Consider the following 72089-nt stretch of genomic DNA (forward strand, 5'->3'; position numbering starts at 1 on the left):
ACCTATAATTGCAGTCCAGCCCTTGGCTAAGCTCCGGAGGTGGATCATGTAAGAGCAGCCCAACCACAGGTTAACTGCAGTTATTTATTTAAGCAGCCTGATCCTTGATCCTGGCCAATTTATCAAATTAGGGGCTCAGCCTTCTGCTGTAGAAAAAGGTACATTGCCAGAATTCTGGATTGCTGGCCCTAATATTAGTAAGTGCCACCCAGAGATTTAAGGGTAATACTCCATTGTTTGCAAGTTGCTATCTGTTAAAAGGTGGCTGTTCTTTGATCTTCATTTACTATTGGGCATGGTGAAAAAATTGGTCTCTGAGTCTTCCCTGCCGCAGGCTAATCCATTGTTCCTAATCTGCATATACTGTACCCAGAATCTTCCAGTGTTCCTAATCTTCATATACAGTACCCATAATTCTCACTGTTCCTAATCTGCATATACTGTACACATAATCCTCCAGTACTCCCAATCTGCATATACTATAGTCAGAGTTCTCCAGTGATCCTAATCCGTATATACTCTACCCAGAAAGTTTCAGTGTCCCTCATCTGGTTGGAGGTTTCTGCATAAAATATAAATAAACTGTTCTACTTAATTTCTTGAGCATATGCTTTATACCAGAGGAAAAGTGCCTTGCTTTACATTAAATTACCTGAACCAAAAAGTTGATTTCTGCTAGTTCAAATTTCTTCCTAATAGAGAAGAAAGTGTTCAACACTAGGCCATTGTAAAAACCAAAAGCCAAACAATGCAGAGAAAAAAGTTCAGCTTTTAACCTGAGACTTGCCTCGGCTTCAAAATGAAGCTGTAAAGATCATGTTATGCAATAAAAGCAATACATCATACATTGTAGTTTTATTCTTATGCTGGGTACACACAAGACAATATGTTGCCCTGATCCACTGGATCAGACGACATATCGGCCACATCGTCTAGTGTGTACCTGCTATGTTACTGATGATGCGAGGTCCTGTGTGTAGTCAGCAACATCGCTCCATCGGCCCTGCATGCAGGTCCAACGGGGGATATAGTTAGCGAGGGTCATGCTCCCGACTGCAGCATGGCCCCTTCCATCGCTGCTGGCATCAGCAAGTGTGAATGCACTTAAACAATGCTGGCTCCCCCGCCTGGTCCCATTGCTAAAGATGTCAGCCACACTAGAAATCATAATTTGGGCCTGTTTTTGCTCCTACTGTATTATTAACATCAATAAAAATAATTTCCAGCCATTTTCAGTCTATTTTGACTACCTCACAATATTGTTTTCACTTTTACACCAATATAGGCCAAAAGCTGCAGCAAGCCGGCTGTCTTAACTAAGTGACAAAGCAGTAGCACAAACACACAACAGTTTAAAAGAATATAGGACATCTATGAAACATTGCTACACAGCAGTGCCAGACAGGATAGAAGTTTAATAAACTATAAAAATGTTGGTTGTTTATGCAAAAATACAGTCACAAGTGCCCTAAACAGCACATAATGAAAATAAAAGAGGTGCAAGTTGGAATTGTACAAAAATAGGAAAGAAAAAATAATATAGCACATCTAGGAAATATAGTGGCACTGCAGTGGCAGACAGGAAGGCCGTTTACTAAAAACTATACAATGCTATAGGTTGTTTTCATTAATCAAGAACTAGTGTAGATCAGAGATCAGAGGCCAGCACAGGTAAATGAAGGAGGAATACTGTTTAATGGAAGCCAGGTAAAGCATTGATTAATTGACTGAATAATTGATTAGTGTTGATAATTTAACAATAAAAAAGCAAATCATAGAAATGGAAAGCATTGTTAAAAAACAAGCATCCAAAATCCCAATGAGATTGATTCCTCAGGATTGAAGACCTACTCAAAATTTAATAATGAATTATATGATTTGATGATACTAGTCTATATCTGCTGAGAAGCTGCAGGAAATTGGGCCTATATGCCTAGATGAGAATCTGTTGATGGATCGCATTGCAAGATACAAAAGAACATGTATGCCCCAGTAAAGTAGAGAAGTATACATTACACTGCCTGTCATACACACACAATCTTGGCAAAGTCCATAATGAAAAGTGGTGCATGATGGAATTGTCCTTCAGGCCCTCTCACCCACCCATACGTTGTATATTAAAAAGGACATGCACGGTGTAACAAACTAATAACTTCAGCAACAGTGACTGTCTCTTTTGTGGCTGAAGTGATTGGTTTGTTTGGGCCCCCACAAAAGCTATAAATGGACCTAAGGCAGCCAACAGTATTGTTAATGATTTTGAGGAAGTAGCCACCTACACCAATCACTGACAAGGTTCCTGTGTGTGCTGAAAACATTTTCCGAGTACACACAAGGAGGTGGGCAGCTTAAGTAAAGCAAATCAAGTTTATACAAGGGCCTCCAAATTGCCTTTTTTTCTCTCAGTAGTCAAGGGACTAACGTCTATTTGCACACCGTCTTTAAGATAATCCTCCACCATTCTATGGATGGTGACCATATCAGATTAAATTACGGTAGAGGTGTCACTAATTTTGGGCAAATCTTTAAGACCTGACCAGATGTCAAAATGTAGTGTTAACTCATCCGCATCACCAGTGGGTTTCTTAGAAAGCTCAGTTTTTTCTTGGCAGATGCAGTTGCCGGAAAAACCAAAGGAGGAGATGTTGTGCCACTTGACCTGACAACTTGCTTACCAGGAGCTCTTTGCATCTCATGCAATCTGTGTCAGTTGGAAAGAATGATATGACATATGGCTTAAACCTAGGATCAAGCACAGTTGACAAAATTTAGTGATCCAATTTCAAGATCTTGACTACCCTTGGATCCTTTCTAAGTGTCCAGACATTCGCTACAATAAGTGCCTGCACTTACCTGCAAGTAGTAGCCTGTTGTGTTAATCAGCCGAACACACTTGGAAACCTCTAGATGCTGCTGGAGCTGGTGAGCCTATCCGATATTACAAACCGCTGACAGACTGCTAATCTGGGTGGCCTTCTGCCCGGCTGAAGTTACTTGCATACTCTGAGTAACGCACTACCTAAGAGTTAAAACCGCCGGCTCTTACAGCAACAGTCAGCCGCAGATGAACTGAGCACCCAGATGGCTAATAAAGTGACAATCCACAAAGGAACATGCGGAGCACGCAATAGCCCTCACCTCTCAGCAGTAACAGGAGCAGCAGAAAGACAGGGAGCAGAGCGGAGACATTAAGAAGGACCTGAGACCCAAAGTACCAGTATTTGTTTGTTAGTCACTGTTTTGACTTGGTCCGGACTGTCGGCAGTGCACCCACAATGCTATTTATCATCTGGTATCTGGTACACAGGGCCTATGGGCTCCCCTCCTTTCTTAATATAAATCTCCACATTATTATGCCCTCTTGGGTAATTTATTATACTATTCATTTTGTGTGTTTTGACTAATAAATCTATTTGTTGTTATCAATATCACACTATTGCATATATTTCCTTTTCTCTGCATATTGGGAACCTTCCTGACACACCGCTTAAGGAAAAGACAGGAAAGGAAAGTAGCCAATTATTTTGTGTTTTATTTTTTGGGATTTGTCAGGTATAGCGCCACACGGTGGTTATACACATTATTATATATCTTAACCCTTGAATCCTGGTGAAGCAAATATAGGACTTGATCTACAAGTCCGACATGCTTAGTGGACTACCTGTGTTTCATCTCCTTCTTCAGTTTCTCAAGCTGCTTTTCCAAAAGTCTAATTAGGGGAATCACCTGCTAGTAGAGTCTGAACTCACTGCACAGGTGACTACTTTGAGTGGTTTCAGCACCTTGCACAACACAGAAAGAAGTCTCCACTGTGCTGGACTAAGGTATATTACCCATCCTCTCCCTATGTCATGGCTTGTTGTATAAGTTTAGATAGCTTGTTGCTGTTCCTCCATTTGTTGAAACATTTAAAGGGTAGAATTTCACCTTGTTACTACCTCTTTCTTCAGTTGGTAGTAGGGATGTGCGCCGGACCATTTTTGCGGGATTTGGATTTGGCTCTGATTCGTCATCCGGCTTTGGATTTGGATTTGCCAAACCTACCGTGACTGGTTTTGGATTTGGTTTGGATTTTTTTACAAAAAAAGCTAAAATCATATAATTTGGGCTTATTTTTGTTCCTAGAGTATTATTAACCTCCATAACATTAATTTCCAGTAATTTACAGTCAATTTAGACCACCTCACAGCTTACAATATTATTTTCACCATTATTGGCCAAATGCTGCAGTGAGCTGGCTGGTTACTAAGTGACAGAGCAGTGGCACATACACCACTGTTTAAAGCACATTTATGAAACATTGCCACACAGCAGTGGCAGAAATGAAAGATAGTGCAAGATGGAATTGCTCTTGGGCTCTCCCACCCACCCAGTGTGATACGACCAGCAGAGTCACAGTACTTGTATACACAGAGGGCTAAGACCCAAGGAATCGTGGTGCTTGTATACACAGAGGACTAAGGCCCAAGGAATCATGGTGCTTGTATACACAGAGGGATAAGGCCCAAGCAGTTACAGTGCTTCTATACACAGAGGTCTACTGCCCAAGGAGTCATGGTGCTTTTAATTTACTGCCCAAGGAGTCACAATGCTTTTAATATATACTCAGAGGGTTACTGCCCAAGGAGTCACGGTGCTTGTATACACAGAGTGCTAAGGCCCAAGCAGTTACAGTGCTTGCATACTTAGAAGGCTAAGGCCAAAGGAGTCATGGTACTTGTATACACACAGGGCTAAGGCCCAAGGAGTTACAGTGCTTGCATACAAAGAGGGCTAAGGCCCCAGGAGTCACTGTGCTTATATACACAGAGGGCTAAGGGCCTGATTCAGACCCGGTCACGAGCGCTGTGTGCTCGCAACTGGGTCGATGGTGGCCCAGAGCGCATGCACATGACGGAGCCGGCTCCATCATGCACATGCGCGAGACCTGGATAGCGACAGGCAAACCGTCGCTCCAGGTCTCATACCAAAGGGGGCATGCTGTCGATGTTGAGTGACAGCACGCCCCCTTTGGTGGGTGGGCCAGGAGATTGGTGTCACAAGTGATGTCAGTAGAGAGATTCCGGCTCTGTTAGAGCCGAAATCTCTCTGGGGCTTGTGGCAACGAGACCCTACCACAAGGGTCTCATTGCAAGCCCAATGGTCGCAATGATCTTGACCATTGCAACCATCTTCCTGGCTGCTTGCTATGCGAGTGGCCAGGAGGCCGTTCTAAAAAAAAAAAAGACTGGCCCTGATTCAGAGCGAGCGCTCTGTCAGAGCGTCCAGCTCTGAATCAGGCCCTAAGGCCCAAAGAGTCACGGTGCTTGTATACACATAGGACTAAGGACAAGGAGTTACAATGCTTTTATACACACAGGGCTACTGGCCAAGGAGTCATGGTGCTTTTAATTTATACACAGAGGGCTAATGCCAAAGGAGTCACTTTGCTTTTATACACAGAGGGCTAAGGCCCAAGGAGTCATGGTGCTTATACACACAGTGGGCTATTGCTCAAGGAGTAACGGTGCATATAAACACAGCGGGCTATTGCCTAAGGAGTCACGGTGCTTATACACACAGATGGCTATTGCCCAATGAGTCACAGTGCTTATACACACAGCGGGCTATTGGCCAAGGAGTCACAGTGCTTGTATAAACAGAGGGCTATTGCTCAAGGAGCCACAGTGCATATGCATGGGTGCATGGGCAGCAGAGAAGGTGTAATGGTTAGCGTTACTGCCTCACAGCACTGAGGTCATGGGTTAGATTCCCACTATGGCCCTAACTGTGTGGAGTTAGTATATTCTCCCTGTGCTTGTGTGGTTTTTCTCCGGGTACTCTGGTTTCCTCCCACACTCCAAAAAATATACTGGTAGGTTAATAGGTTCCCCACAAAATTGACCATAGTGTGTATGTGTGTGAGCAAATGGTAGGGAATATAGATTGAAGCTCCACTGGGGCAGGAACAGATGTAAATGGTAAGATATTCTCTGTAAAGTGCTGCAGAATATGTGTGCGCTATATAAATAACTGGTAATAAATAATAAAATTAATGTATACACAGAGTGTTAATGCCCAAGGTGTCACAGTGCTAGTATACACAGCGGGCTACTGCACTGCCCAAGGAGTCATTTAAATTAGCAGAGTAGCGCAGCATCAGCGTGCAGTGTTCACCCACTACAGTCACTTAGCAGCACAGCAAGTAGCCATTAGTCTGGAGTTTGGACACAGTCAACTTCCTTGCAGAGCTCTGTGCAGCATCCGACTATCAAATGGCGCCGAGTCCCGGCCATGTGGTGCCTTATATAGAGGCTGAACATCATCCAAGTCTCATGAGAATCCAACATCGGGAAGATAACGTTCGGCCTCAAAGTGGGATCCGAGTGAGGCGGGAACACCCATGCCGCAGCTCGGGTTGACTTGGATCCCCACTGTTCGGAGAGGTTTGGATTTCACAGAATCTGAACCGCTCATGCCTAGTAGGTAGCATGGCAAATTGAACTTTTCTTGCAGTTGCTGCAATTTTCTACATGCAATTGTTGAATGGCAAAATTGTCCCAAAATTTTTCAGGCCACAAACCTCATCTCCTGCACGCCCCTGTCATTTTTAAAATTAAATTCTGCACCACCAAGTTCATTGTGTGAGGACAACATGGCAAATCCTGAAGAAAGCCCAAGCAGGGTAAGCCATTTTGCTATGACATCCCTTAATTTTCTAACAGGTTGACATCGGTATGCCTCTTAGTGAATCTGGTGATACAGAAAGTAGCCTGCCTGGGAATGAGCTGGCATTTTGTGTTACCTACTGCTGCTGAATGTGATATACCCACCCAGTGGGCTTTCACAGTCATGTAATCTTTTGTTTGCCCAGTACTGCTTGTCCACATATCTGTGGTTAAGTGGACAGTGTTTACAATAGCATTTTGTAGGCCAAGAATTAAGGTTTGTTAATGTCCTGGTACACATGAGGAATGGCTTTTCTGGTGAAATGGAACTGAGATTTAATTTAGTAGTGGGACACAGAACCTTAATTAACTGTCTAAATCCAGATACATTAATGGCAGATATTGGATGCAGATCTAATACTAGCATAGCCATCATGGCTTCAGTGATCTGCTGTGCAACTGGGTGACAGTTGTCATAATTGCTTCCTCTGGCAAAGGATTGTTTACCAGTCAATTGTTTCTTGAAACTACTGTTAGTAATCTTGGTCCATTTCTGGGATGAAGATCCACCCCCAGCACCAGAAGGGCTAGTGCTCAAGCTTTCTTCTGAGGAATTATGGATAGGGGACGACTCAGGTAGCCTTAGAAAATTAGATGCAGGACAAGCTCTGATCATTACTGAGGAGATTGATGATGAAGAAGTTGGTGATGGAAAGTACAGGTGCTGGATCTAGCTGAGAGATGGGAGCTAACTGGACTGCTTGTTATTACTTTAGCTGAATTTTCAGATTTTCACAAGAACTTTTCATGAATATGCTGCAAATGATGTAACATGGTGGAGGTTCCTAGATGGTTACTGTCCCTACCTCTACTTACTTTAGCTTTATAAATGCTACAGATGGCTTGACAATTGTTGTCTGAATTTGAGTAAAAATAATTCCACACATAAGAGGTGGATTTTTGGTCTTATGCCAAGGCATGACAATGGCCTTCTTCTTATCATGGGAAAGAACTGCTTCTACTGGTGCCTGACTTACACAAACAACATCCTCATCCTCAACATCCTCATTAACCATGTCAGCTACACAAATATCCCCCTCCTCCTGTTGCATTTCCTCAGTAGCATCCTCAATTTCAATGTCATCATCTTTACTTGTGCCGCTCATCCCTTCATTAGCAGAGGGTGCATAAATGGTGGAAGGAGGCTTCTCTACATGTCCTGTATAAGAAAGGTCAGGCTCACACATAGCACTCATTGACACTCTTAGACTTTTGTAAGGGATCTGTGACATTTCTGAACACACAGTTTATTCTTCTGCCATAGTGCTTTTTTTAGCACTGATTTTCCTGATTTCATTTTTTTACACCTCTTCTAGACTCTGTGTGAAAAGGTCTTGCATAATCATATGAGGTAGAATAAGATAACTGACTGATAGTAGGTGCAGAACCACCACTCACAAATAAAGGCCAAGGCCTGAGCCTTTCCTTGCCACTGCATGTGGTATATGCATGTTTACAAATGTATGTTTTTATGCAGGAAACTTTACCTTTATTAGAGGTGATTTGTTTTTTACAGCAATGTAAAATATTGTTTTGATTTTAGATATTCAGATTAAAACCTTTTATGCCCTTGAGAACTGACTTTAGTAGATGGCGTTGAAGAACTAGTATTGTCATGACTGGTGGCAGCAACTGTAGCACTAATACTTGTTTGCTGCTCCTGCTCTGCCATTAACTGATCATGATCCATATTGACTCGCACTGCTTATATTATTAGCACACTGGCATGGTACCTACTGAGCATTATTGAACACACAAGTTTCACAAAAAACATAACTTTTTTTGTTTTTTTCACAAATGGCAACTTCACACTGTGAATCACACAGAACTTATATTATGTGCACAGTGGCATGGAACCTACTGAGTTTTATTAAACTCACACAAGTTGTACAAAAAAAAATTAAAAACAAGGTTTTTTTTCTATTCTTTCACAAATAACAATAACTTCACCAAAACCTTTTCCTGCCACCAGCATGCACTGTGCACCAATAAAGGGCTATTGTTGCCCTGTATTAGGAGCTCTGGGCTGTAATGTAGGCAGTGACAAGAAACACCACTGTGCACCAATGATTAATTCTGCCCTACTAGGAGCTCAGAGCTGCACCTGCACTGTGGGCAATGACAAAAAAACAACACAAGTGTGCAGTTGAAGCAAGTGTATTTGCTCATCACCAGAGTGACATACTTAGGGTTACAGCACCAGTGTGACACACATAGACAATCACAATATAGATGTAACTTCCTGCAATATAAGAAAAATAAAAAACAATGATTTGTTAACTGCCTCTTGTTTATCTAGCTTGGCCAATATTAACGCTAAGAACCTGAGGACTGGAGTGGACAGTCACATAGGTCAGCTCAGCAGCCATCAATTCAGTCAATTCAGCAGCACAAACTGTCAGCACACAGCTCTCTAGGTGTCCTGTGTGAAATAGCGCATAAATCACGGCAGGAGGGACTTATATCGAATCGTGAGATCCAACTCCTGGAAGATGACATTTTGACTTGTTTGGAATCTGAGCCATGCAGGAAAACCCGAGCCACAACTCGTATTCACTCAGAAACCGGAATTTAGGGTGGGCTCACTTTTCAGAAAACCGAGCCTGCACATCTTTAAGTTAATCGCTATAGCCATAGCTATCTCAGAAGATCCAGCACCACACATCTAAGTGTTTCATAAGTCTGACCCAGTTACTTATAATAGACTCTCTTCTTTTAGCAGATATATGGACCATGTATCTGTTAAGACAACTGTGTATACATTCACACTGGTGAATTATTTGTATTTTGTAAAGTTGAAGTTTATTTTTAAGAAAACAGGTACTGTATGTCCAACAGGTATAAGCATAGAAACTAGGGGAAATGTAAGAAATAAGGTCCTTTTCGGATTAGGTACCAGGTTCTTGATAAGGTAAATGTAGCCCAAAGCTACTCTCTTTTGATAGATAGAAAACAAGAAAGAAAATTGTATGGTTGAAATAGTGTTTGAAAACTGTAAGAGTATTGTTTTCACAAAATTATATCTGTTTAATATAGTTCTAAAATAAGTTTGGTAATCTATTTTATTCTGCTAGACCAGTGGTTCTCAGACTCGGTCCTCAGGACCCCACACAGTTCACGTTTTGCAGGTCACCCAGCAGGTGCACAGGTGTAGTCATTACTCACTGACACATTTTAAAAGATGCACAGGTGGAGCTAATTATTTCACTTGTGATTCTGTGAGGAGACCTGGAAAACATTCACTGTTTGGGGTCTTGAGGACCAAGTTTGAGAACCTGTGTGCTACACATTAACTGCTAACCTTGCACAGGTGAATCAAATCAAAAACATTCAATTATATGGCATCAATACTGTGTGAAAAGGAATAAGGGAGTCCTTGCCTCTCAGTCACAAAGGGAAGGAAAGAAGTACCCTTGAGAGGTGAAGCTTCTGGAAATGAACTAAACCAAGCATCTGACTGTGAGTATTTCTGATGTGGGCATCACACAAGCAAGTTCCCAAAAAGAAAAAGGTTTTCAGAACTGGTTATATACCTTCCCCATAGAATACTATGAGGAGGGCTCATATGAGTGCTGACTACTGTATAAGAAAGATATATTTCCAAAAACCTCTTGCTTACAATGTTACATTCTAAAGAGATTTAATTCTGGCCTAAAACATGTGGACACCGCTGTTTCCATGTGTTTAAGGGAGGAATTAGCTTGATAACTAGGCCCCTAAATCTTAATCTACACTAGTGTCAACCTTACACCCAATATAAGTGAAGACCAGGTTAAAGATAAAATCTTAACTATAAACCAAGCTGAGGCTTTTAAAACTATCCCAAGACTGTACCAATGTTTCAATTTGCATGTACAACTTCCAGACAATGACTTTGTGGAATAAGTTGTACTAGTAGTATTGTATTTGTATAGTTATTTAGTTACACTTGATAGTTTGCAATTGAATATGGGACTGAAAAATGCAATATTTATCATGGGCTCACTTATGTATAAAAACATCCCTCATCATGTGTAACACTTCTGCATGTTCACAGTAACAGATATCATTTAAAACCGTTGTATTTTAAATGTTAGTTGCAATATACATGTATCACTGAGTTTTTTTTTTTTTTTTAATGTTCTTAACCTGTGAATTTAAGGATTCCTGTACTGTTTATTGTACCATAATATGACGTTGTACAAAATCCTTTGCCATCTGCTTATTCTTTCTAGGAAGTAACATTTTCAGTTTAAATATCTCAGCAAGCCTAGATAGACACCTCCAAACAAAAAATCATTGAATATCAAACCTCTCAGACTTCATAGCAAATAGTACAATACACTTGGTCTTTTTCCTATCGGTGGAATAGTCAAGCATGTAGCCTAAAGCATCAAACTGAGTAACCTTGCAATGACAAGTAAAATCTAAAGAGAATAAAATCTCAATGTTGCCATCACTGGGAAAGTACCAACATGAAAATGATCCAATTCATTATATATTAGAACATGCTGTTATGCTACTTAAACATATGGCATTCAAATCCCATAAGGGAAGCAAAATAGTAATAAAGATTTAGCTCACAGGCCTAAAACACATTTTATGAACAAATGTTCTCTCTTATATTGTTCAAACATTCTGAAATCCATTGTTAGTCCAAGAGCTATTTATACTATAAACTTTCTTTATGCCATCTCCAAACAAGATTAGCTGAAGGAAATGTTTTTGACAAAACAGAATCCTAATAAAGCATATTGACTGTGCTTGTACTTACACTACTTGATAATGGCCAGCGATCGCAGCTGCAATTTTGCATGGCACGCAGCTGGGAAAATATGCTAATGTTTGAAAAGCTTACCTGAGCATAGGGATGTCCATTGCTGCCTTCTCATTTGCATTCAACGTCGCGGACCTGCGTAAACATCGGTAACACAAATCGTACAGTCATGCGGCCATTGCGGTATGTCTGACTTGTCTCATACTGCAGCTCTCCTCGCACACACAGTTCTCATGATGTGAAAGCAATCGCAGTGGCTAATTTATGCACGACCAAGGAACGGCGTCCACCTAACCACCCCCAATGTTACCTCCCCAAACACTGACCTCATTACATTCATTTTTCTAATTTTTCATATGTGCATATGTAAATGCAAAGCAGTTGTGACACATGCGCAGTGCGACTTACATGCAGCGCAATGTCATATAATCGCTTGATCTGTGCAAATCGCAGAATTGTGTTCGCTGCTGAGTCAGGCCCTAAGAACTTTGAAACTAAATTGCTAATTAACAATTGAAACAAAAGATCTAGAAAGGTGGATATATTTATTTATATTATCCTATGTGAATGTTTAGCAAGAAGTTGAGCCTAAGACACACAAAAACAACTCCACATTTTTATTTTCCATTATTAAAGCCCAATTTCAAAACAACATCCATATGTTTATACTCCAGTCCTGGTGTTTTGGGATCTATTAACTCTGGGTCTGATTCACAGATGTCGTTAATGCAATCTCAACTGCCTTCTCTCACAGGTCGCAGTTGCTAAAATCTGCTAATGCCTTCCAAAGCATAGCCGAGCATAGGAATGCCCACTGCTGCCTTCTCATATCTATCCGAGTTGATGTGCAAACATCTGTACCATCGATGCACATCGGGCAGTCACGAAGTGTGTAAGTCAAGTCTGACCAGCCGCAAAAACTGCGTCTCTCCTGACATGCAGAGAACTCTAATGCTGTGAAGAAGGGAATGGGATTGAAAAGCTGGTGGCTATTCAAATCCCGACAGCTGCTACCCGACAGGATAAAGATCTTGACAGCGGCAGGTAAGTACCCTAACCTCCCTGCCCCCTCCCTTAGTGGTGCCTAACCCTAACCTCCCCCCTTAGTGCCTAACCCTAACCTACCCCCGGGGGAGCCTAACCATAATCCCCCCTTACCGCTCCCTAACACTCCCCCCTAGGGGTGCCTAACCCTAATCTCCCACCCCAAAACCTAACCCTAACCCCGGTACACTCCCTAATCCTAACCCTCCCCCTCCCCCGCTGATAACATTAAGAGCGCCCCAGACTTACCTTACTTCGGGATGGCGTCCTCGGCATTCCAGCATTGGGATTAGGATAGGCGTTGGTATTTCGATGCCTATCATAAATCCCTAGCCAGCATTCCGTTGTCGGGATTGTGTCCAACGGCCTTACTGCCACCGGTCACATTACTACATCCCGTGAAGGAGTTTGCAATGCCCATGACATGGCATTTAATCGGTCAGACACACCTGCGTTTTTCTAACCACCCACCATTACCTCCCCCCAAATGCTGACTACTTGTCAATAACTTTGCGAGTGATTCCTTTGTACGAGTGTAATCCCAATTCTATCGGTGTGTGCTCACAGTGGGGCTTTCGCGCTGTGCAATTGCAAACAATTTCTCCAACTGCAAAATTATTGGTTTTGCAAAAATCTCTGAATGAAGCTCTGTCTCCTAATCCTGGTGTTTGGCACACACTATATTACTCCAATGGTTCAGATGGGTAATGTAGGAAATAATTAAAATGTTTTATCTGTAAACTTTACCACACAAATGTTATGGAGGAAAAGCAGTTATTGGGGCCCAGCAAGTGCTCCTGTAATACAACTAGACACACTTCTAAGAGCGTTTGGACCAAATGTAATAGGGTGAGAGTTTAGAAAATGTGAGTTTTCTCAAACTGTTTAAACTCAGCCAATGTAATAGAGTCCGAGAACATGCAAACTCACATGTTTTTCAGACTCAAAAAACTCTCACGATTTAAACTCTTATCCAGATATTTTCCCATTATGAAGATACAACTCGACCAATGTAATAGTGTGAGAGCTTACTGCTAAACTCTCACATTTTCTAAACTCTCACCTTACTACATTTGGCCCTTCTATGTGCAGTAATTGTCGGATTTACTATAGGCCAAACTACGCTTCAAACAAAATGTTTTGAAATCAAATGATTTGATATTTTATTTATTTATTAAGATGCTGTTTTTAAATTACACTTCAGACTGGTAGGTTTTTTGGATATAGCTTTGACAGGCAAGATAGCTCAAAGTGCAAGTAGTTTCAGCTCTCTTGCCAGTCAGAATATAAAAAAGTAAACTGGATGAAAAAAAAGGCTCCCCTTATATTTTCTTAAAGCCTGGTGCTACTCCATCCAACCAGTAACACTGGCCCCTTCCTGGTGCCCTGGCCAGGAAACTCTTAATTTGTAATTAAATAACATATTATGAACCCTGTGTAATTCTAATAATAGTAGGTCCCCCTTTTGTAATTATGTAAATTAGCTGTACCCCGACCACCATCAGCAATGACGACAAGGCTGTATCTGCTCTGCTTTGATTCCACTCTCCCTTGAGCATGCTAAATGGTGGCATTCTGTAAGAGACTTGTGGGCATGCTTACTTGCATTTGTGAGCTGTAATAAGAGATGCATGCAAGCCATTAAATTTGCGACCACCAATTCTTTCATATGATAATTCTTATGACAAATACGTTTATCCATTTGCAATTGAAAATCCTTATGGTGCGTACACACAGAACGATATCATTCAATGATATATCGTTCATATCATTCCGTTTGTATGCAATGAACGACCAATGATGAGCATTCTGGCTGGACGATAACGATATTGTCCATCGTGCATGCAGTCCAATCTGGACGATATTATGCATTTTCCAAAGGGTTTTGTGATCGTTGGTCGTTCATCGTTGATTAGATCTATGGTTTGTGGATGAACAATATCGTTCATCCAGCACACTAGGAACTTCAAGGGAGATCGTTCAGCAATATCATTCACTGAACAGATTGTCCCGTGTGTACCCAACATTAGTCTTTTCAATAGTCTGAAAAAATAATTAGACACATTTTTTTTATTGACCTACAGATATAAAAGGTGCTAAATTTACACCTGTTTTGTCACAATTGTCACAACTCAAGGATGGATAATGGATGCTAGCCCATACTTCAGGATTGGCAATACCCAGTACAGAGATGCGGAGTCTAAAGTGCCTGTGGTATTTACCCGGGACCCCCACAAGGAGGTTTGGACTTAGCTATGTCCGACGTCCAGGTCACAGCTCTCAGACTTGGTTCCATTGTACAGGTGCTGGTGTTCCTCTGGATTAGAGTGGAGTACCAGCAGGCATAACACATAGTCGACTAGCCAGTCCATAACCAAACGGAGAAGATGGTACCAGGGAGCAGACATAAACAGGTCACAGAGGGAAGCCAAAGTCGAAACCATAATACCAAATGCAGTACCAGAACAGAGACAGGTCACAAACAAAGCCAAGATCAGCAATGAGCAAATGTAATCACTGGGATGCTAGACTAATGTTTGGGAGCCTATACTCTGGCACCTGCCTAGTGCCCAGGGAATCCATAATATAGGGAGGAGTTCCAATCTCGCGCCATGACGTCACGTTTTCCATGTCCATCTCTTGAAATTCCTTTCAGGGTTTGCGCATGCACCACTAGAGGAAGCCGTAGCCACCTGCAAACAGCTGCCGGGATGGAAGGAGAGGAGACGCCAGAAGCCACGACACTAGCAGCAGGTGCCACGGACTCCCCGCCCACTGCCCTTCATCAACCTGGACCCAGTAAGTGAGAGCCGGGTTCTGCCATGCTGTGACAACAATTTAATAAACTACAGTTAACAATACAATACTGTTATGTAATAGTATGAATAAGCATTACTATTTTGCATGTTGTACAAATACTGGCCAGACACTAACAACACATTGGTGGAACTCCATGAGCCAATGAAGTGTTTGCCTTTTGGGCACCAAATGAAGAGGGGGGCTTCAGTAGTGGAGGCCAGAAGAATGAGCCTGGAAGGAACAAAGCACACTTCCCCAAGTCCCCTCCTGGTGCAGTTATTAAGGCAGGTTGGAAACAGGAATCAACTTGGTACAGTGCCCATGCATTCTATACCTTACCCAGGAATTGTGCCATTCTTTAAGTTCACCTGGGCTCCCTTTCAGCTCTCCAATCAGCACTTAGTCTGGGAATTATATTTTGGGCTGGCAGCATGACAGACAGTGAGTATAGCAGTGGGTACGGGGCGGTGTGTCAATTGGGGGTGGAGAGAGTTGGATATGTCGCTGCCTTGGTGCGTCAAGGCCAGACCACATATAGCAAAAGTTACAGATCCAATTACTCCAGCTACTATTCTAGGCTGGAAACTTCCTGAAGCACAGAAGACTTCATTCAGAGTCGGTCGTTGCGGCCGCTCGGTCGTAAGGTAAAAGGGGCCGGTTATGCAAATGAAGCGCTCGCAAGTTGCGTTGTTAAGATGAGCTCGTTAGCTGGACGAGCGAGGGGAGGATGCAGCCTTAAGACTAAAAATACGCCCCCTTCTCGTTCGCATTACACTTCATTTCCAGGCATATAAGGGCTAATTGAGACCATCGGGAACCATCGGAGCTGTTCGTAGAGCTTAAGGTTGACCATACCCTCTCTTAAGCACTACGATCAAGTCAGTGTAAAAACCTCCCATGTCACATGTACCATGACACTGCTTAGTTAATTATGCACTCCCATAAAATGCCGTTTGCATAGTCAGGCATGCCTGTGTTTGGATCTCCACTCACCCGTTCACAAGCACCTTCCCCTGTTACCACCCACAAACACCTCATCCTGTCACTCAAACTAACAACCTGGCTGTGTTCAAGGAGAGAGCAATTTCTGATTGTAATAGCTAGTTTGCGCACGCGCATTGTGAATTTTATGCATGCGCAGTTTAGCGAACATCGGTGGCGTACGACCGAGCGGCCGCAACGACAGACTCTGAATGAGGTCCAGAGTCCCCTGTCATAATGTGAAACCAGCACCAACTCTGACTATGTCTTCCTCTGCACACTTTAACCCTCAGTTACCTTTTTTTATAACCTGCTCAATCAAAAGGAAATCTACTATATAAAGTAATCCATATAGAATCTTTATCTACATAGTAATCAAAAGAAAAATTAAATACTATAAAAGAGTAAAATCACTGCTACTGGTGGAGCCCTACCTCTAAATGACATGGAGATATATGGAGCTAGACAAGCCTTCTGTCATATATTGAACCAAATGAAGATGACAGTGGTTCTTTCACCTTTTGTAACATGTAGATAAAATAATATGTATCAAAATCATAACATGTACCATGGCAATAAAATAAAAACATTTTCCTAAGTAGAAAGTGTTCTACCTTGACAAGAGAAAACTGATAATTCTCTGAAAATATAAACATAATTAAAAAATTCAAAACTTGTGTATCACAACTTCCTTTTAGTGGCTTCATCATAATAAATACTTTCTACATCCAAGCAAGTACTATAAATACTGTTAGTTGCAATACATACAATTTTAACAACTGAAAATTATTGATATGGTTCCTTGAAATATAACTGCCTCCACTGTTGTGAATGCCTAAAAGGCTTATTAACTAAACCATAAAAGCAGGGCCGGCGTGATGTGCTCAGCCAGCCCGGAGGCGCAGGGCTGGAGAGGCGCCACCACTGCCTACTCCATTTGCTGGGCACCCACTGAGATTTCGTTACCAACAGATGCCCAGCAGCTCCTTTTCTGCAGCGCCACCCTCAGGCTTCCGCAGTGAAAGAAGGGAGAAACGTCATGAAATCTGACAGCAGCGGGCACAAGAGCAGGCTTCAGGTTATTATAGTGTTGTGTGTGTGTGTGTCTGTGTGTCATTGTGTGTAAGGGAAACTACTACTGTGGGTATTGCATAAGAGGCACTACTAGTGTGGGAATTGCATAAGGGGCAATACTACTGTGGGCATACAAAAGGGGCACTATTACTGTGGGCACTACTACTATCGGCAAAGCATAAGGGGTGCTACAACTGTGGGCACTGTATAGTGGGCACTACTACAGGGTGTACTGCATATGGGGCACTTCTACTGTGGGCACTGCATAAGGGGCACTACTGTGGGCACTGCATAAGAGGCATTACTACAGTGGGCATTGTATAAGGGGCACTATTACTGTGGGATTTCTGTGTAAGTGACACTACTGCTGTGGGAATTATGTGTATAAGGTGCAGTACTACGGGTATTGTGTATAAGGGGACCTGATGTGGGCATTGTGAATAAGGGACACTACTGTGTGTCATAACGTGAATAAGGGACACTACTATGTGGTGTAATGTGAATCAAGGACACTATGTGCATTGTAATGTGAATAAGATTGTGCTACTGTATTGCATAATTTGAATTGGGGATACTATTGTGTGACCACACCCCTTTCTTGTGAGACAGTACCCCTTTTGTAGCACGCCTACAGCGTGCTGTCCCTTTATAGAAAAATGGGAGGGAGGGCACAAATTTATAGTTTGTATGAGGGTGCTGGATACCCTAGAACCGGCCCTGCATAGAAGATATCCAAAATCTTATCAGTAGCTCTTGCAACCTCCAGATCCTTCATGCACTGTCTCCATCTACACTGCTCTATAAAATAATGGCAAACAGATCTAGCTTAATATCCTACATAGGTAAAAAACCAATATACTCACATGTAGAAAAAACACAGCAGCTTAAAAAGTCCCCATGCTTTAGTGAGGCAGATTAACATTCTGGATCTCACAACACTGTAATGCAGTAAATTATAGTCTTTCAGAGGTGATAACCTCAGGAGATTTGTCCACACAGATTTCTAAGTATTAGAGTACTCAAATTATTCTAACACTTTCAAAATAGTAGCAAATTTATGACTCATTAGAGAGTCTCAAACTTGTTCATGTTACAGTGACGATTTTTGGTCATTTAGTTTGCAGTCTATTGCTGCTGCATAATTGGCGTCTTGAAGCTCAAGTTTGCAGCTTTAAATTAAAACAAAAAAAAGATACAATAAATTATAAATTGTTATATTCTGGAGCTTAAATAGTTACAATGTTTAGTTAATTTAATTTTTTTTTCTCAAAAACTGAGCTCCAGTTTTACATTTTTATATTGCTCTTTCAATTGAAATGCATTAAAATACTGAAAAGATAAATTTATGTCTAACATGGAGCATGAGAAAGAAGGCATATGTCTATATTACTTCTCTCACATTTGTTCAGTTTAAAGGACATCTATGTTTATCCATAATTTTAGAGCAATTTGCACAAAATAGGCACAGGACATCACAAAAGAGCATTTGCACTGTGTTTTGCTCTTTAGTAAATGAGCTGCAGAACTCCCTTTAAAGTAAACAAAGCTAAAATGTACAAATTGACATTATTTTCACATTTCTTTTATGCAAATATTGCATATAAAAAATATTATTGAGGTTGGTGTGTCCTAATATTAATGTATGTATTTTATTTACAGTATTCACTCCTTTAGCATTTTTCACAATTTATTTTTTTACATCATGCATTCAATGTGGATTTTACGTAAAATTGATCAATAGAATACATCCTATAATGTCAAATAAAAACGAATCTCTGAAGTTTTTTCCAAATTATTTGCAAGTAAAAAATAGTAGTTGATTACATAAATGTTTTCCCTGTATTTTCCTCTTTTGCTAAGAAAGCCCTAAAAAAAAATCTGCTGTCTTTAGATGTCATAATCAATTGTTCAATTAAACCATTTTAATTTTATTTTGAAATATGAACTTCATACCAATGTTCAAAACATTTAAAGCAAAAATATGAAAACGTTATTGAAAAGTGCCAATGTGGGGTAGGATTTTCTATACACTTTTTTTTTTTTTTAAGTCTTCTCTAAGGTGGGGATTCAAATCAGCGTGAAGTACGCAATGTGGTGTTCCGGAATGGCACATCACACCTGCCAGCATCACAAGCTTGTGATGTCAGCCCCACTGTATATGGCCGATATGTGCGCATTCGGGTATCACAATGATTTCTATGGAAGAGGTGCGAGTAATTATCCATGGTATGCTGAGCATTTTTTGGGGTGAATACCTTTTTTGTAATCTCTTTTGTTAAAAAAAACGATATACATTACTTAGGGATTTTACTTAAACTTTATAGAATATTTTATATTGAAAGCTGGTTTTATTTTCCTAAAAAATCCTTTTTGATGTTGTGATTTAAGAAAATAAATTGTGAATAAAATATAAAGTATATTGAAAGGTGGTGAATATTTAGGCACTCTTAAGAATTTAGCACTGGATTCAACTACTGTATAAGAATATTACCTACAAAGAATATGAAGTATTCATTGAGTATCTATGCTGTGGCTTTGCTCCATATATAATAGATCTAGGTTTTGCAATGTTTTTACACTTTTGGATAGCTACTATATATGCCTGTCATAAAGAAAACAAATGTATATTCTAATTCTGAATTTTGCCTGCAGCTGAGTCCATCTGTTCAAATGGCACAGATACTGTAAAACAGTTTAACACTAGGTTTTATTTTAACCAAGCTCAGTACATATCTATGCCATTGAAATCTACTTTGTTTTTGTAATTTTTCTTAATAAATTTTGTGTCTGGAACAATGTTATTTGCAATCTTTCACTTCTACATAATTTAAGGTGGACCATTTTTATTGAGCACTTTTTTTGCACATTACAACATTTCTATGGTCTTTTACATTGTTTTCTTTTGATATGATTGTGAGAAATGTATTTTAGCATTAAATATTTTTTTTTACTAGATGAGATGTAGAATATGCTTGGTGTAAAAACACTGCCTTATTGAATTATCAACATGTTACACAGAAATATGTATACAATGTGTGAGGGTGCGATGCAGAGTCAGTGACTCTGTGTGTTTGTAGGAGCTGCTGGGATCTGAGAATGAACCACCCTATTTTTGTCAGTAAGTGGATAAGGAGAGTGACCCCTGCACTCATCTTAGTTGTGTTCAGAAACTAATTCTATTCAAAAATTTAATTCATAGATGTTTAATTAAATTAAAGATGTTTATGAATTGCTTATGAAGGTTATGTTGACTGTTCTGGAATCTGATAAGCTTGTTTGAAGAGGTGAGTTTTCAGGGAAGCTTGAAGGTTTGGAGACTAGAGGAAATTCTTATTGTGCATAGAAGGCTTTGCACAGAGTGGGTGCAGCCTGATAAAGTTCTGTAACCATGTATGGAAGTAGGTAATAGGCATGGATGAGAGATGCAGATCTTGTGCTGATTGGAGAGGTGAAGCTGGAGAATATTTTGAGATAAGTGAAGAGATGTATTTGGGTGTAGTTTGTCTGACAGCCTTATGTGAAAGTAAAAGTATTTTATAATGGATTTGGTAGATTACAAGGAACCCGTTAGAGGGACTAACAGAGAGGAGCAGCATACAATGAATATTTAGTAAGAAAAATCAGCCTCTCAGCGGCATTCAAAATACATTGTAGGAGTGAGAGACTGTTTGGGGAAGACTAGTGAGGAGACTATTGCAATAATCAATGTGGGAGATAATGAATATTTGCAGTCGCCTGTCTGCGAGTTTATGAAAATGGCCTACAAACTCCTTACCTTGTTTACATCTGTGGGACTGAATGTGTAAAGACTGAGACGTTCACTTTTAGCGCCCCACTTGGTCAGCTGATCAAAGAAGATAAAATGCACTGTGCTAAACTATGTAAAAGCCAGGCCAGTGTGGTATAATAAACTATGCCTCAATGAACAACATCTCAAACACATCTCAAGAAAGTCATGATATGACATACTTTTAAAAGAAATCACTAATTGCATAGAGCTCATAGTCATTATGCAGGATGATATTACGTACTTTTAAAATAAATCACTGATTGCATAGAGTTCAGAGGCAGAGTGGATAGCGCAGTATGCTGGTTTATATTACATACCTGAGGGATGAAAAAAAGAAAAGTTGTTTATGTCCAAATAAATGTAGGATACCTGTTTGTTTAACCGTGAAGTTATATACTTTGTGATTGAACACTTTGGGCCTGATTCTGAGGTGCATGTAATGTCAATGCCACATGCAAGTGGATGATTTCAGTATGCACATCCATCTGCGTCACACTGTGCATACATGCTAAATGTTACCCTACAAAGACGCAACATGAAATTACAAGCAGATCCATGCAATTTTGGTGGCAATTTCTGTGAAGTTAACAGTGGGAAGGCACGCCAGACATGGGTATATTTTGTGGGCACGTCGCAGTCAGCAACTGCATTCAAAGACTCAGTATCACCCACTATTTATCCTTATCACCCACTATCTATCACTGTCACTTACTATTTATCTCTATCACCTACGTACGCCCAGGAGTATATTTACTAAATCTCGATTTTGATCGATTTAAAATTTATCAAAATTGATGTTGTGTTTCTTGGACTAAATCAGTTATTAACCGTAAATTTTTGATTTTTTTTTTTAAGTATTAGTAAATGTGTGATTTAGCCCCAGATGTTGATCGAATCTGATAAATTGTGATTGATTTTAAACTAATCAAAATCAATTTAGTAAATACACCCCCACTGTCTATCACTATCACACATTATCGCTCATGATCATTCACAAAAAAAAACGTATGGCGGCTGACGAGCCACCTTAGACCCACCAGGCCCTAGGCATCTGCCTGGACTGCATAACAGGTAGTATGGCCCTGGCTTAAATACTTGTTGAGTGTAAAAAATTAGCTGTCATCCTATGCCCTGTATTGTGAAATTATAGCTGTTTTAGATTTCCCAAAAGGCACATGAATCATGTGCCTAGGGGCACCACTTGCTGGGGGCACAGCAGCCAACACTTTCAGCTGTTGTGCACTCTTAGAGTCCTGAGTTGAGAGAAAAATGCACAAGAATATAGCTTATGCATGCGCTATGTGCAGGTGCAATCCTTGTAAGTAGGAAACACAAAGTAAAGATCATATCCTACCCAACTAGCATTGTAAGAGTGATCTCTGGGATTTCATTGCTCAGATATGGTTTGCATTTACACTCAGGAGAAGCCTGCTAAGGGGAAAGAGGGAAGGGAATGTAAAAAGAGTTAACATCAAACATTTTAGCAGCTCTGAGTATATTAACATTTTTTTGGTTAACCTGTTTGTCCAAAGGTAAATTGAATTGGAACTGGCAAATTATATAACGTATTATGAATATTGTATAGTAGATTAGAAATACTGTTTAAAAAATCTGTGGTGATTGTCACTTATTTTTGTACCAGAAAATGTTTCTTTGACCCCTTCACTGCAGAGGATAAGTGGGGGCTGTCCTCCCAATATATATTAAGACTACGGAGGATGAGCCTCACTTGTCCTCCGCAGCGAGGGGCAAAACCCCCCAAAAACCTTACTAACAAGTGCTCCACTAGTCCCAACAACCAGTGGCTATGCCCAGGAGTTGCCAGGTTTATTTGCGAAGTGTAAATGGGGGGAGGGCACAACGTGCCTTATCACTCCCCATAATGACAGCTGCAACCAAGTGGGCACCCATATTTGAAAGTGGTTAGTCCCCACTTTCAAATTATGTAGCCCACTAGTAGCTATTGTCTGGTGATCACCTTTGATCAACAGACAGTATTACCCTGCACTACGGAAGACAGACTTTTTTTGTATATATGGGTGGGAAGGCACTACATGACCTATTACACCCATAATTTCAGTGTGGGTTCACCTACATATGAAGGAGGGGAATCCCATCTTTCAAATTATGTGGATCCTCTTAGCAGCAAATGTCTGGTAATCACCAGAGAGTATTACCCTGCGCTATGGAAAAAAATATAGTTTTCCATACATGAGGGAAGGGCACATTGTTCCCTATCTTACCCATACTGGACCACACACACATAGTGGCACCCTGCCTACAAAGAGGGGAGTCTCCTCTTTCAAACAATATGCCCCCTTACTAGTTATTGTCTGCTGATCTTCAGACAATAACTAAAGCAACACACACAAAAATAAAGCTCATATCTCCCCATCTTACTGTATGTCAAATGAAAAAAAATTATCCCTCACTTAATGCAGTATGTTGTATATATTTTTTTTTAAAATGGTAAGCCTTGTTGGTCTGCCATATTCATTTTTTTTTTTTTTTTTATAAAATGAGCAATATTTTATAAATTTTTCAAAAGCAACAAAAAATAAACAAATACATCTAATATAAAATATTATATCAGACATAGAACATAGTAGTTCTGGCTCTGTAACTTCTCCAACAATTAACGCTTACCTTTGCAATTTATAGGACCCTTTATACACAATTGTAAAATCGCATTAGACCATACTGTGGATTGTAATAATTATAATTAACATGGCTATTAGTGTAGTACATAATTTAAATTTAGTGTGACTTTTATAATCATATTAAATAACATTATAGTGTCTATTATAATTAGGGATGTGCAGGCTCGGATAGGTTCGAGTTTGCACGTGGAGTTCGGATTTTTCCCTCCAAAAAAACGGAACTCAGAACGAGGCAAAACGTCATCTTACATGGACGAACATCATCATTCCTGGACAAAAGACCAGGAATGATGATGTTCGTCTATGTAAGATGACGTTTTGCCTCGTTCTGAGTTCCGTTTTTTTGGAGGGAAAAATCCGAACTCCACGTGCAAACTCGAACCTATCCGAGCCTGCACATCCCTAATTATAATTTATCTATCCTATTGTAAATTTAATGTGTTTTTTAATACAACTATAAACAATCAATATAGTGATCAAAGCCCAAAACAAATTACACTAAAATTATTTATAATTATTTAAAAGTCTATCTAAAATTATCCCTTAACTGTGTACTTAGGGCCTGATTCAGAGCCAGACGCTATTTGCGGACGGTTGTTCCAAAAAAGGGGCCAGCCATTTAAATTGAGTGCTTGCTCTTTGCGGTTTGTTGACGCCTCTGTCTGAGCGAGCGATCGAAAAATGCGCTCGCTATTTTGTAAAGACGCCCCTTTGCCGTTCGCAACACACATCATCTCCGGTATTTATTAGATTAATCGGGTACATCGAAAGGCATCTGAACTGCTTGCATTGCTTGTGGTAGGTTTTTCTTACCGCTATCACTGCGAGCAGTTCAGGCTAAAAGACAACCAAGTGACGTGGTCAATGACGCTCCTTTACTAATTATGCACTCCCATTAAACGCCCTTTTGACTGTTTGGCACGCCTGCGTTCGGATCTCCACTTCCCCGTTTTCAAGCACATTCCCCTGTTACCACCCACAAATGGTACATTCTGTCAATCACATTAGCAGCCCCTTGCTGTTTTTCGAGCACATGATTTCCAACCGCAATGACTGGTTTGCGCATTACAACCCATATGAATGCGCAGTTCTGCGAACATCGCTTGGAGCGAACGAGCGGCTGCTTATGAGCGGCTCTGAATCAGGCCCTTAGTGCCTAATCTAAATTAATTAATGAGAGCTCTAAAACCATATGCTTACAATGATTTCTGCAGTTCTTACTTTGTATTATGAACAACTCCTACTAAACATGTAGGAATACTCTTCTTATTTTATTATTCTTGTCCCTCTTCTACCACAACCACAGGCCCCATCCCTCACCGCCATAGTCTTACATTTTAAAATACAAGGCTGCAACTCTGGATCTAGGACATGTAGGTCCATATCCTTCAGGGAGTCAGTTTCCATCCAGACCTAATCAAATGATTGTATGCTATATTTATTAATTGTCCCAATACATCCCGTTAAAAACAAACAAATAAGTTCTTCTTTATATTTAATGTGACATAACAATTATACCCACTGCTACCAGTTTAAATACAATGAATTATTATTAGAATAACCATGAAAATATTAAAAACAAATATATTCTTGAGGCAAGTTTCAATATTATTTTAACAATATCTTCTTGAGTATTTTAGCAGGAGTGAGTATATTAACATTTTTTGGTTAAACTGTTTGTCCAAATTCTTTTTTTTAACATTTTATAGGCACAATAGAGGTTGGAAGAAATACAGTTTTCCTGTACATCCATTTTGTGGTAGACTCATGTATTGGAGATTTGTTTTGTAATTATAATATTGAGACTGGAGCCATCTTCTCCAAATCTTCTCGAATTTAGTATCAGTATTATGAGAAAGGTAAACAAATTTTTCATGAGATACAGCTGTGTTAACCAATGATTTCCAGGCATTAAAATCTGGTGCAGAAGGTGCTAGCTAGGACCTGGCAATTACTAACTTAGCCAATGTACACAGGTTAATAATATATTACTTAGTATAATTATCCAAAACATCCAATTCAAATGTTCCAAGTAATAGAGTTTGGGCATAATCACCCTAAAAGGTACACCACTTACTAACACATGTACAGTATAACACTGCTCCAAGAGATGCCCACCAAGGGACACTCCCATAAAAGATGCAAAAAAGCTCCTCGAGTTACTTTTGGACAAAGATCTGAATTTCTTCCTGCGTATTTCATAAGTCTAATGGGAGTAGGATATGTTCTATGTAGAATAAACAAATATATTTGCTAGAATCTGATCGCATTAGTTGGTTCTCTGGGGGATTCCATCGCAGTACTCCCACGTTTAATCGCCTAGTGGGCTAACATCCGCCTCCGATTTATCATTCAGCCTAGGTAGGTTTTCACAATGATAAGCATTTTAATGAAAACTATATACAGTATGCGTAAGAGTGTTCTACATGAGCCAAGGACCATTAGAAATGTTTAATAGTTGATTCTACTATATGTGGAGGAGATTCCAAAAACTGATTGGATAGAGCATGTCTCAACTGAAGATACCTAAAGAAATAGGAAACAGGTAGAGCAAACTCATTCTGCAATTGGGAGAAGGATTTCCAAATATGAGCTTCGTACAATTAACCAATAGAGAAAATGCCTTTCGATTCCCAGACTTGATCTACTTGCAAAGATCTTAGGTCCTCATTCAGAGCCACTCGCTAGCGGCAGTACGCTCGTTCCGAGCGATGTTCGCACATCTGCGCATGCGTACACCAGTCAGTGCGGCCGAAATTCATGTGCTCGCAATATAGCGAATGCCTGCTATTTTGAGTGACAGAATGAGGCGCATGTGGGTGGTAACAGGGGAAGGTGCTTGAAAATGGGGAGTGGAGATCCGAACGCAGGCGTGCTTAAAGGTCAAAACGGGCGTTTTAAGGGTGTGCATAATTAATCCAGCAGCGTCATTGACCACGTCACTTGGTTTTTTTTAACTCAGAACTGCTCGCAAAATACTGGTTGAAAAAACCAACCACAAGAATAGCGAGCAGTTCATACGCTGGTCGATGTACTCGATTAATCTAATAAATAGCGGACATGACGTATGGTGCGAGCGGCCAGGGGGCGTTTTTAACAAATAAACGAGCGTATTTTGCTCGCTCGTTCAGACTTAGAGGTGTGAACAGACTGCAATTTGCGAACGGATCATTTGAATAGCCACCCCTTGTTTTTGAACGAAAGACCGCAAATAGCGAATGGGTCTGAATCAGGCCCTTAATTCATTAAGCCCTTTGGATTTTAATAATGGAGTGTCTGAATCTTATCCTTCATATTTCAATAACTTTGTTGCGTAACCCGAAATCTTAACTGACTGAATAATTATTAGTAGATCTATGCGAGAAAACCAACCTGCAAGCAAAGCATGCTTAGGATTATGGGCTTTTATTATGCAAAATTAGCCTGCAAGTCAACACATTCTCTAAATCTTCCTTTACCCATGTACATAAATGAACCAACCGAGCAGTGAAGTAATATAATTTAAAGTTAAGTTTGGCCAGTCCACCAGATTTTCGAGGTCTAGTAAGGGTATTGCACTGAATTCTAGGTGTCGGTCCATCCAAACCAGAGAGGATATCATACTATTTAACTTCATGAATATGGAATCCAGTATATAAACAGGAGATTGTTGAAGTACATATAGAAATTTTGGGTTGGACTACCATCTTTACCAATTTGACCTGGCCTGTTACAGTATGAGGTAACTTAATCCAAGATCTAGTCTTGGCCCGAAGATGCTCAAACAATGGGTGTATGTTCAGAGGGACAAAATCCTGTGAAGAATTAGTTATCCATTTGCCCAGGTACTAAAATAATTTACCCATTGAAGAGGGAGATTAATATGAGGGAAAAGTGGGAGAATATATGACTTTCCCCAATTTATTTTTAGACCGGAAAAAATAGCATATGCATATATTTCCTGAAGAAGCACTGGCATAGAGATGGTATAATCTGAAATAAAAATCAATAAATTGTTGGCATATAAAGCCACTGTTTCCATAATATCTCCAACTCTAAGGCCTACTATATCAGGGAGAGATTTTAGAACACATGCCAACGCTTTGATTGCCAGAGCAAATAGGGTAGGAGACGGGGGACACCCCTGTCTCATTCCCCTAGATAAGGGGAAAGAAGATGAAACATGTCCATTAACCAAAATTTGAGCCCTAGTAGCCATATATAGCAGCTGGACCCATCTAATAAAGCCTGAATACATCCCAAAAGCACACATGACCTCCCATAAGAAGAACCACTCCACAGAGTTGAACACTTTACTGGCATCAAGAGACATTACCACTAAGGAGGACTCCTCCTCATGGGAGATCTGTAAATGAGTACAGAGGCATCTAAGGTTCACTGAAGTATATTTCCCAGGCATAAACCCTGTCTGATCTGGATGGATTATGGTAGTGATGACTTTAAGTCTAATAGAAAGGATTTTTGCTAAAATCTAAGCATCCATTGAAATTAAAGAGATGGGCTTTGGGAGAACTACTATTACAGCTTTGGACATGGACTCACTCAGATTGTTTTCCTCAAAAGAGACAAATACTTCCAGTAATCTGGGAGCGAATATTTTCATCTGCTTTTTATATTCTTCTATAGGGATGCCATCTTCATGAATATACATCACGAAAATAAGTTGCAAAAACTTCCACAATCTCAGGAGTTGTGGTTACTAAATTACCGTTAATATTCAGTTATTTTGAGATTGTCCAATGCTATCAATCTAATTGTACTAAGTGAGCCAAATAACTACCGCATCTATCAGCATTGAAATACAGAGAATGATATGTAAATAGCAATCGATGGGCTGCCCCATCGTATAAACATGAGGTCCTCTACTTCTGATCCTATTGGCAAGCAGATCTGGAAGATTCCAAATTTTCAGCCAAATATGTCAGCTCCAGGGTACTACACTTATTTTCTAATTCCAAATTTGTTTTTCTATAGAACATTTTTAATTCAGCTACTCTCTTTAATAAAGACCCTCGCATAAATACTTTAAATGCATCCTAAACTATGGCTGTGGAAGCAGATCCCAGATTGTCAGTGAAAAACTCCAACCAGGATGCCTTTAAATCAGATCCCACCCCCATCTGTAGTAACCAGGAGGGATGGAGTCTCCAAAAGTATTACCCCCTATTGATCACCATATCTAGCTGTAGAATAAGTGGGGAGTGATCTGATATGCCTCTAGATTTGTATTCTACTACAGACGGCCAGATTGACAGATTCTTAGACACTAGGGCTAGATCTACTCTACAATAAAAAATTATATGACTGGGAGTAACAGGAAAATTGTTGTACCCCAAAATGTTTATCACGCCAGGGATCAATCCAGCCTAGATCTGCCACAAAGGCAACTAATCCTCTATTCCCCTTGAGGGAGAGAATCTATGGATTTCCACCATCTAACAGTGGGTCCAATACATTATTGAAATTGCGCAGGCATACTGCTGGAGAATCCGGAGAGAGTGCTATAAATTCACCAGCCTGCTTTAGAACCTCATATGAAAAGTTGGGGAATATATACTGCCATAATATACATATGGATTGAGTAAATAGTACAATCTAAATTACATATCGACCTCCAGGGTCAATTTTGACAGCATTACATTCAAAAGGTATTTTTTAACAAGAATAGACACCTCTCTGGAGGATGGCATATAGTATATGGAGCATGATATGCCCATCCAACCCATGGCCTCTTTAAAGACAGAAGTCTTCCCCCAATTAAATGGGTTTTGGTTAAACAAACTATTTCTGCACTATACTGTCATATCTGCTTAATTACTAAAGAATGTTTTAACTTGTTATTTAAGCCCCTCACATTCCAAGTTAACAATTTAAGCATTCAGATATACTGTATAAAAATAAAAAACCACTACTGGAAACTTCCAAACATACGGCTATCACACAAGTACTCCCTTCCAGCATAGATAATGTCAATGCCATCCAAAATATATAGGGATTATTCCATTGAATATAACAGCATATTAATTAAATATCACATAAGCAAATATTGTACATCACATAATACATAAAAAGAAAAAACAGAAAATAAAAACAAAATCTCCCATTGGCCGCCCCCACCCTGTATACCAACTCAAGTGTGGCATACTTAACTCCCCAAGAAGGAAAAAAAAAATTCAAAACACCCTAACAAAATTCACCTTTAGAGCACCTATCCTCCCAAGGTCGCGAGCGATGAATGCTAATACCCACCAAGACACTGTTGGCGTCCTTGTAAAAAAAAATAATACATCTAAATTAAATTGTACATATATTAACCATATAATTTACCCTCTCAATATTCAATTATTAGAACATTCTTCAGTCAGGTGAATTAGTACTCCTACTATGCATGAAGAAATTACTTCATATAAAGTCCACAGCCATCACATATCTTAAAACAACATTTGAATATACAATTGAATTATACGTGAATGCTACACTTATTATGGGGCCATTTGAGGTGTACCAGGCACCCGGTGATCTATCCAGGCAGCAGCCTCCCTAAGTGTAGAGAAATACATGGTTTTGCCATCTGCCACCACTCAAAGCCTAGATGGAAAAAGCATAGAGTACTGCAAATGTCGTTTCATTGAGATAAACTTAGATCTGTCCTTCTGAACCTCAACTGCGTAGTCTGGAAACATGGATATCTTCATCCCATTTCTTCCCAGAGGCCGCTTAATGCAGGCTAAATGTAGCACATAGTCTCGGTCCTGATAGTGCAAGAATATGACAATAGAAGTACGAGGTGGGGCACCAGCAGGCATTGACCTGAGAGGAATACAGTGAGCCCTTTCCACTGCAAACTGACCTGAAAAAAAGTCCCTACCATAAGTATCACATAGCCACTTCTCCAAGAATTTTTCTGGTAATTCTCCCTCCTCGCTTTCCGGAAGACCTACGAACCTCACATTATTGTGGCGCAAATGGCCTTCCATATCTTTAAGGTTATTCTGGACTGCAGCCATCTGTTCAGACAGAGGGGTCATTTACTAACAATCATGTTTGGTTGAGAGTGCAGTCTTGGGAGAGTTTAGGCATTTTTTTCAACTCACAAATTTACTAAAGACAAACTCGGGTGAGTTTGGGAGAGATTTCTCTATTTATACTGAAAAACTCAGGTGAGATTGCAAACACAATTAAATACACCATCGGCCAAACTCAAAAGTATTTTCACTGAAAAGTATACAACTTGTGAATTTACCAATGATCGTGTTTACAATCCCAGGTGTAATTGTAGCAAACTTGGACCTAAATAGAAGTTTTAAATTGACCACCTCCTGAGGTGCGTGTGTTGCTGAAAAATACACAATCAGTATAATTTGTGTATTTTTCTGCATCTATATATTGTTTTATGTGTTTAATTTTTTTTTTAAATGACATGGGGCCCCCCAAAAAAGCATAACAAGCCCCGGCTGCTCAGCCAGCCCTGGTTCCTAAAAATACAGGGAAAAAACTAGTAGGGTTCCCCCGTATTTTTGCAACCAGCACTGGGCTGCTGAGCCAGTTCTAGTTTTAAAAGTAGGGGGAAAAAATTGCATATTGTTCCTCCTATTTTTAAAACCAGCACCGACTCAAATTCGGCCAGGGTGTAATTCCACAGCCAGGGGAACCATTCACCAGATCTCCCCGGCCAAAGCATTAACACCCCAAGCAGGTAAGCCCAAGCCGGGGATCTCAGGGAAGGTGGTGACCCCTCAATTATTAATTTGATAATTTAATTTGAAGACAATTAGAACTGACTGTAAGCTGAAGAATTTACAGAAACTGTGTATTCCAAAAATGTGATAAAAATATTTAAAATTTAGCATTCTATTTATATAATGCGTTTGAACATCATAGCATTTTTGTTAATTAAATCCCTGTGTACTCCATTTGGAAATTGTCTTTATGGCTTTTAGCCACTGTTTGAATATAAAAGTGCTTTGCAGTTGAAGGTTCAATGTGTAAAGCAAAACATTTAAATAAAGTTGTGCAGTCCTTTTAGTTTTGTTTAAAAAAAGAGCAGTGTGGAGCATTTATTCATGTAAAGTTTGAGATACATTTTGTTGCCACTGAACTTATTTCTTATGCTATGTGAAGTGTATGATTAACTAATGCATGTACAGTAGTCATTTAATGACATTTCATATAACACTTTTTTTAAGTGTCATAGTTAATTGAAATTCTAAGCAATATTTAAAACCTGAAAATAAGAAAAACAGAGAAGCTTGCATTGTTGCATGTTAAAACTTGACTATTAAGTAAGTATTACCTGGTAAGATGATATACCAATTCTATTTGTCATGTTTTTTTTTTTTTCTCAATTTAACTATAAGCTTGAAACAGACAACATATCTCTACATACAGTATAGAAGGTCTTCACAGGTCTAGGGTTCCTTGCAGATAAGGAGTACAATTAATTCATATTGTGGCATATCTTTAGAATGTTCTAATGGTAAAAGCAGTCCACTCTCTTGTAGAAGATGAACTTAAGTGTCTCTCAACATGACTACGGATGGCTTGAGAGTAGAGTTTGGAGGAAGTTATCCTGTACCTGCTGACCAATAGATTTTAATTGGGCCTTTGTCTTGGTGTAGTAACATGACCATTTCTAATTCTCATTGTCCTCATAATACTGTTAGTCAGATTTTGTGAAGGGGATTGTTACTCTATTCTTCCCAGGGCAAGAATGCAAACTGTGTCTACAGACAGTTACTATGCACCCTCAGAAGCACTCTCTGTACCCAGAGCACATTTCACTATGGCCTCTGAAGCACTAAAACAGACCTAAAATAATGTAATGAACTAATTACCGTAAAGCTACCTCAGTGAAACACAATAGCACAACTACAGTATAATAGCAGCACACAAAAGTGGCATAAACTGACAACAGCTCTCATAAGATTAGGAGATCTGAAAGGCTAAGATCCTGTGGCTATAGTTTAGCCAAGACAACACCTTGCTTTAGGTAGGTACAGAACAATGTAAAGGCTGGGTATAGCTTAAACCTTACAGATGTAAGTACTTTGCTTGCTCATGTCATAGTCGGAACTCGGGAGCAATATCATCCAGGTAAAACTATACAGTACCATAACACATAACTTTGCTTCACTCTTACGTGCCATTGACTCTACTTACTCCGATCTTACTCCAATAACTGTCAGACTCAACTCTGGATTCCTTGGACTTTGAAAGATGTTTTCTCTAGTGGTCCAAAGAAATAGGCTCTATCTGCATTTCCATAGATTTCTACTAGGATCAGCTAATTTTATCTCTTGAAGACAATTTGTACTACACACAGGGGGGCAAGTCTTTGTCCAATTTCTTATATGGAGAGGGATGAGTTACTTCCCCCAGTTTTATTTATTTTATTATCATTTATTTAAATAGCAACACCATATTACTCAGCGCTGTACTCTAAAGTGCCTTGTCACCATCTACTTTTGCATATGAAGTAATCTTTTAAATATAGGGCTAAATGTAACAATTGTTAATTACTTTTTTCCTGTAATAAACAAACTACCCTGTTTTTCTGGATAGTTTAAATATCTATTTTTGTTCCAATTACATTGGTCACTAGAATAAACTCCATGTGTGGTGCTGACAAGAAAACTGTCTTAGCGCCGCCGAATCCAGGTTGCCCTTACGTGGTCCGGCAACGTTGGAGTGTGACAGCGGGCGGGAGATCCCCGGCACCCACTGTCAGCTGCTCCTCTTCTCCCCCAGTGGCTTTGTGTAGGCAGCCGCGGCTTCCTTAGAAGCGTGCACCACTCTGTTAAATATTTAAAGGGACAGGCACCTGTAATGGTAGCACTGATTGGGGACTAGTTGAACTCTGACCTATAAAAGGAAGTTCCTGGGAGCACTACAGTGCCAGAGTATAGGCTCAATTACCATACTCCAGCGTTCCTGTGCATATCCTGATTATTGGTTCTGACCCTTGGCGTGTTTTCTGACTCTGATTCTGCCTGACCCCTAGTTCTACGTTGATAACTGGTTGTCCGTTTGATTCTGACCCAGCTAAGTCGACTATGCTCAAGTCTCCCGTATACCACCCAAGTGCCAGCACCTGTATAGGGAAACTTAACCTGAGGGCCACGTCCTGTGTGTCGGATGCAGCCAAGTCCATCCCTTCTTGCGAGGGTCCCTGGTGAAAACCGCCAGCACATTAGACTCCGCGCCTCAGGAGTAGATCTAGCCAATTCCCTGAATACGGGTAGCATCCACTATCCGCCCGTGAGTTTGTGACAATAGCAATAAAATTGCACAGTCCATGACAACTGAGGATGTTCTTTTACTTATACGCATATCTGATATACTTATACGCATATCTGATATTTTCATTGTAGGACTTCCAAGAGCAGAGTGGAGCAGATAAAAGGGGCATTGAGTAATCAAGGCTGGATCTAGATGGTTTGAGCAAGGTGTTTGGCTCAGGAGTTATGCTTGCAATGTCTAACATCGTGAGATGGAGCATCCTTCAGTTAAATGGGCAAAAACATACTTTATTGGGTCATGGCTTAAAAATCTTAGTATGGTTTTACTTCATTAAAGGAGCAATTTTATTAAGTCCATGAGGTTAGAATAAATCAGTGGATAGAGGAGATTAGCAGGTTCTCCCTTTACACTTTGTTTCCTAATGCATTGTCTTTGGCTTCTCTTCTTCTCCTACCTGCTTTGGCACTAGGATAATCCCCAAAATAACCTTCTGGGCCAGTTTGCACAAAATTTATGTTTCCAGGGATGACTGGAGTACTGGTGCACTGTTGATGAAGCATTTTGCAGTTTACATATTATACAGTATACCTTCTTGATACAAAAGGTCCTAGATATAAATTTATTATTTATTTATTACCAGTTATTTATATAGCGCACAGATATATTCCGCAGCACTTTACAGAGAATATTTGGACATTCCCCAGTGGAGCTTACACTCTATATTTCCTCAAATACCAGAAAAACCTCTGCACCAGTACTTGTTGCATTTATTATTCTAATGAAAATGGAGAAACCCCTTATTCAGAATAATATAAATTCCACATATTATGTATTACTAATATACTTCGGGGGTGCAGCCTCCTGACAACTGGTAACAATATTCAAGACAAAAAAGAAGATAGAAGTTGTCCTATTTGTGTCGCACTAATTTGTTACATTGTTTATTATTAAATAACTTTTATTGGTTACAAATAATATGTAAATCACAATACAGTGAAATATTAAAAACTCACATATAGACACACATACAATGGTGAAGACAATACAAATAAACTAAGTATAAAAATAAAAATGTCTCGCTTGGCGTTTATTCCCACTCTAAGTGTAAATCAATGTATTATGTATTAATCCAGCAATGGTGTTCCTATGTCTTAATTGTAATGTTTACTTTATAATCAATTGAACACCATAGGAGGTCACGTATGTATTACAAGTTATCACCCTCTATTTGATAGATTAACTGCTGGGTATGTAAGTACATTGCTGGTATTCTCTTCAGTATATGATGATAGTATTTTGTATTTTCACAAATATAATGTTGTGATTGATCGTATTAAAGATGTCAATGGAGTGGTATTCAGTATCAGTGCCCTTTTAGTCTAATTGGGAGTCAGCCTGCATATGAATAGTCTAGAAAGGTTGACATTTAGTTACTCATATTGTAATACTGTAACTTGTTGCAAAGCGGTTGGCAATATATTGACAAATAAAGACAGCCTGTCTTCATCTGATATAAGTGAAGTAATGACACTGTAATTGTAGTGTGTATAGTGCTGTTGCAGAAGGTGGCTATGTCCCTCTAATGCTGCTCAGTCTACAGGTCTGTCCTGTCCAGAGTAAAGATTGTAACACAGCCTGGCTTGTAGTGAAGCACTGTCTACTGATTATTTTAACTGAAGACTTGTGATTATAGAGCTGTTAATAATTGCGGGTGTATCCCACTATTGCCAACCCGCACACTGGTATACATACAATACACATTAATACATTTGATGATTAGTGTAACATGGGGAATAAATCACAGCGAGGTGAATGCCGACGCACGTTTCGCTGGATTAATGCTTTCTCAAGGCTAACCCGATTGCCATGGTCAATGCACCTTTATTCCATTCCTCCACCACACTGGCAACATACTTACATACCCAGCAGTTCATTTATCAAATAGAGAGTGACAACATTTGTAATACATACGTGACCTCCTATGGTGAAGATTAATCAATTGATTATAAAGTAACCATTAGAATTAAGCCATAGGAACACCATTGCTGGATTTATACATAATACATTGATTTACACTTAGAGTGGGAATAAATGCCAAGCAAGACATTTTTATTTTTATACTTAGTTTATTGGTATTGTCTTCACCATTGTATGTGTGTCTATATGTGAGTTTTTAATATTTCACTGTATTGTGATTTACATTTTATTTGTAACCAATAAAAGTTATTTAATAATAAACAATGTAACAAATTAGTGCGCCACAAATAGGACAACTTCTATCTTCTTTTTTGTCTTGAATCTATATTCCCTACCACATGTACACACACTAGGGTTCATTTTTGTTGGTCAATTAGCCTGACAGTATATTTTTGGCATGTGGGAGGAAACCCGGAGCACCCGGAGGAAACCCACGCAAGCACAGGGAGAATATACAAACTCTGCACAGATAGGGCCGTGGTGGAAATCAAATCCACGACCTTAGTGCTGTGAGGCAGTAATGCTAACCATTAAACCGTATCTTTTATCTTGGATATAAACACAATTGATATCAATGATATGGAGGTGGGGATGTTCTCTGTACCTTTCTTTTCCATACCTGAAATCAATAGAGAGATGATGTTTGCAAGATCCAATGCATCCTAATCACTTTTTAAAAAATAAATAATTATCCTAGCCAAATTGTTGAACTGAGCAAGTCATTTCTGTAAATATATATAGCCTTTTATTATTAATATTACAAATATGTATATTGGTATGACTTTGCAAGTCCAATCATTAGTGTATAAATATTGCTAAGCCATATCATAAAACTTACTGTATTAGGAAGATGTGTTACTGCCCTGTTCGCTCTATTTTTGTATTACAAGGGCTCAATAACTTTCAAACCATGTAAGTAAATGTGTTCAATTGCCATCTGGTAAATGACTTTGTAAATTAGTTGGAGGTTAATTCTCTGCTTCATTGGTCCCCAAAAGTAGTCAAACTATAATAGATTTTGATTGCATTTTAAAGTACTTTGTCCTGCTGAAAATGAAAGGGGCATTTCAATACTGGCCTTTGGTCTTACAATTATTGAACATATCAATGGAAAGTAATGAACACATTTAATGTTTCCATGTTTAACCAACCTCTCCATGACATGAGGGAATTTTATGGCACCATAGGAGCCATTGTATTATACAAATTATACAGACAGGTAGGCCAAGTATTTGCATCAAACATTATTTTCGGTATAATTATTTTAATGAGATACATTTCTTTACATGTTTTCTTGAACACCTTTCCACCTCCTTAAAAAATAGTTTATTACAGTAATTAACAGTTGTATTTAGTTTCTTATAGCAACAGTGGTGATAAAAATATAGCTGTAATTTATTGGTTACTCCCAAGGGTTAGAAGTAACAGATGCCTGTATTAAATAGCCACTGAAGCAGAGTCCAAATGGATACGGTGAGTTAATAAGCACAAAATACATTTTAGAGAAATGTATACATGCTCCTATTGTAAATATCATTTTAAGTGTCTTATTTCTTACCCTGTATACTGTTGAATAATTTGTTATGATGAATCTTTGTCATTGTTAGCTATTTATCTTTAGTATTGACCCTCAATAAGGGGAACATTGTCTTAAATTGTCTGGCATTAAATATACACTATGAAATCAATTACTGTATTACACAAAAGTATTTGCATGAATACAGTAAATACTTGAGAGATTATTCCAAAAATAGTGATTCCCTTCTAGGAAATTAAGCACTATGAAAAGGAACACGCTGTGGTACCAATTGCCTGTGTTTAAAATAAGAAATTCTATGTTTGAAGACTTATAAATATACATTCTTTTTTGGGAAACCCTTATAATGAAATGTTCTACTGTTATTTTTTTATGCTATGGTTATTAAAATCCTTTTTACAGGCTCAGCACCTGTTTGTAACATTAAGACTTGTGTCATGTTTCAATTATATTTTTTGTCTACTTTTCTATTTATTGAAATATTTAGTAAATAGAATTTACAAATAATAAAGTGTGAGACTGCTCGCTACACTGTGCATTGGGGGGGGGGGTTGGAGCCGGAGGAAACTGCTTGCTACACTGCAGGGGTGGTTAGAGGTGGTCAGAGCCAGAGGAGACTGCTCGGTACACTGCCAAAGTGTAGATGGTGGGAGCCGGAGGGAGCTGTAATGGAGAGGGAGGATTGTGGGTGGGGGTGCTGGCTGCTTGCGGATTGGCTGGAAGGGGTGCCACTGGCTAGATGCTGCTGAAAGGGGACACTGGCAACACTACACTGTGGAGGGCGCCGTGGAGGAGACCGGCTACACTGAGTCACAGTGGTGTGAATGCAGCAGCTCACACTGACTTTGCAGGTCTGGATTTCGAAGGGTGGGGGGACTGGCCACGGGCCCCTTAGCACCTGACGGGCCCTAGGCAGGCGCCTAGGTTGCCTAATGGTAAATCCAGCCCTGGGTACACCAATGCTTGTGCAGTGATATTAGGATACAAGTATGTCATGGCTGCAAAAGTCCAATCCACAGACAGGTTCCTTTAATATACTCCATTCCCCTTTATTCCAGGTAATGTTGCCAAATCATATGTATTCCTTGTATAGTACTGTATTGGTATTCACATGTAATAAAGTATTTCTGTGTATTTGTGTTATAGAGGTTTCAGCTAAATACTTGTACTGTAGTACAGTAGGAGTTTCTTGTCTTACAAATGGAGTTGAGGCAAACTTACAGTACAGTATTTTTTTTCCCAGTAACTCCACTGCGTCAGCAGGAGGAGAGCAGTAATGCTGTATACTGTTGTGGACACAGTATTGTAAAATCACCAAAGTAAAGGATTTTTACAATAAAGTGTTTTCCTTTTACAAACTAATAGCCACATCATAGATGAGTTGACTATGGACCAGGGGCGGATTGGGATGGAAAACCATCCCAGGAAATTTATGGGAGCAGCCCAAATGGGGGTGGGGTCTGTCAAGGGGGTAGGACTGTCCTCAGTGTCTGTTTCTGAGTATGACAGAGTTGCGACCTTCCTTGTGTTATTTGCAACATTTGCATCTGCGACTTTAAACTAATGCCGCTACAGTGCCCTTCCCTAGTGTACATTGGCCCACTTTGTGTCTACAGATCATGCTTAGTGCGTCTTTAGATGCCACCATCAGTCACATCATTGACACTTTCACCAGCCCTATGCTACGTGCAGATCATCCATCTGAGTATGTCCTCCAATATGAGTGATTCAGCATCTCTATATGCAACCACTTTCAGCAACACACCCATACTTCATTACATCAGAGTCTGATTAGTCAACCCCCTGTGAGAACTCAAAACATTTTTAATCTACTTCTTGCTGTGCGTATCTGAATCTGTACGGCAAATCTGTATGGACACCATTAGGAACGCATGCGTGGAGCAACTCAGATGCAAGCACAGATGAGAAACATAGCACAAGAAAACAATAAATCACATTGGCTTCAATAGGAAAAAAATAAAATACATATGCCTCAATAGAAAGAAAATAAAACACAATGGTCCCAGATAGGAAAAAATATAACAATGGCCCCCACAAGAAAAAACTAAAAAACACATTGGACCCCACAGGAAATAAAACATGCATTAGCACTGGGACACAATGGGGAGTGTATGCCCCTATGGACGTTAGGGAAGGTAGAGCGATAGTGTTTGTTCCCTGGGCTGAGTAGCCCAGGAGGGGGGGAAGATATAGCTGACAGTGTATGTCTCTGGGACCAGGGATGGGGGTGGTGGTGGTAGGGTGAATAATGTATGTCCCTGGGTCAGGGGGCTTGTAGTTCGGTGGCCAGGAGGTAGGGTGGGAGGGGAGTGTATATCCCTGGGGACATAAGTATCTGGGAGGGGGTTTGAGTGTAGAGTGTATGCCCCTGGGTTTCGGGGGACACTATTTCTAGGGGCTGGGAGGTAAGGTGGGGAGTATGTCATGGGCGTAGGGTGTTTAGTCTATAACACTTCGCCTCTGCCTGGACACTAGCTTTACTCAAAAGAGGAACAAGGACTGTCTTAATAGAGAAAAAGACATTTGTCTACTCTAACATCATCCAATCACACTGCATACTCTTCCCTTGTTTATAGTTGGCTTCAGTTTACCATGTTGAATAGGTGCTTCCTGCAGCTTAGATTGACAGCACTGCTGCAAGTTATTAACCCCCAGAAATCTCACAAAAGCAGCGCTAGTAACATAGACCAGAAACTATATACCTGGTCTGAGTAGCAGGCATCCTGAGGTGGTGAGTATAAAGCGGCTAAATGCTGGGCACAGATGGCTCGACTCTGCTGCCTTATAGTGTCCACTGCCGCTACCTAAGCACCAGAGGGGAGAGGCACTGCTTCCGTAAGCTGCTGGCGCTGGCTTGTCAGCACGCTGAACGGGGGTCCCTGGTGCTGGATGCTGTGTGCAGGATGAGACGCTGCCACTATGAAGGCAAAGGAGTAGCAGCGCTAACCCTATGCTGCTGCTCCCAGATGTGCCTGTTAGCCGGGAGCCAATGAGAACTTCCGGTTTGTGTTCCACAGCGTGGAACGCAAATCCCGAACTGCAGTAACCAGTCAGGCAGATACATAAATGAGCCCGGGCAGGATGGCCCGGCCCAGCAGAGGGGGGAAAGGGACCGGCCCAACGGGAACTTACCCACTGTCCCAGTGGCCCAATCCGCCCCTGCTATGGATACAGGAGTCCATAGCTGATGAGATGGAGGCGGGGCCTTTAGGTAATGCATTGGTGGAGTTTACAGTTCATGACCATATTCCAAGATTACTGTAATTCTTTTTTCCCCAAAACAGCAATATTCCTTCTGCATTCCCACAGACAAGAGTATGGCTAGGAGCCACACACATGGTTCACAGCCAAACCTTGTCCAAAACTACAAAAAATGTACAGTAATGCTTACTATTGTACTTTATTATCAGTCCCAGTACATACTATATAGCACATGAATGCTTTAGGTACTACTGTAAATACAGTATTGTGGTATGCTAAAGCCTGTTTATGCAGAACAGGACAAAAAAATGGGTCAACTGTGCAAACATCAGCATAGCATCCATCTCTGAATATGTATTATTGTTCCTCCACCTTGCAATATACAATAGTGTATAAAAAGTGTGATATTAAGCAGTAATCTCAGGAGAAGTGAATGGACTGTATTGTAGAAATATGTTCAGTCGCACTAAACTTAAACTACTGTACAGTAATGGAGGAGACTGTTCAGGAGATTAAGTTGTTATCTCATAGAGCAGCGGTGGCAAACCTGTGCCTCTTAAGCCACATGCAGCTCTTCCATTGTCCTAATGCAGCTCCCCTGACTGACACTGACTGCCTTCTCTGATAAGCGCGCAGCTATTCAGAGGAGGCTCGTCCTTTGTTGCAGCAGTCTGCTCCACTCTGGAGGCATGTATGGGCAACGTGGTGACGTCACACAGCTTACAGAAGGTGGAGCTCAACTTGTGACTGAACCCTCAGCCACGAGGAGGACGTGAAGGCAGATGCCAGGGCCTACCTACGTGACACAGACAGTCTGCAACAAGGTAAGAGCTGTGGGGGAATTTAATTTGTTTTTAATTGTATTTGTGACATGTGGGGGCTGGAGTGGCCTTTGGAGTGAGAGGGAGTTTGGGGTAAGGTGGCTGGACTGGGGTGGACTGGGGAGAGAGGCAGGGCTGGAGTGGCACATGAGGGTCTGCTGTTGTGACACATGAGTATCTGCTGGAGTGACAAATGGGGGCCTGGAGTGACACGAGAGGCTGCTGAAGTGACACATGGGGGTTGCTGAAGAGACACATGGGGGCTTCTGGAATGACAAATGGGCTGAAGTGACACACGAGAGGCTGCTAAAGTGACAGGGTGACTGGAGTGACACATGGAGGGCTGGAGTGACACATGGGGGGCTGGATTGTATTATGTGAATCTGTTTTATTTTTCAATGTATTTTTTGTGAATGTGGCTTTTACAGTGTATTTTTTATGTGGATCAGTGGATCTGTTTTTTTCCAATGGTTTTTTATATTGTTCTGGCTTTTCCCCCCCCCTTTTAATAGGTGCCCTTCACAGTGATTGTGTGTATGCGCTTTTACATGCTCCTACAAAAATCATACCAGGGGCGTGGCCTAGCTGGCACAAGGCCACACCCCTTTTTGAGTGATCTCTGCTCTTAGACATACCTACAGATATTTTTGGGCTCTGACTGGCTGGCCTCCCTTGTCATAGAGGGAAAGGAATGTTAGTGAAATCACATTATAGTCCTACTACTGTTCTAATACAGTTTATTTGCCACAGAAAACATCATCAGAGCAATTTTATTTTTAAAACTAATTGTGAACAGAATGCATGATTTAATTTTACATTTCATTTAATTTATAATTTGTTTTTTTTTTTGTTATTTAAAAAAAAAAAAATGTGTGTGTGTGTGTGTGTATATATTAGGGGTGTGCACCGGCCACTTTTCGTGTTTTGTGTTTTGGATCTGGATCTTTCTTCGTGTTTTGGATCTGGATTGGTTTTGCCAAAACCACCCTTCCATGTTTTGGGTTCTGGGTTTTGTGTTTTGGATCTGTATTTTTTTGAAAAAAAGCATAAAAACAGCTAAAATCACAGAATTTGTAGGTTTTTCTGCTCCTATGCTATTATTAACCTCAATAACCTTAATTTCCACTCATTTCCAGTCTATTCTGAACACCTCACACCTCACAATAGTGTTTTTATGTCCAAAAGGTTGCACCGAGGTAGCTGGATGACTATGCTAAGCGACACGAGTGGGCGGCACAAACACATGACCCATCTAGGCGTGATACTGCAGTGGCAGACAGGATGGCAGTTTGAAAAACTAGGCCCCTAACTGTACATAATGCAAAGAAAAAAAAGAGGTGCAAGATGGAAATGTCCTTGGGCCCTCCCACCCACCCTTATGTTGTATAAACAGGACATGCACACTTTAACAAACCAATCATTTCAGTGCCAGGGTCTGCCACACAACTGTGGCTGAAATGATTGGTTCGTTTGGGCCCCCACAAAACAAGCTGGCAATTAATCTGTCCCTGCACAAACTGGCTCTACGGAGGCAAGATGTCATCCTCATCCACCGATTCCTCACCCTCTTCAGTGTGTACATCCTCATCCTCAGAGTATTAACTCGTCCCCACTGGAATCCACCACCACAGGTCCCTCTATACGTTCTGGAGGCTGGTCTCCCTGGAAGAGCTGATAATTCATTTTGATGAACATCATCTTCTCCACATTCTGTGGAAGCAACCTCCTACGCCTTTCGCTGACAAGGTTCCCGGCTGCACTAAACACTCTTTCGGAGTACACACTGGAGGGGGGGCAACTCAGGTAAAATAGAGCCAGTTTGTACAGGGGCCTCCAAATTGCCTCTTTTTCCTGCCAGTACAGGTATGGACTGTTGACATGCCTACTTGGATGCTGTCACCAATGTAATCCTCCACCATTCTGTCAATGGTGACAGTATCATATGCAGTGACAGTAGACATGTCAGAAATTGTTGCCAGGTCCTTCAGTCCGGACCAGATGTCCAAACTTGGTCCTGCCTTCCCTGCATCACCGCCAGCGGGTTGCTTAGGATAGCTAAGTTTTTTCCTGGCAGCCCCAGTTGCGGGAGAAAATGAAGAAGGAGCTGTTGACGTGTCACGTTCCACTTCAGCTGACAGTGTGTTCACCAGCAGGTCTTTGCACCTCTGCAGGCTTGTGTCGGCCGGAAAGAGAGACACCACATAGGCTTTAAACCTAGGATCAAGCATGGTGGCCAAAATGTAGTGGTCTGATTTCAACAGATTGACCACCCTGGAATCCTGGCAAAGCGAATGAAGGGCTTCATCCACAAGTCCCACATGCCGAGCGGAATCGCTCCGTCTTAGCTCCTCCTTCACTTTCTCCAGCTGCTTCTGCAAAAGCCTGATGAGGGGAATGACCTGACTCAAGCTGGCAGTGTCTGAACTGACTTCACGTGTGGCAAGTTCGAAGGGCTGGAGAACCTTGCACAACACGGAAATCATTTGCCACTGCGCTTGAATCAGGTGCATACCCCCTCCTTTGCCTATGTCATAGGTGGATGTATAGGCTTGTATGGCCTTTTGCTGCTCCTCCATCCTCTGAAGCATATAGAGAGTTGAGTTCCACCGCGTCACAACCTCTTGCTTCAGGTGATGGCAGGGCCGGTTTAAAAGTGTTTGCTGGCACTCCAGTCTTCAGCACGCAGTCGCTGAATGGCGAAAGTGGGCAGAAATTTTTCGGGCCACCCAAAGCGTCTCCTGCACACCCCTGTCGCTTTTCAGAAAATTCTGCACCACCAAGTTTATTGTGTGAGCAAAACATGGGACGTGCTGGAATTTGCCCAGATGTAATGCCCGCACAATATTGGTGGTGTTGTCAGATATCACAAATCCCCAGGAGAGTCTAAGTGGGGTAAGCCACTGGGCGATGATTTCCCTCAGTTTCTCTAAGAGGTTGTCGGCGGTGTGCCTCTTACTGAAACCGGTGATACACAGCGTAGCCTGCCTTGGAACAAGCTGGCGTTTCTGAGATGCTGCTACTGGTGACGCTGCTGCTGTTGCTGCGTAAGGTGATACATCTACCCAGTGGGCTGTCACAGTCATATAGTCCTTAGTCTGCCCTGTTCCACTTGTCCACATGTCCGAGGTTAAGTGGACATTGGGTACAACGGCATTTTTCAGGACACTGAGGACACTTTTTCTGACGTTTCTGTACAGTCTTGGTATCGCCTGCCTAGTGAAGTGGAATCTAGACGGGATTTGGAACTGGGGACACATTACCTCCATCAATTGTCTAAATCCCACTGCACTAATGGCGGATACCGGACGCACGTCTAACACCAACATAGCAGTCAAGGCCTCAGTTATACATTTTGCTTCAGGATGACTGCTGTCGTACTTCATCCTCCTCGCTAAGGACTGTTGGAGGGTCAATTGTTTAGTAAAAGTAGTGGTGTTCCTACTTCCTCTCTGGGATGATGAACGACTCCCAGCAGCAGCAACAGCAGCAGCGGCAGCAGGAGGCGTAGCAATGCAGGATCCTCCGGAGGAATCCCGGATAGGAGAGTCAGTCATGCCAGTGACATGGCCTGCAGGACTACTTCCGATCCTGACTAAGGAGGAAATTGACGAGGAGGGAGTTGACGGCGTGGTTTGCAGGCGCTTGGATACAACAGGACAACGGGATTTAGGTGTCCCTGGACTGCTTAGGATCTTAGCCAAAGTTTCTGAACTTGACAGTAACTTATTATGAACGCGCTGCAGGTGCCGTATAAGGGAGGATGTTCCTAGGTGGTTAACGTCCCTACCCCTACTTATTCCACCTTTACATAAGGTACATATGGCAAGACAGTTGTTGTCCGGATTTGGATAGAAATATTGCCAGACCAAAGAGGTGGAATGTTTGGTCTTCTGCCCAGGCATGACCGTGATGGGCTTTTTCATCCCACGGACAACAACTGTCTCCCCCGGAGCCTGATTTAAACAAACCACATCACCATCAGAATCCTCCTCGCCAACTTCCTCCTCAGCGCCAGCTACACCAGTATCCTCATCCTGTTGTACTTCAACAGTGACATCTTCAATTTGCATATCAGCAAGTGGACTGTGGGTGCTCCTTTCAGCACTTGCAGGGGGCGTGCAAATGGTGGAAAGAGCCACCTCTTCCCGTCCAGTGCTGGGAAGGTCAGGCATCGCAACCACCACCACACTTGGACTCTCCTTGGGGATTTGTGATATCTTCTTAGAAAGCACAGTTCTTCGCTGTGCTTTTGCCAGCTTAACTCTTTTGATTTTTTTAGTGGGAGGAGGGCTTCCATCGTCATGTGAAGCTGAACCACTAGTCATGAACATACTAGGGATCGACCTTAGCCGTTCCTTGCCACTCCGTGTCGTAAATGGCATATTGGCAAGTTTACGTTTCTCTTCAGCTGATTTAAATGTTTTTTTCAAGGTCATTTTCCTGAACTTTGTCATTTGGGATTGTATGTGCCCTCTATTATGACATTGGGCATCGGCCTTGGCAGACGACGTTGATGGCATGTTATCGTCTATGTCATGACTAGTGGCAGCAGCTTCAGCAGTAGGAGGAAGTGGTTCTTGATCTTTCTCTATTTTATTTTTATCGGAGAAAGTTTGGTCCTCCATTTATGTTATATCGATTTAATATATACGTGCGGCTAAACACAGAAAATATTTTTTTATTTTTGCTGGAGAGTAGTGCACTTTGTGGGTTACACCAGCCTTTAAGAAATGAGCCAGCCGGCTCTTTACTTATGGGACACAGGCGCACGCTTGGCGCTGCTCCTTTGTTGATGCACGTGCGGCTACTGCGCACACAATTCACAAACACAGAAAATATATATTTTTTTGGTTTGGACTGGAGTGTACTTTGGGGGTTACAGCACCCTTTAACGGTCAAGCCAGCCGGCTCTTTACTTATGACACAGGCGCACGCTTGGCACTACTTTGTTGATGCACGTGCGGCTACTGCGCACACAATTCACAAACACAGAAAAAATATAATTTTTTTAGCACTTGGGGGGAGCACCCATGATGGACAGAGCACCCCCTGGACAACACTACAGCACCCCTTTAGGACTGGGACACTGCACAGGACTTTGGAGTGGACACAGCCCCTATGGAGAACTGACTGCACAACACAGTCCAGCCAGCCCCTATTGACTTTGAAGTAGTGGACACAGCCCCTATTAACAACAGCAGCACAGCACAACACAGCCAGCCCCTATGGACTTTGAAGTAGTGGACAACAGCAGCACAGCGCAGCACAGCACAGCACAACACTACTCTGCACTACACTACACAGCCCAGCCAGCCCTAACTCCCACCCTCCCTCTTCACTGTCCACAGCCGAGTGAGAAAATGGCGCCGACGCGGGTACCTTATATAGGTTCCAAAACCCGCGAGACTCGGAAGGCGGGATGATGACGTTTTGCTTCGATTTCAGATCCGAGTCAGGCGGGAAAAGTCGAGCCTGACTCGGATCTGCCTCGGATCGGGGGGCTCGGGGGGGTTTGGATTTCAGAAATCCGAACCCGCTCACCCCTAGTATATATAATATATATTATTGTGCATACAGATTATACTTCTTTGAAAGCAATTGCCTATAAATAGTGTATTGTCGGTAAATGGCAATTTTCAAGCAAAAATATATCCTTCCATCCATCATAGTAAGCAGTGGCTACTGTACATTAAAGTAGTGTGAGTGCGGGTGAATGGTTAATACATTTCTAAAACATTCAGTGTGTGGAGTTTGGGGAATAGCCCAGGCTTCACTCCAGGCCTTGGGGGGGAGGACTCTTTATTGTGGGGCGGTCCCCCACTTCCCTGAAATCCCAGGCCAGAGGTGATCAGTTTGGGGCTGTTTAATGCTTTGGTACGAGGACAATAGTGTACGCTTTCTTTTTTGTAATGCATTTTACATCACAGAATTCCAGTTTACCATGAGCAGGTTTGCCATGTATGACATAAATAAAAAACACAAGAAACTATTTTTTTATTTTCTGAAGACCAGATACCTACTGTAGAAGAAGACCAACCTGTGCCAGGAAGTAGGTATGTATGTAGTGTGAGTGAGGTTGAGTGAGTGCATGCTTAATAAAATAAAATTTTTGGTGTCCACGTTTTGCCTTTCTTTAAATAGTTTTCACACAGTGCAGATACCGGTGCAAGTGCCGTAAAGCAGGTTGGCTGGTACCTGTAGTTTCACTGTAAAAAAAATATATTAAGCATTTATTTACACCCATTAGCCATGCATCTACCACACCCAGGGATGCAGGGAGCTCTGGGCTACCCAAATTGGGGCTGGTTTACATTACGGCAAGGGGAACCCACACTGTGTGTTACTCTGCTGTAGTGTAAGCCCCCTGGCTGGTTTAATCTGGTGCTGTTTAAAGAAAAATATGGGGAACGTCACTATTTTACAGTTTTTCCCCTGGGCTAGGAGGCCCCGAGGCTGGTCGCGATTGTTCTGATTTTGATCCCAGGCTGCGACATCGTTCACAGTGCTGGGATCACACAGATGCAGCAAGGAGCTATCGGTTTCCCAAAGACACCTCCTGCTGCATTTGCGATGGACGGAATTGCACAGCCACTTTTGTGCGGCTCTGCAATTCCGTTCATCTCTAAATCAGGCCCTTAGTGTATTGATTGTCAATAGTTCACTTGCAGGGCAATCTATAATTAACATTTTAAAAATATACTGTACTGTATATACTGTAATATAATATGGATAAAACAAAATCGAATTATTCTTCAATATTCCTGTCCTTAACAGGAATAGAACCCCAATTGAACGCCATGTTAAGCATTGACCATACCACTAAGTCACTGGAGCCACCTACTGTATTCAGGTGCTACACACATCCCTTAAGATAGCCCTGATTATGCTCACTAATATTGCATTATTGTCTATGCATATTCTTCACCAGTATGAGAAGCTCGCGCTTTGAATAAGGCTGCTGTCTTTGTGCCATTATTGCAAGCAATAAGATACAGTACTGAAAGCTGTTAGAGGATATGTTAGTATTTAACTAGAGTACAAGTCTCATTATGAAAACATCTCATTTTATTAAAGACTGAATGCAACAAATTAGCAGACGAGTTTGCAACTTTTACGTAAGAAAAAAAATCCCTGTGCACTGATGCTACAGTGGTTTGCTAGGCTGTACATCTGCAACTTTATAGCGACTAACTCCACAAGCAGTGGATCAGTGGATCTGCGTAGCAGCAGTGTAGAATATAAAATACAATATGCGATTGTCGCAGCCGCAGGGACTTGTTTGCAGCTGCAACAGTTGCATACTATATATTTTTTAACTGCTGCTGTGTACAATACTTAATTTCTATTTTGAAGTGACCTTCATACATTTTGTTTTCATTAATTTTTTTTTATGTTTTCTGCTTTTCTTTTTTTTTTTACAAAGTATTCTACTCTAGTGAGGGGTGAGGGGTTTTTCCACTTTGTCTTAATGTTGGTATGTTTTCATTTAGCCCATCCCCAAGAACATTAGGGTCATTTCACTGTGGCAGAGGGAGAGGAACTTGTTACCAGTGCCAGATTAAACCTGATGGAGGCCCCTAGGCAGTCAAAATCTCTGGTTCCCCCTAGCAAATTATCTCATAATATGTTTTTAATTTTACCAACCTACAATTTTAATAAACCGTACGTAGCTTACACCAAAAAGTTTTTACAAACTGACAGCCGACAGAAGATGAGCTTTTAAGAGACAAATTGTAATGCGAATCTGATGTCTTTGGTTGATGTACTTGTTGTTAATGGGTACATTACATTAATACAGTATTTTCTCTATAGAGTCTTTAATGTAAACTCTTTGTTTCTCTGCATTGATTAATTTTTTTCTATCTTTTGGAAACAATTTAAGAAAGCCTGATAGTAATTTTCTATCAAGATCAAATCAATATTATTTTGATCCAATGTCATGTGGCCCCTAAAAGTTATAGGGCCCATAGGCCAGTACCTACTCTGCCTATTTGGTAATCTGGCACTGCCTGTTACATATTCTGCCAGAGAAATTCACCATCCTCCACAGTATACAGTTACTAAGAGAACATGTTACATTTAAGTTCTATTGATACAGTATCCATTGATAAGCATGGATATCCCCAATACCTAAACTGCATTGTTGGAGTTTGTGAACCTCTGCAGTAAGATGTACACTGTACATACAGTATTTATATAAAAACTTAGGGCCTGATTCATATTTGGGAATAGAGTAAGTTAGTGCAGGTAACTATGTACCTGTACAAACCATGTTGCAACACAAGGGGTGCATATACATACATTTATTTTACATGTGAGGTAAATACTGACTGACTTTGCATGTAGCCCTCAAATGTTGGACAGCTTTAGTTTTACACTGCAATTTACTGTTAGGACACACTTCTCCCAATCTAACTTTCTCTGCACATTTACATCTGCCCCACCTGCAGTTCAACATAGTTTTACCAAGATGCACAATTACAATGCTTGTTCTTTCTTTCTCTACTCCCAAATCTGAATCAGGCCCTTAGTGTTTTGTTTGCAAATCGTGTACTTGCAGAGCAATCTAAACTTAACATTTTAAAAATATACTGTATTTACTGTAATATAATATTGATAACAAAATCAAATTCTAAATTATTCTTTAATATCTGTGTCCTTAGCAAAAATTGGACCCCAGTGGAACACCATGTTAAGCATTGATAGTTTTCATCAGTGGTCACTGGCCACTCAGCGGTTAAGCTGTGTATTGCATGTTGTAGATTCAGTTGTGTTTCACTGCGCCCACTCACGGTATTTTCAGAACACAACTAAGACACCTACATGGTGCGACCTAAGCCACAATGAGGGATGACACATCTGTAGTTGAACTCAACTTTGAAGTGAAATGATATTGGGTTTTTTTTATTTTACAATACATGTGCAATTGTCCTCATGCTTGTGTATTATTATACAATACTGATTTCTATTATTAGACTTGGGGAATATTTTATTATGTTTTTTTGAAGAGCAGAAGAACAAGTGCATGATGTGGGAAATGGATTAAGACAGTTAGGGATATATATATAATAAGGGGAGGGTAAAGGGAAACAAACAGATACTCAAATAAGCAATAGGAACTGCAGACACAGACAATGCAGGGGTACACAAAGAAGGACAAAGAAAGACAGATAGGAAGACATACAGTAAGTGCACATACAAAATTAGATATAGACACAAGGAAAGTGAAAGAAGAACAAAAAACAAAAGGGAACATATTGGGGAACAAATGGATAGAAGCTGGCATAGACAGGTGAAGAGTAGAGAATGCAGCACAGAAAAGTAAGGGCATAGAAAATGGCACAAACAGGAAAAGGGCAGAGAAGTTGGTGCAGACAGAGGAAGGGCTGAGAAGGCGTCATAGATAAGGGTAGGACAGAGAAGACAGTACAAATTGGGGAAGAGCAGTGAAGGCAGTGGAGACTGTGGAAGAGCAAAGAATACATAGACTGGGGTAGTGCAGAGAAGATGATGCTGTCTGGGGAAGGGCAAAGAAGATGTGGCAGATGGGAAGGGCAGAGAAAATGATGCAAACTGGGGACAAAGAAGATTTGGTAGACAGGGGAAGGGCAGAGGGAGGGGCCCTAGATTGCACACCCTAAACACAATGTGAGGTGCTACCTGCAGAGACTAGTAGTGCTACAAGCAGAAAAAGAGATAAAATGCAAGTGCACACTCTAACCATGCTAAACCTAATAATAATATTGCTGTATTGCATCAAAGAGGTTCTTAGCATAATAATGGCCATAATTATGGGCTGCCCACCATATCCAGGTGACCTCTATCAGGCAGGTCCCTAACACTCCTATGGAACAAATACATACATACATACATACATACATACATACAGATAGATTATAAGATTTGGTATTGATGAGGGGTGTGTTTTTCCTTTTTTTCTATTTGTACACACAGGCCATTGCCAGCTCGTTTAATCCCAATATATCTGAAGCAAATTATTCTATTTTTCATATAATAACTATCAGGTTATAAGTAACATAAATATATGAACTTCGCAAAGTGTTAACCAGAATTATATATCTTTTAAATCATTTGGATAATTTCCTTTCATAAAGATAACGATGCACACAAAGTGTTATAAGTAAAATGTTTTTATATTCTTCAAATCAATCTTCATAAAATCAATGCTTGTTAAAATACAATATAGACGATACAAAGATGAGCGAGAGAGAGAGAGAGAAATGGTTGTTGAGAGTGTGAGTGGGGGTTGTTGTTAGGGCTCATATCCTATTGTCCAAACCGCATGGTCTCTGATCACAAACTCCATTTTGAATGTCAGAAAAACCCTCACTGAAATCTCCCATAATGCCATAGTTAATGAAATATGCAAGCTGAATATCATATGCCAACACATCAGGCAAACACTGCACCATTTAATATTCCAACATGTACAACACAAGCTGATTCCAATATACAACAATACCATCCTACAACAGACCTCATCCAGTACCCACTAGACCGTGGGGAGGGGGAAGGGCCGAAGCACATGTTCTTCCTTTGTTTGCAAGCCTCATGATTCCTAGGCAAACTCCATTTTGAAAGTAAGAAAACTTGCATAGTGTTGTAACTTCTGTAAATCATATATCCATTAATGATCATAATTATAATATCTATAACAACCTATTTGTACTATACAACACCAAAACTGGGTAGAATTATAACTATAATCACAAGACTAGTAATTCACAACTTCCATTGAATCAAGCACATGATTCAATGGGGAAAAGTGGAGCACATGGAATTTCCTTTGTTCACACCACATGGAGGTAGCCATCTTTAAATCCCCAAACTATAATAATACATAACTTCACAATACTATCACAATATGGCTAGCAGTCTGCAACTCCCATGGAACCACAACCACTAGCTGAATTCAACCTGATTCCATTATATAATGTTTCACAAAGTATAAACTACTAAACAGTGTACATTACTTATAAACTTATTACAATGTAATTGACCACTACCGAGTTACGGGTTCCTTCATCACCAGCTGAAATCAAACAATTATATATCTACACATTGCAATATATTACCCAATTTCCATCTTAATCTTAACTACACAATGATACAGTCAGACCACAAGAATACAACACACACTAAACCTATCTCTCTCAGACAGTGCTATTGTTAAAGCAGATGGTGGATCGTATGAACGAACTACAGTCTCCATTAAACACATGTGAATAGACAAAGACTACACCAAATCATCCACTGTATCTACATTACAGAGTCACCCATATAGCTTGCTGTTAGTAATTCACTTCACTATTGAATGTTAACCCAGCCTTTTCCGAAACTACAAATCAAACGTGTTACACATATAGTCTACTACAGATTGATTACTACATAAATCACTACAAACTATCTATATAAGCTATAAACAGATTAAATCAAACTAGTTATAGATATCATATAGGCTAACCACTGTACAGTTTACTTAGCCATTATGAGTGGATATCTCCAGGGGAATGAAGCTGCATTCTGGCCTTCTGGGGGGGAGTCTGCTCTGCCTGTGTCTCCCTGGTGTGTCCTTGCCAGAATGTGTGTTTCTCCAAGTGTGTCCTCGCAAGCATCTGTGAGAGATCCTTCCTGTGTCTCTGTAGAGTGTTTGTGTGAATGCTATCCTGCTCTCCCTTACCTGTGAGGTGTGGTCAGAAAGGGAATATCCTATTGGTCAACTGGAACTACTGTTCACTTTAAACTTGGGCTATTGTTCTAAGCTTTCCTGTGTGAGGCTAGCTATCTGTGAACTGTGGCTATATGTAAACAACTGCTAATTAGCTTGTATTGTGAGTCTCTTCCCATCTATGGGTATGTTAAACCATCTGGCCAGACTAGTTCTGGGATAATCACATTTCATTTATATATTTTGGTATTAGCTGTTTAAGGAATTAATATTCTATATTTTGTGATTATTATACTATATGTTGATTTTTATATACACACTGTAACAGGTATAATACCCAGGTAGTCTGTGGTGCTTTGTTTGAGATGCCAAAAAAGGGTTACTATTAAGGAGGCCAGTCCCGGCATCGGGATCAGCAGGATGTGCATGTGCATTGCACAGTTTATCCAGGCAGCGCTGAGAGCTGCCTGGATAAACTGTGCTGCCAGCCTGCTTCCCCAGCCCAGCAGGCTGGCAGCACAGTGGGCAGGCTGTGCAGCTGGACTTTCTCTGCTGCCGCCAGGTGGGTACCTGCTGCTGCACTGCCTGCTGTGTGAGGAGGCTGAAGGAGTAGGATGGAGGACTGGAGTGAGGACAGAGGCTGTCCTGTGTGTTGTACTGCTGGCTGCTGCACTGCCTGGAGTGCGGAGTCTGACCTTCAACTGAACTGGACAGTGGACTCTGGAGGTTGAGTCAATTAATTATTTTTTTTTTTTCCTAGTATGGTGCTGCTGGGCTGGCTGGGGGGGGGGGTTCATGAAATGAAAGATATTTTATTCCTGTCACTGTAGTGGGTTAGGAAAGGGGGGGGGCAAGACAGTTTTATATTTTTCCTGTGGGGCTGGGTATTGATGAGGATTGATGTTATTGATTGATGTTATGACAGTTGTCAAGGGAATTTTTCCATCTGCTATACTATACAGTAACTAGTGATGTGAAGCAATGTTCACTTTATTGCTCAGTGTCTCTAGTTCTCACATAAACCTATTATTAGTTAAATGACTTTCTATTATGGGTCAAAGGAAATGAACAGTGTTAAAGAATTCTCTACCCACTCTCAGCAGTATATTTTATAACTAATGGTTTCCAGCACTCCTGAGAATAATAGGAATTACAAGAGAGCACTCTGCATTTATTATTACATTAAAGTTGTTAGAGACAGAATTTCATGGTCAAAAATGGGTTTGAATTAATGATATGAATAAGTAGAATGCTAATATGAAAAGCAATATTTGTGCATGTAATGAACTAATAGTTGGAGCACACAGTTACAAGTGTGTTGATAGCAGATAAATGGTAATTGTTAAATCAAGCATATCTTTTAAATAAAATAAAAAATATACTTGTGCTAAATAAAGAAGTCAACAAGATATTAACTGTATTTGGTTACTTTGCAAGCTTTTTCAATCATACCAGCAGTCAAGGTTAGAGCAGAAAAATGTACTAACTACTTAAGTTCTTATAATCTCTATTGGCAAAACCACATTTCTAGGTACTAGTGTTTGACTCATACATACTGTAAAAGTGTATGAATAAATATAACGTGGTGCGCTCTAGGGCGCTTAAAGTTATCTAAAGATTAAACTATGTGCGGTATCTTTGATTATATTATCAGTGTGTAAAGGTGTTACAGTCCCATACATATCCACAAATTATCCGCATAAGGGCCCTCATTCAGAGCCACTCGCTAGCGGCAGTACGCTCGTTCCGAGCGATGTTCGCACATCTGCGCATGCGTACGGTTTTTAGTATGCATGCGCGAACCAGTCAGTGCGGCCGAAAAACATTTGTACGCAATATAGCGAGTGCCTGCTATTTTGAGTGACAGAATGAGGCGTATGTGGGTGGTAACAGGGGAAGGTGCTTGAAAACGGGGAGTGGAGATCCGTTCGCAGGCGTGCTTAAAGGTCAAAACGGGCGTTTTATGGGTGTGCATAATTAATATAGCAGCGTCAATGACCACGTCACTTGGTTTTTTTTAACTCAGAACTGCTCGCAAAATATCGGTTGCAAAAACCAACCACAAGAATAGCGAGCAGTTCATATCCTGTTCGATGTACTCGATTAATCTAATAAATAGCGGACATGACGTATGGTGCGAGCGGCCAGGGGGCGTTTTTAAGAAATAAAAGAGCGTATGTTTTGCTCGCTCGTTCAGACTTAGAGGTGTGAACAGACTGCAATGTGCGAACGGATCATTTGCATAGCCACCCCTTGTTTTTGAACGAACGAACGCAAATAGCGAACGGCTCTGAATGAGGGCCAAAGTCCAGAAATTGGCTGTAGTAAAAAAATGTGTCCTTAAATCCCAGAACAAACTGATGTAACTTTATCTTTGGCTCACGTGGTCTGTTGGATGGGTGTTCTTATTAAGTCTCAGCCTCTTCACCTTGACGCTCCACCGCAAATGTAATATTATGCAAAGTATCAGGAAACTTATAAGGACACTATTGATGCAGTTTAGGTAAGTGAAAATGTACTTACCGGGATAGAGTGATATTCCTCCTGCTGGTTCTCTCAGTCCCAGTGCTTCAGGTGGTGGTGTGTGGGGTTTCCAGACTATACCACAATGTTTATTGGTATATTACCATATAAACCGAATGTACATCAGAGTTTAGTACAATACAATTATTGGTACATTAGATTAGTCAATAGCTCACTAATTACTGGTTAAAAAAGTGGTCCATAAAAGGTCTCTATTCAGAGTATATAGTCCAGCACATAAATGTTCCATGATGCAAGTAGGTAAGGGCCGCGTTCCAATGCATTTCATCCGAAAACCGGACTTTTTCAAGGACCCTTAATAAGAACATCCATCCAACACACCTTGTGAACCAAAGACAAAAGTTACATCAGTTTGTTTTGGTATTTAGTATTACTGTATATGAACACCCTGCCTACAGATATTTGAGGGCATTTAAGGACTAATTTTCTACTTACAGCCAATTTAACACCGTTACACACTGATAAAATAATCAAAGGACTGCACATAGTTAAATCATCAGATAATTTAAGTGCCCCAGAGCGCACCATGTTATACTTATTCATATAATTTTGTCTAAACAGAGGCAGGGATACCTTTGTATGTGGAGCTGCTAAGGATACTGACATATTAACCTAGATCGCTATACCCCCCTTTTCTATAATACTGTAAAAGTGACCTGCAGACAAGGTTGGCCATAAGAAATATGGACCACACCTCTCCTTGAGAAATGTCTTCTTGAAATTACATCTTAATGTATTTAAAAAAAAAAATAGGTTTACATCGATATTAAGTTTTGGAATGGGAAAGCAAACAAGCAGGGAATTAGCAAATGTTTCTTCATAATGTAAGTTCTTGCATTAATTGCTATTAGCCCCTAAGATCATGAGCTCTCCAGATCTCTTGTGCTCCATTTACCTCCCCCCCCCCCATAGATATACCTGCCTACAAAATTTTTACTATTTCAAATATCTCATGTATGGGTAACATTTCTTTACTTAATTCTTGCAATTAATTTGCCTGAGTTTCAGCTGCTTCAGTAGTGTCTTTTGTTTCACAAAAGCAACATAGCTAAAAAAAATATGGGTTCTCTTTACTAAGCAGTGCTAGGAGACAGAGTGAAAAGTGATAAGAAAGTGATAAGGTGCCAGCCAATCAGCTCCCAACTGTCATTTTTCAAACACAGCCTGTAAGATGACAGTTGGGAGCTGATTGGCTGGCTCCTTATCACTTTCTTATCACTTTTCACTCTGTCTCCTATAATAATATTTCTGCATGCAGACCTTTACTTTCTTTCATAGGAAGTGCATGTAAATGTCCACTTCAATAGAATGAACATACAATCATTCAACTTTCTGAAAATGCCCTGGTAAAAATAGTGTGTATGACCTTTTTCATGTGTACTGAAATGCAAATACTGTAGAGGAAAGTGTAAAAACATCACTTACATTCCAACCTACAGATAATTTACTGTATTATTGTATACAAAGCAAAGTAGTACAAAACATTCAGGGAAATAACAATACAGATCAATTGGAGTTGTTACAGCCGTAGTTATAAACATTATTATCTGGCAGTGTCAACAATAACTGAGACAATATATTTACTAATCAATACGAAAGTGGGTATTAGCAGTTTTGAAGTCATGAGGTCAAATCAATGGACTTCAAAGTGAAAAAAGGGGTACAGTTTATTCAAACTCTGACTATAATATCTGTGCACAGTGTACATGCTAGGGTAGCAGAATGAGGAATCTGTATACGGTGAACCCCTCTACTAAAGGTGAATAGGTGAGTCATCTGCGCTTTCATTCTTTCAAACTTTTCTGTATTCTATATAGTAAATGGTTTAAAAATAGCGAATGAGTGTTTATTATATGAACATTTATTGTCATAACAGTTCCAAATTCAGTAAATAGTCCTTTTGAGATGTATCTCATTGGTAACTTGAAGGCATAAAAAAGTTACTTGCAGTGACATTTTTGGAATGGGTTAAAGTTTTGATAGTACATAAGCATGATTCATTTCCAAATTGGGGGAAAAAAAATCTTTATATATGCAGTGGTGGTAAAATTCAGATTTTAGTCACTATAATGCATGTATTCAAACTAATCAAAGTTGTACAGAGTCCTTTCCCTCTTCATGTAACTATAATGTCTATGTAGCACTGCTGTGTGTCAGGATTGCGCAAAAGGGATTACTGTTATAAATATGTTGCCATCAAAAATTACTTTAAAATTTGCAGAATTTAGTATGACCCTTGTCCCTGTAGCAGTGCCACAAGTTTGCAGATAAAATTATTTCTAAAAATGAAAATACTTATGATTATAAAATAAATGTTTATTTTCAAAATTAAAGCAATTTGTTATCCTGTTAATAATATATTGCCGTTTTATAGAACTTAGAGGCTTGACATAGTTTTTTGTGATACATCAACATTTCATCATATAAAGTTCTCCTGACACATTACACATTAACCACTTAACTGGCTAATATTGTTTCTGAAAAGGTCCCCAAATTTTTTGATTTTCTTTGATTATCAAATTATGTAAATAATACCTATTTAACCTGATTCAGTACCATTTTATTAACACATATGAAGATTTGTTAATAAAATAATACTGAACCTGGGTTAAATAGTCATTACTATAATCAACAACATGCTTTTGCACAGTCCTATCCTAGGTGCAAAAGATCCCTCTGAAATCAGAGAGATCTCTGCATACACACAACTCTGAATAGCCTGCACTTCCGCCTACATGCAACGGAATAGGTATATAATGTTGGCTGTCGGGATGCCTCCTGTCACAATACCGACAGCAGCATCCTGATAGTTGGTATCCCTATAGGGGTCGGGTAAGTATACTTACCCCCCCTTCTCCCCCTAACCCTCGATTCTTGTAGCCTATCCATAACCCTAACAATCTCCATTAGTGCCTAAACCTAAGTTTCCCCCTTTGTTCCTAAACCTAACCCTCCCCCCCAAGTGCCGAACCCTAACCTCCCCAGTGGTGCCTGACCCTAACCCTCCCCTCTAGGGTGTCTTACCCTAACCTCCCCCCCACAAATCTTATGCTAACCCCGCTAATTTACTTAAACCCAAATTGTGGTTAACACCCATGGCGCCACGGCTTATCTTCATTCAGGCACACGTCCTCCTGGATTCCGGCATCGGGATTAAGATAGGCATCTGTATTTGGATGCCTATCATAAGTCCCTTGTCAGAATTCCATTGTCTGGATTGAGACCGGTCTCATAACTACGTCCCCATGCAATAGCCCCTTTATACTGTATATAGTAAGCATGGAAATGCCAAGTCTCCATCTAGTTACATCCACTCAGCCAAAATTCAAGATACGATTAAAGTCCATACAACTCTGAATAACCAGTAATTGCTCTAATTTGCGTGTACAAGCTCCACACTTATGCACAGCTTGCTAAAAATCATAAGCTCTGTTTGCAGTTAGATTTACCGTGCTCCTCAGGATCATTGCTAATCCTCTAACTAGTGTGTATGTGTGTGTCCATGTGATAGGGAAAATAGATGGTATGCTACACTAGGTAAGGTACTGAAGTGATGACTGATGCACTGCTTAATATGTGTGCACTGTATAAACAACTGTTAATTCCCAGCAATACTCATTCTTAAAAAAATGCATAATCTTTTTCCCAGGATGTAGTGTCTACATAATGAATGTTGATATAGTTGATGTCGGCATTCTCATGTCAACATTATGAATGTCAACCTATCATACCACATTCCTTTTTCTCTGCTTTCTTTGTTGATTGCACTGTTTATTGTAACCACACAGCCTCCCAATACTGCATTTCAGTGGGCACAGATAGTACAGCATGACATGACATCTTCACCAATGTTATAAAGTTACAACTTTTAGTAGAAATAAATGTTCTCATTCTGTTAGCGTGTGTGGTATCTTGGGTATTGGTGTGGCCACAGATAAGTTAGGCCTAGATAGTACCATACAGTAGAGATGGCAGTTCCACTGGATCTTCCTTTTCTCTAACTGGCAACAACTGCATAAGCTTGTCCTTCTCAGGCAGTAGCAGAGAGGCTAGGTCCATACACACACAGTAAAATGACTTGGCGTGACAACTTTGATATATAGAATAATTTAGGAAATGTATTTAAGAGGAGTAGGAGGACATGGGTCCAGGGAATGGTATACAGAATATGTCCAGGATAAAAATTACATGAAATTCGACATAAATGAAACAATACGGGTATATGACAATGGTTATCAATACTGCAATGGGTAATCAATAGGTGGTAGTTCTCTTGGCAATTGAATACACTTAACTCCTACAGAAACTCTTTGGCTATGACTATATAAAAACATAGTTTCTCAATTGCTTCAACACATTTTATTCTAAACATACAATAACTTTCTCAATAGCACATATAATGAAATATATTATCACTCAGCAAACTAGCAAACCCACAGACTGATCAGTCATTTACTTTAAGGTGAACACTAGGTTTTACATTGGAGTACTCCCTGGTTAGGTGGTCACCGTTCAATTACATGCATGTACTTGTAATCCACAATAGGGAATCCACAATAGGCAAAGTTAGCATCTACTGTAATGCTGATATTTCTTGATTCAGATAAAACAACTGCTTCAGCTCTCCAATAATGAGGCACAGTAAATATAGTTCAAACATTAACAGCACAATTATCTACAGCACCCTGTAATATTTGTATCTCAGTCCTTAGTGCACTTTAGCCAGCTCTTGTATTATAACCATAAAAATGTCTCTCTTTCTCTCTCACTCACTCATTCACTCACTCACTCACACTCTCTTTCACTCTGCACATAATTAGACTCAGTCTCTTGGTTTAAGGTGGGGTATACATCAGGTGATATATTAAATAATATATCATTCCAATGTGGATGTCAAACACAGGATCATGCAGAGTGTGTGGCCACCAGATATATCCTTCCAATGGGCATCGGGTCAGCTGGGATACACATCATTCTGATATGTACCCAGCCTAAGTATAACTCAGACAGCAGATGTATCATGCTGTTGTTATATATCTAACTCAGTAACAGCAGATATAAATTACTTTACATTATCACTTATAATAGGGATGTATACCTTGCCCAGCTCAACTCACACAGTATCCAGAGATCCTGCTGCAGCTCTCTGCACTTCCATGAGTACTCAGTGGCCCTGGCACACAACACCACTGCAGTATCGTCACTTGCCTAGACCTCACTTACAGACCTACAACATCTCTCCTTGCACTCCATAGCACCACCAAGTGGTAGCCTCCAGGACAGCAACATCCATAGGCTTCCATAGAGGCCTGGGGTATCACAAGTGCATTCACATTTTTAAGATACTGAAGGCATTTATTTGTAAGACTAATTTACTCTAGCAAGTTTTTGCCATGCTCTATGAGACTCTAGTAATTATGTATATATTATATTGCTTCAATCAGTAGTCAGAGAAATGTGAATTCAGTGCTCCTACTTTCCTATTTCTACTTGAAAGCATGCACAATAAAGTTGCTCTTATATAGATATGTATGATTCTATTTATTTTACGCAATACCTTTTAATTTTGGTAATTTTATCCCAATCATTGTGTCACATTATAAATAGCAGAATATGTAAAGGTAATAATATCAGTACAAAAAAAATTAAATGTCACCCTGACATCTCTCTTGGAATGTATCCATTTAGTTTCAATTTGGATGCAAACAAACAACTGTCAGAGAACAGATGCATTGAAGCTAAGCTAATAACAACAAGCTTCATTTATGCAAATGAACAGAAAAAAAGAGATTTGTTTCTGCGATTCTTCATTTCACACCTGAATGAGAAGCACAGAATAAAGCCCCATAACAGATGCTCTTTTTAGATAATGTCATGCTGTAATGTTTGCAAACTACGTGTGTCAACTAGTTAAATCAATGCCATGTATGTTTAACTGGTGTTTAGTAAATTACCTCCAATCTGTGTAAGTCATAGAAAAGGACTAAAAGAAATAATTAGATTTTGCAGTTATCATAATCTGTGTGAGTTGGCCTTATTAACTAAAAAATGATTCTCCCAGTGCTATTTTTGCAATCTGCCAAACATGAGCAACCATAAAATCTATATACTGTATGCAAATATAGGGACACTGCATACAGTATATAATATGAAATATCTATGTATAAATGGTGCTTTCATTGTAATATTTATTCAAATAAAGTTGTTTACATTTTCAGAAATGCCTCGCATGCCAATCACTGAAACCATAGGCAAGGTAGTCAGTAAGACAATAGAAGAGACACAGAGATGCTCATTCTCTGCCAGCAGTCCCCTAGTAATGCATAACAGCTTGGATGATAATGTCATTGCATTGTGGAGAGTGTCAATAAGAGGTAGCATCAGACCACCATATCCAAATCCCTTGAATAATGATTATGTAGGTTCTCTTTTACTTTGGACAATGATGTGGTATGTGAGGAAGCTACAGAAAGGTTTGTTTTAAAAATAGTGATGAAATGCACACTATTATTTGCTTACCTGTCATGATATTAATGATGAGATATAGTGCAACATTGAACCATCTGTTAATGCTTAGTGTCCTATTCATTGGGCACTGCCTTTGGGCAGGGCTAATTTACTATCCAACTTACTATGAGTATCAGCGGTAGATACTAAAAGACTCAGGGGGAGCCTGATGTCTGGTAGAGGGAGTCAAACTCCTTCGCGTAGGGAGGAGCAGGGCATCTAGAACAGATGCCATTTGAATATGGTGTCCTTTCTCACAATCAAATTATGTATTTGGATGAATTGGGAAATAAGAAGGTTCCCATACTAGTGCATGGGAACCATGTTCCGCATCAGGGATGACAGGTAAGCAGGAGATTTCAGCATTACCTGTTTGATGAATGGAGCTAGAACTCAAGTTTTACAAAAGTAGGTGAAATTAATATTTCACCTACTTTTTAGGATAATGAATAGACCCCTTAATGATTGAAGGTATGGTAACTTGAGGCTTTTTTTTTTTTTCAAAATCACCAGACTGAATTGCAAATTAACCTATATTTGAAATGGTCAGATGTCCTGTGTTGTACAATGATGCCAATTGGGTCGAAGGCAAGCAGATTTATACTTAGTCCATTCTGAATGCCAGCATTGATCAAAATGATAAATATTGACAAAAGTATGGTAAGTTGTACAATAAAGGAATGCTCTTCCAAGAGGATGAAAACTCATATTAAAACTCAGACCTTTGAACAGTTATAATGCTGTCCTGAAGGATGTCACAACTCTCTAACGTCAGGGACAAACTGCACATCCTCACCACAGAGATCTTGCATTCCTAAAAATGTAATTACTATTAGATATATGGTGTGTTGGGCATATATGCTAGTGTAGGAACTCAAAGAGAATTGGGGTCCCTTGATGACGGGATGCAAGCTTTAAAGTTTCGATCAAAATATTAACAGAATTCCTATGTGTTTATTTGCTAGATACATCCAGATTTGTGGTATATTATTGTTAGCGCCGATAGCACATCTTTTTCTGTTTTGTATACATACAGTATATGGCATTACTACTGCCATGCAGCTTGTACCATATAGACTTTGCATTATAGACTTTACTTGATGTTAATATGTTGAAATTTATTCTTATGTAACCTATGGCAATTATAAGATGAACTGCTTATTTTGTAATTTAAAAACATATTAATATTGAAACATTAATATTACATTTGTTTATTAAGTATTAGTTTTTAGATACATACAAATCAACCAAAGATACTTTTTAATGAAATGCAACAGAGATTCCTACAGGGATGGGTATGAGACGCCAGCGGCTGAAATACAGATGCCGGAAATCCAATCACTGAAGATCCCAACTAACCAACATGGGGGGTGCCTAACCCTATGTACCCCCATGGGTGGCTAAACCTAACCTTCCCCCTTGCCGATGCTGGTATCCTGATGTCCTTTGGGATATTGGCGTTGGCATTATCCTGGCCGGCAACCTGTCTGCCAGCAATTTGACTACATCCCATTCTAAACAATTGATTAATATTAATGATTATTGGGATAACTTATTGCTACGTTCCCTACCCATCTCATATGTGCTTTGGGTAAAAAAATAATAATTTGCACTTATCTTAACCAAGGATGGTGAGAATTCACCTCCACCCATTCAACAATAATGCAATGTCCCACGTTATCTACACAGTCTTGACAACACCCTCCAGATCCCAGATTGAGCTTCCCCTATTTCACTATCCCCACCCCTTTCCTCTTTGGAATGTCCTGCTTTTAGATATTTATATACAAACCTGAGCAATCATGTTGTGATTTATTTTTTCTTTTTGTAAAGTTGTGAATATGTCAGGCTTTGTAGAATCTCATTTGTTTCATATTTAATAGTTTTACAAGTTTCAAAATAGAATATGAATAATACTTGCTGTATCTGGTTAGTATTTCAAAATGATTAATTGTCTTTATGTTTAATTATACTTTGTACAATTTGTTGCTATCCAAAAAAGTCTCTGAGTACCAAATTGCCATAGTTCCCAATCTTCTCATAAAGGGACTGATGTACTAAGCCTTGGAGAGAGATAAAGTACCAACCAATCAGCTCCTAACTGTCATTTTCAAATACAGCCTATAAAGTAATGGTTAGGAGCTGATTGGTTGGTGCTTTATCTCTCTCCAAGACTTAATAGATCTCCCCCATACTATAACAATATACAATGTAGCCATCATTAAATTTTCCCCTATTCATAGCCATCTAGCAAAAAGTCACCAATAGGGGGAATATTGTGCTGTACAGTGTGAAAACAGCATAAAAATAGACAGACAAATGAATAACAATACTAAACTGTAAAGAACGATTACCTTTATTGTGTTACACTTATGATAACACAGCAATAAATCAATTGTCCATTTTGGGATATACAAAGGTTAAATGGTTGCAGGAATCAGCAAAGGTCTTTGATTAGCAGTTACAGTTGTGTATTGATGTTTAAATCAGTATCTACTGTAATCTTAATATAATCCTCTACATTATTACTAAATTAATTTTCCATTTGCTATCTAAAGCACCATAGAGCTGGTAACTGTCACACTATATTCCTATTGAATTTAACTTAAAAAAAATATATTTTTCAAGATAATAATAAAGATAGACCGTTAAAGTAAATGTGAATCAATTGACAGTGCTTTCCAAGTCCCAATTATGCATTTCAATATTTTGCTTGATGCTATTTTTCCCCTGGGCTTACTTATTGTACTCTTGCAAGTCAAAGAGAAGTTATTAGTCTGGGTAATTAATTGGAATAAAGAACATTCTTGTCAAATGGTTATATAATTTAAATATTATATGACATCATTGGCATTGCACAATATATGCAACTATCCATGCTTAATTTGTGTCACTGTCAACTTACCCAGTAATTTTCTTAGTTAGTAATCACCTATTGTAGTCTTCTCTGCAGTAGTGGGCTTCATCTGTACACGTCAATTCCTCTTCCAGTCTTCCCAAGCTCAGCTTTTGCTTTCTGATTAGGGAAACAGGGGGTCCAATTCTCGGCAGTGTGCAGCAGAGTACATCTTTGAGAATGATGGTAGTTGAACATCACTCATTTTCTAACACATCTCTATGGAGTGTGAGAGAAAATTGCCAATGTTGGTGTCCATGAGGTGCCGGCAATCTCACCTTCCCCCAGGGAGTTTTGATAGCACTTTGCAGACATAACAATATATGCAATTCTCCCCGTTATAGCATAGCAGAATTGAAAATTGGGAAAAGAGATAAGAAGGTAAAAAGATTAGTTCTGGCCAGTTATAGAATCTAATCTGGAATTTTTTACTCTATTATGAAGCTGTATTTTTATACAGAAACTTACCTAGTGTTTAAAATGTATATACTGTGTAAGATTTGTAGCTAATTATTCCAGATGTGAACTCACTATGCTTCTTAAAGATTAACATTTGCTAAATCTGAAGTACAGAGTCTAATGAGAATCTCCAGTTGTCACTAGGGACCAGTGCATGAGAGTGATGGACTTCAAAGCAGGGAACCCACGGCTGACAGATAGTAGAGTGATGAAATAGAAGACCAGATGTTCTATTTTGTTACAGCATTTTAAAGTAGAAGTGCTTGTGACAAGGAAAGAGCCTTGCTTTCAACTATCACAATTTTTCTGTCACAAAAATGCAGTACCGTATTTTAAATACAGATGTGACAACACAAGCCTTGCACAGAGACTCTGTTTGTCCGATCCAAGCTGGGATTGTCTTTCGAAAATATAAAAATCAGATGAACTTTGACAACCTGATGCCTGAGCCACAATAAAACTAACAGATCCAATATTTTAAAAAGAGTAAGGACTGTAACTCAGGCAGATATTTTTTTTTTGTGTCAAGACCATCCTACACAAGATGAGCAGACTGAGTAAAAATAAGGGCCTGATTCAGAGGTGCTCGCTGTTTTGTGAGCGCTCGCTCTGAATCAGGGCGTTATTTTTATTTATTTTTTTATTCGGCATCCAAGCCGCTCGCACAGCTGTGGGTGACCACCCACAGCTTGTGCGAGCGACCTGGCGATGGTCGTGATTATCGCGACCATCGGGCTTACGACTTCTACAAGCCCGAGTGAACTTCCTGCTCTAATAGAGCAGGAAGTCCACTACTGACATCACGAGTGATGTCAATAGGGCCGCCCACAAACGGCAGGCGTTCCTAAAGGAACGCCTGCATTTGTGCAGTCACCCCCCCTCCCCGCCTACAAAACGGGGTAAGCTGTCAATCAACATCGACAGCTGCCCCATCTTGTAGTGAGCCTTGGAGAGATGGAGCTGCCGTCGCTCGCTGGGGCTTGCGCACGCCAAACGTGGAGCATGTGCAGTGGGGGAACATCGACCCGCTTGCGAGCGCTGTGCACTCGCAAACTGGTCTGAATCAGGCCATAAGTCTTGTCCTGAGCAACCATTTTAACAAAATTTACAACCCATTTTTAGTACACTGAAAAATAGGAAATACTTATTTTATTCAGGTGTCCTACTGTATATCATTAGTGATGTTTCTTTGCCTTTGATATGATTCACTTGGCGCCTTTAAGTTGGTCTTTACATTGCTAAAAATTTAGCATAAGTTGTTTTAAAGTATTGTTTTATTTTTAATGCCATTTTGTGTTTGTGGTAATATTATAATCATATTTAGTATTAAAATTATTAATGTGATGGGAATATAAATCCTCACAACTGAATAGTACATAATAGTTTATATTACCTATTGGGCAGATCATATTCCAACATTCCAATATCAGTAATTATTTATGTAGTACCCATACAATTAATTTATTTTTAAAATGCGTGGACTCTCCATAATATAGCATTAGTTGGCTTATTTCTCCTCACACGGAAAAGACAAATCACCCAAAATTGTGTATTTTTCTCTCTAATCATCACCGACAAATATTTTTCTGTTTTTGCTTTGGCATTAAGACACCTTTCCAATGGAGCCGTACATGTATGAGTTCATAATAAATTCAGCACTTGAATATAATAATGCATTTTTCTTATTACATGTTTGAATGAAACATATAACATCTTTAGGAATAATATGGTAACCAAACAATGCATAAAATTTTGAAAGGTAGACAACATATTATATCAAATTATGGTATTATTGTAGCTAGGGCGTATTTATAATGGGTGCAGGGTGTGCGGTGCACACGAGCCAGGGGGGGCCCGCACCGCACACTCTGCACCCATACTTTTTTTTCATACTTTCTTCTCCGATGTCCTTTGGAGTAGAGCTGCTGAAAACACCTGGAAAATGGCTAACGTGGCCATTTTCCCTGTGTTTTGCACATGCACAGTAGTAAATCACTGGGAAAATGGCTGCCGTGCCATTTTCCCAGTAAACTTTGCATGCGCAGTAGACTCTGGGCACACTCTAGTGCCCAAAGTCTACTGCTGCTGTCAGTTAACTGACAGCAGTCGGGGAGAGAAGAGGGGGCCCCAGACTGGGAGTGAACACAGGCCCCCTCCTCTCTTAATACACCCCTGATGGTACCCTTGTGTCTATTGATGCCAGTGGGGTATCTGGGTATTAGAATCTCCAAATTTCTGAAGTACCTAATACTTTCTGTAGTATAGAATGTTATTGTCTGATGATTGCCAGAAAATTACTGCTAAAAGGGACCATCTTTGAAAGTGAGGAAACCACTCCTTTAAAAGAGGGTGCCCTTGAAAGTGATACTCATCCTTAGCAGTGAAAGAGTTAAAAGGAATGGTTAACATTTAAGTGATTAATAAACTTAAAATTACAGTAAATAGGTCAGTCAATAAACAATATGCAAATAATCTCTCACTAACATAACAGAAAATCTTCAGATCTCTCTGAACACTGAATTCTAGTTATAATGCCTCTAGCATCTTTTCATTTTATGACAAATATTAGTTATCATTTTAGAACACTGTTGACATTTTCAGCAGATAAAGGAAAATAAAAAATAATTCTAGTAATTTCCAATGCCACTGGCTACACATTTAAATAATAACATTGATGAGACTGTTGGAAGAGTTTACAATCTAGGGAGAATATGGGCAGAGGGAGAGAGGAGCAGAGTTGTGAATGCAGCAGCTGGAGAGTTAGGATAAAAGGTTTTAAAGATATATTAAGTAAGTGTACTGAACCAAATCATTTTAAGGAGACACACAAATCCAGCCCCATAGAACTAGAATTCCTGTCCATATTAGAAGTTAAAAAGTAACTGGAGAAGATGAGTCTTTATAGATAGCATCAACAGACTAGAACTAAAATGGGTCTATGACCTAAAAACACTTACAACCTGAAGTCTCTATAAAGTGGGGAAGGGGATAGGAAGAGCTGGGGCAGCGGGTCGATTGAGGGTCGCTTTACTAGTTATGTATTTGTGAGCTTGGCAATAGTGACCTTCTGTTGAAAGTTGCTGTCATCTCTGACATTCTCATTTATGAACATACCTGGATAGATATGACAATGTTTAAGCTTAAACAGTAGATGACTTATTAAGGTGCAAGAATAGGATGAGTAGTTACTAACTGTAATGTAGTCTTCTCAAGTAGGTTACAGTTAGTAACTGACAGGAGTAGATAGAACTTCAAGGCTGCTGGTGCATGTTAGGATTTGTAGTAAATGGAGAGTTATATTTAGGAGGACCTTATATGAATTGGTACACTAATAAGCTGGTTTACTTGTGAGCTGCACCTTAAAGGACAGCCACATATCAAAGGTCCTGTACAGTAGTGTACTGTTTACTTTTGCACTTTTCTCACAATCCATGGTAGTGTAAATTCACCTGATGTGTGATTGCTCAGTCAGATCGGTTCCTGGTCTTTTGCCTTTTGTCTCATATTAGCATCTTTTTGCACAACTGTAGCATGGAAACCCTCCAGTGGTGTATAGGGTACACATACCTTGAGCTTTTTTTGCATTAGCAGTGTGAAAAAGGCACAATTTGAGTAAACTATAGAGTGAAAAAAATGCGTTGCGCATCATATGGGGCTATTTCATGTGATTTGAGAAGAGGTATATGTAGATACATATGTTGTGCTCCTATATTTATATAATTGTGTCTATTCTTACAGGTCACTGAATACATACATTACATGGCTAAAAGTATGTGAACATTTGAACATCACACCAGTGTTTGCTTCTTCAGCATTTCATTCCAAAACCATGGTCATTTTGTATGCAGTTGGTTTCCTCTTTTGCTGCTATAAAAGCCTCAACTCTTCTGGTAATGTTTTACACAAACTTTTAGAACATGACTGCATAGATACATGGTTATTCATAATTCAGCATTCGTTATGTCAGGTACTGATATTGGGTGATAGCCATTCCAATTCATCCCCAGGGTGTTTGATAGGGTTGAGGTCAGTCAAGTTCTTCTATACTAAACTTGGCAAACCAATTTTTGCTGGACCTAAATTTGTGCTTGAAGGCACTATCATGCTGAAACAGAAAACAATGCTCCCCAAACTGTTGCAACAAGGTTGGAAGCAAACTATTTTCTCAAATGTCATTTGTATGCTGTTGCGCTAAGATTTCCCCTGTGAAAAGCCCAATGCTATTATTTCTTCTCCCCCAAACTTCACAGTTTGTAGTATGCAATTGGGCAAGAAGTGTTCTCCTGGCATCTGCCAAACCTGCATGGTAAGGCACAAGGATCCATGGCATGGAATACACAGCTTCACAGCTGGATGGCTATTGTTCCACTAATGAAAACTACAGTGCTGAATAATACAGAAGTGGATGGATATAACACTACAGAATACAAAAGTACAGTAAGCCCTGATAGGCAGGCCAATCACATACGGTACTGCACAGTGTAAACAGTCTCTTTATATACAGAACTGTAGTAATACTGCACAGCGGGCTATTTTATGAAAGACTGCCAGTTAATTAAATGCTCCATGCACATTGTTCTGCATGCACCTGGCGGCAAATTCAACAGTGATGTGCGGCTTCACACAGTGCTGACATGCCTTACAAATGAACAGTGGGGTTGAGCCGTTTTGAAATAACCACTCAACTACAAGTGTCAGCACAGAAAAAGGTCTGTTTAGTTTAAACGCTGCTTGTGTGACTTGTGCAGCAGTGCAACTACAGTATTCCGGGTGCGACTACAGTAAAGCTTGTGCAACTACAGTATGCATCAATGTTCAGTGTGTGCGCCATTTACTATACAGTATATCATATGGTGAATATGATTGTAAGGGGACACAAATGGCACAATTTAAATGTTTTCGCACATCCGATCTCCTGTCTAAAGTGATTAAGATTAAATTTAGTCCTGTTGCGAATTCTAGGCATGGGCATTGGGTTACTCTTCACCTACAGTACTTCATACTTTATAAGATGAGAATCAGATTACATACACACTACAATCAAAATACTAATGGAGGAATAAAATTAGCCTGGACTTGCAGCATTTTTTTGCCTTTCAAAATTCAATTAGATCCCATTTTATTTGCCTGAAAAATTACCCATTTTCAAACAAATACATTACCATGGCTAATTGAATTCCCCTCTATGTGCTCTAAAATGTGCATTAACCTTGGACCTATACATAGGACCCCTACTTGTTTCCATGAATTTCTACACTTAATGTTATTTATTTTAAGAAATACAAATAAGTCTAAACCTCTGCTTCCATTTATCTTCACATTCATACTTGATATCGGCACCACTCTATCAGTTCCACTGCACTGTAATATCCGTACCATTCAATTACTTCTAGCCCACTGTAATATCCCTCCAATCCAAGACTATTGTAATAACTCTGACACACCACTCTCCCTATCGCATTGCATTGTCCCCACCTCTCAGGGGAGGATTGGGATGGAAAACCAGTCCGGGAAATTTATAGAAGCAGCCCTAATGAGGGTGGGGTCTGTTGAGGGGGAGGGGTCTGTTGAGGGGGACGGGATCCCTGAGATGGACACAGTTGCAGCTGTCCTTGCATCTTTTGCTGCAGTTGTCTTTAGGCTAATGTCGCTTCAATGGCCTTTGTTTGTCTTTTGACGACACCATCAGTCGCACCATTAGAACTTCCACCAGGCCTCTGATAGGCCAATATGAGCAATTCAATGTCTTTATAGCCAACCCTCTGTAACCACCCAACACATTTCTAGTACACTTTTTGGTGCGTGTGTCTGAACTTGTACTGCAACTCTGTAGGAACACCATAGGGACGCAACGCGGTGTAACTCAGGCACATGCTCAGATATAAAACAATGCACGAAAAAAAAAAATTAAACACATTGGTTCCCAGTCCCACAGAAACAAAACACACATATTGGCTCCCACAGAAAAAAAACACATTACCCCCATAGGAAAAAATAAAACACATTGGCCACCACAGGAAAAATAAAACACATTGGCCAGCACAGGAAAAATAAAACACATTGGCCACCACAGGAAAAATAAAGTACATTGTCCCCCATAAAAAAAACAAAAACACATTGGCTCCTAAAGAAAACAATAAAACACACTGGTCCCCACAAGAAAAAAAAACAATTGGCCAGGAAGGAAAAAAATAAACATTGGTCCACACTGGAAAAAAAACAACACATTGGCCCCTACAGATATTAATGAAACACATTGGCCCCCATAGGAAAAAAAAACACAATGGCCCTGAATGAAAAAAAAATAAAAACACATTGGGCTACTCAAGTAAAAAATAGTGTGAGCAGTGTACATGCCTTTGGCCGAAGGAGGGAGGGGGTGAGGTG

Source organism: Taudactylus pleione, unplaced genomic scaffold, assembly GCF_031769625.1.
Source record: "Taudactylus pleione unplaced genomic scaffold, aTauple2 ptg000041l, whole genome shotgun sequence".
Lineage (NCBI taxonomy): Eukaryota > Metazoa > Chordata > Amphibia > Anura > Myobatrachidae > Taudactylus > Taudactylus pleione.